The sequence below is a fragment of the Nesoenas mayeri genome (genome assembly GCF_963082525.1).
Source record: "Nesoenas mayeri genome assembly, chromosome: 8".
In the NCBI taxonomy this organism is placed as follows: domain Eukaryota; kingdom Metazoa; phylum Chordata; class Aves; order Columbiformes; family Columbidae; genus Nesoenas; species Nesoenas mayeri.
The window spans coordinates 4,865,701-4,930,985 of record NC_137554.1 but is presented as its reverse complement, the minus strand read 5'-3'; the positions used below and the strand labels follow the sequence as shown (position 1 = coordinate 4,930,985).

General features: G+C 44.0%; 1 protein-coding gene across 1 annotated transcript; it reads right to left on the bottom strand.

Moving 5' to 3' along the window:
• Positions 1–29,283: 29,283 nt before the first annotated feature.
• PTGS2 (prostaglandin-endoperoxide synthase 2) lies at positions 29,284–34,691 on the bottom strand (the record flags this gene model as incomplete). Its single annotated transcript, XM_080348768.1, has 10 exons — positions 29,284–29,690; positions 29,838–29,985; positions 30,147–30,433; positions 31,429–31,675; positions 31,849–31,932; positions 32,742–32,923; positions 33,296–33,439; positions 33,884–34,027; positions 34,136–34,252; positions 34,640–34,691. 10 exons carry the CDS (start codon positions 34,689–34,691, stop codon positions 29,284–29,286), a joined length of 1,812 nt encoding a protein of 603 aa, XP_080204894.1.
• Positions 34,692–65,285: the final 30,594 nt, after the last annotated feature.

Below are 65,285 nucleotides of genomic sequence, written 5' to 3'. Positions count from 1 at the left end.
TTGGTACAGCCTGACAGTCCTGTTTGGATTAACAGGTAGACGATGATGAATGTCTCAGAAGCGCTGAAGCTTTTTCTTCGGCACACACTGCACATGTAGTATATGAATCAAATCACATAATTAGAGAGGTTTTCATTACTCTGGCCGCTTGTCTATGCCGGCTGTTAGAAAATTGGGTCACACTACCTGATATTTATTGTATTCTGTTTCAGCAGGGCTGGAAGATACCAATATGTGCAAGAAGGCCAGCTAGCTGGACGATGGAGGTTACAGGAGAAATCACAGCACCAGGATGGATGTGACCTCTATGCCTGAACATTTTACCCCAAACCCAACGCTCTGTGAAGGGAAGTTCAGGACTCGAGATGTTCAGTCTTGTTCTGAAAAATTACTGAGCAGAAATTCCACCCTGAGCAGTTTGGGTCTGCAAATAACTTTACTATATATCTTGTTTTTTTTGCCCTGTAGCTTGGAGTCAGCACATATTGCAATGGCTCTGAGTATGAGCTTTAGAATTAAGGACTGAATTTAAAAGATTTAAAAACGCCACCATTATTAAATAGTCAGCTAGGCCTGTAGGGGTAATAGTCTTAGCTCCACAAGTGCTCGCAGTGAGGAATAACTTCATTTGCAGCTGGGGCATGTAGTAGCGCTGATGGAAAGCAGCTTTTTCTCTTCTCTGAGAGGGTGAAAAGGAGTAGAAATAGGTCTGACCTGTAAGAGCATCTGCCTGAGGAGCTGAGGCCTTTTCAGATGTACAGCATTAGATGGAGACAGCCCTGGCTGCTGGTGGTATTGGGAAATAAAAATCACTAAAAGGTGACCTTCTTCCTCACATACTTCCCATCCTGGATAATAGGAATGCAAATGGAATTATTTTGACTAACAGACTTTTTTCCTGGTCTAGTCCAGGAGGCGTGAAAATCTATGCCGCCCTTGTCATGGGTGATGGACAATGCAGTGGTCCTATTCGACATTTGATATTATATAGTAGCAAATTCATTTTTGTATAGTGCCCCATAAATATTCTCTAACTTGGAAACAATTCAAATGAGGAGCTTAACGGCAACCTGATGTAGAAAGCCCAAGATTTTTCTTTAGTTTAATAACTTCCTTCCCCAGCTGTTGTAGGTGTCAGCACTGGGGAGCTCTCCCTTGTTAAAATCCACATTTGGCTGCAAACTTTAAACGCTTCCCTAATGCCCTTCATGTGTTGTCACTAGTTGATATACGTGCACATGTATTTTTGTGTGGTCTATGGTCAGACTGCAGGTAAAAATCCCATATATTAGAAACCACAGCGAGCAAACCTCTATGCATTGATTCCCCATATCTTTATTTAAGTTAATTTTTAAAACTTCTCAATCTAGTTTATTTTTGTCTGGATTTTGCCAGAAAGTCAGCAGCCCAGAGAAATGGTGATCTTTGTAGGCTTCTTATGTCTGTAGATCATTACTTTTACACATCTTATTTTCACTTGCCTGTTGATAGCAGGATAACTCACATTTTGCCTGAGCAAAACAGTGAAGAGTCCTGGTGTGCACATCCCTTCCTTAAACCTGATCTCCATTTGAAGAGACTAAGAAAAATGCCTCCTCTTGGGACCGAAAATTAGACCGATATTCAACATTTTCCCCTGGGACCACACAGCACAGCTTCTGTTTCAGAGTTCAGTCTCAGTGAATGTTTAAAAGGCCTTTCTTAGGAAGGGACCTTCTTCCTATTGGAAAAAAAATTTGCATGAACTGCAGCGGTTCCCAACAATTATCCTCCCGTTGCTAATAGTGGTTTTCCCCTTCTTCTTGGCAACCTGTCAGCTAAGGTGTATCTGCTTCCCCGCCACTGTATTTACAGTAAACTTTCAGGAGTTTTGAGTTATACTTGAGGTTTATGACATCAATACCTTATAGGAAATTTTTGTGGTTCCAGTCACGCACAAGAATTTTTCTCCTATGAAAAACGTTTGCAAATTAGGGGAAAAGGATGAAATGTCACGTCCCCAGCGGTGCCCGTACAAGGAGATGAGCAGAAGCCAGTTGGACTCTTCCGTTTCTGGTGGGAGAGAAGGAGGTTCAGCACATCCCTTTTCCATGACTTTCCAGCTGAGCCAATGCAAGACCTGATGTTGATTGACTCACAAAGAATACCACTTCAGCTGCGTCAGCCTTTGGGAGACAATTCTCCAAAGCACGGAAAATGTCACAGGGTGTATGTGGGATGCAGACATGCTCTATCTTGGTGATCACTCAAGGCTTAAATAAAGGACATTTACAAGCGCCTTTTGGAAAGAACCTATGTAACGTGCCTTGGTGTTCACTTTTTGAGGAAATATGTGAAGATTTAAGCTTTGGCGGTCCTGCCAGAGGCTGACCTGGGGTTCTGTGTCAAAAGCAGCCGCTCCGGTTGGATTTCCCAAGGTATAATGTTTGTCTGTGGCTTTTTCAGCCAGGATCAGTCCACAGAGTGGCCTCTTAGAGACCTCTGTGTCTTAGACAAGGGTGCTCTTTTGGAGTCTTTCTATAACACAGACCAAACAATGAATAAAAGCAGCTGTTTCCTCTCCTCACCGAGAGCAATGAGACTTGCAAACCCCAGCCAGCCCCAGCAAATATCTCCGAGAGCAGGTAGACATGTGGCAGAGCTTTGTGTAGCAGGGTCATGGTGCGCTGGCGACATGCCGATGATTCAGGCATCTTGCATCAGCCCCTTGGCCAGCTAAAAAAAGCCCCTAGGTCAAAGAAATTGAGGGGTTCCCCTTTTTCTAGGCACTCAGACACTGTCAGTATGTCCAGGAACTGTTTCTGTTTCCCTGAAATGATAAAAATGAAACCCTTGAAACCCTGCTTGATGAAAGCTCTCCTAAAATGCAACTAAAATCTGCGTTAGTCAGTTGGTTTCAGCAAGCTTTCACCTGCCTGTTGATCACTGTCCTGCAGTCCCAGATACTGAAAATGGTCAGATTATTTGCCATTATTTCCCATAACTGCTAGACAGAGAGCAAAATATTACTTTGTATAATGGCAAACTATAGTATATAACATATGGAGAGGGTGGGTAGTCTTTAAGCCGTGTTAGTTATTCAGACTGAGACTACTGCTTGGCTCTTTTATATTTATACTCACATTCACAGTGGTGTATATTTAAAAGTTGATCCTAACTTGTATTAAGAGACAGTGATGATTTTCATAGTAAAACCAGCCTATCGTGATTCTTTCTGTATAATATATTAAGAAAATCGAAGTCACACACCCCTGGTCAGGCATTAATGTATTTGATTATTAAGCATCAGCAAACACACAGGTATAACAATTGTTTAAAAGGTCCAAATTGCTTGCATTGCTCTACACTGTCTGCTCTGGTTAAAACCAGAGGTAGGGAAAATGGTTTATTGCACTTTGAATTGTGTGTGGAACTTGCTGTGCAGGTTTGACATTTAATGATATGAATAACTTGATTGAAATACAGATATTAGGGAAGGATTGCCTTTAATCTCTTGTGCCTTGCCTCTAGGAACAAACTTATCCACTAACGTTACTGAGTAACCTACTGAAAGATTGGGGTTTTATGGGAGACTTCTGTGTATCTTATCCAAAAGTGTGAAAGCAAAGTAAGTGCAATTGCAGGGTTCGGAACAGTGTGTTCATCAACAAGAAAATACTCCTAGCATTTTATTAGAAAAGATTGGAGAGGAAGGGATATGATGCAAACCAGCATCATTAAATAACTTGTTCTCTTGAGTAACTCAAGCTTGATAACAACCCCACAGGGGCTTGATATGACTGCTTCTGAGCCTCGCTGGGGATGGAACCGAGTTCCATCAAGTTCTGCTGTCTGGTCTGTCTGTTTTAAGCCTATGATCCTGATCGAGGGAACTTTTCATAGCAAAGAAAATGGGCGGAAGCATTTCTGGGCGCTTTTAAAATGTGTTTGCAGTGGGTGATGGAGCTCAGTGAGGGCAAACACCTATTTCAGCTCATCTCCTCTCAGAAGAGTTGGCATCATCTTGGAGAAGTTTGCTTGTCAGTGCTATTTCTGTCTTTTCCCCCCAACCAGAGCACACCTGACCAGCCTTGCACTACTGGCCGTGTTCCCATTGGGAATTTTAAGCAATCCTCTTTGTCCTAGCGCATGGAATCCATGGGGGAACTAAGTACAGCTCTGTACGGCAAAAACTGCAGCTGAGACGAAGCAGAGACCACCGCCCTTTTCCCACTGCCTGTTGGAGCCAACCGGGTGTCTCAGACTCCCACAAATGTCACTCTCTGGGACGGATTTCTGCAGGTTTTTGTGTGTGTTAGCCGAAAATGCCTCCGATTGTGGCTGCTGAGGTGTGTCACGCGAACACACGCACACTTTCTACAGGGACGGTGGCTGCAGGAACGCAGGGACTGCAATTCCCCCCCTCTCTGGCTGTTGCAACGTGGCCGTTGAGGACCCACACGCATGTGATAGCAGAGAGCGTGATGTGCAACGCATCTGGATTTCTCAAGCATCGAAGCAAAATATTTCTGTTTCTATCCACGAATTTAGTTATTGCAAAGCCAATGTCTGTTACCAAATCGTGAGGGCTAAAGGAGCAAAGCATCATTGAAATCATAACAGGACTTAGCGAGAAGAGGAAGCTCCTAAGATGTAAAATTCAGCGGGTCATAAAAGCAAAACAATTAAGCGTCGTTACCCTCGGCTAAAGCAGATGTGTCTGCTGTAACACTGGCATATCTAATCTTCCTTTGGTGTGCGTGCATAAACTCGAGCAGCACACGTGAGCCAGAATCCGCCGTCGCTCAGCAGCTCTCCCTGTTTCAGTGATTATTCTGTGTAAGATATGCCACGATTGCCTCTCCTCTGCTCACTTCTACCAGGGAGAATGAGTTTGCGATTCGCAATGAAATAGTGAGAGCCTCACAGCAAGGAGGAATCTCAGGACTTTGCAGAAACACCCACAGACTTGAACGATAATGTTGAATATTGAGCATTTCTGCCTGGGCTTCGGTCTGCATGCCACCCCTGGGCTGGCTGGAGGATCTTGCCCAGGTTTCCTGGCAGGTCTGCTCACGCGTGGTGTTGTCCCTCTCAGGGTTCATGGACATTTTGCAGTGGGATTTATTTGGGTTGCAGTTACACGATTTATTTTTTTTTCCATGTTCTTTAAAGGCTTCCCCGTTAACATTTCCATACAAAGTTAGTTATAACAATGGAGACCAGTGTCACTGTTTGGGTCAGAGCTGTTGCCTGCTGCAAAACAGGATCTGACCTTTGTACAGCTATTCATTTCTCCCAGTTTCAACAAAAACGGGTGCACAATTAACACAACACTAATAACTGCATGACCAACAGTAATGCGCTTAGTATTGCAGCAGCGGTTAACACATCTAAACAGTGACTACGTTTTGTCAGGGGAAAAATACAGTAAATCCAAGAATACTGGTATTTCAAACATGGAGATGAAAGAATTTATAGTGCGTAATTGTTTGCTAAGTCACCAGTTGTGTAAGCATGAGGAAACAGTTCATGTGGTCGGCTCGATGATCCTCCTAATTCTCAGAGATCTTATCTCCTACAGAGAAGTATCTTTGCATAAGTGCAGGAAGTCTTAAAAATGGTGTCAAAGAGCAGTGACATACTATGTTTGAGGACTGCTGTCTGCAGAAAGGGTCACAGGGTAACTCAGGCTGGAGGTGACCTCAGGAGGTCCCAGTGCAACCTCTTGCTCAAAGCTCTGGGGTCAGACCAGGCTGCTCAGGGCTTGGACCAACTTGGTCTTGGAAACCTCCAAGGATGGAGACGGCACAACCTCCCTGGGCAACACGAGCAGATGTGGCGTGTGGTACCTTCCAGATGGAGTGATGAGGGGCCGTCACTCCTGTCCAAAGCACCAGTGGGACATCTGCATCTAAAATGGATTCCTTTGCTGCTGATCCTTGCTCAGACTGGGGATATGACATGTTTTGGCCCCAAATCCGTTGTTGTTGCTTTGCTGGCCTCTTGAGTACAAGCAATAGAGTCTCAGGAAACTAAAATTGTGTGCTAAAATGTTTTATGGTGAGTTTTGCACAGTAATATGAAGAAACTCTTCCAGGACGATCCCAGCGGCAGCCCCGGTGATGCAGCAGTGAGTGGCAGAAGGAGACATGGGGCACGTGTCAGGATCTGCTCTGTGCACCTGAGCTTTCCCTCCGTGCCAGGCAGTAGGACCAACGGGATGAACTCTTCCTTCCTGGGACAATACTTGTCCCTTTTCTTTCCCTGAGCTTCTTCTCAAGATCACGTTCTCTATACTGATCTGATTTATTTTAAGGAGGCTGTAGATGCAGAGGCCACAACTGCATTACGTTATTCCCATTGTCCTTGCTAAAGTCTTCATGGAAAATCACTTGAATTGAATAACAGGCAGGATGCAAAAGAAAAAAAGATTGCCTAAGACCATGGAGATGATAAAGCACTTTTACTTACTCTTTTTTTATGGTCAGTTTTATTGTCGTCAGTAACTGTTCAAGCAACAAGCTGAAATCCGCCTTTTTGCAATGCCATTTGTAGAATTATTATGTATGAAAAATGTTGGTTATGCACAGTATAAACAAAATCGAGGTGATTTACACGAGCTACTGTAACAGGAAGTGTTACAGAGGGAAGTGCTTTGCAACATCCTGCCCAAGGCGACAAAATTAAAGTAAAATTCATTCTTCTGATGGCAACTTGTGTTAGTGCTGACATATTGCTTAAGCAAATTGTGAAAGAGCTGGTGAATTTTCTGGTCTGTTTGAAGCCTTTTTTAAAATAGACTAAGTCACTTTAAAACTGCACAGCTAAAAATATGACTGTATTTTCTTTAAATTAATTAGTCTGATTGAATTGGAGTAATGTTTAAGGAAAGGCTGCTGGGCAGATTTGGTAATGTGGGTGTTTAATAGTCCTCAGGACGTTGCCACTGAGAACGTGTTTATCAGCTTAGCTGTAACACGTATGGATTTCTTAAAAACTGGAAAAATTGTCAGGTCAATCTGAAAAGCATTTTTCAGTTTTAATGTCAGCACAACTGAGTTTGATTGAAACACTTTGGAACCGAAATCTTTAATTTTAGTCTTAAGACTTTTTACTCTTTGAAATAAAAAAGAGTCACTTTAACAATGTCACACTTCATAGTGAAACCCAGCATGTGTTGAGTGCTGAATGTAGGGACAAGTGGTTAAAATTCCTGAAGTATTTTGACTGAAGCCATTTGACATGACTTCTGGAATTGGACTGAAGGAATTGTGGGTGAGGCCATGGCCCAGGTTGGCCAGAGAGGTGGTAGATGAACCATCCCTGGAGACATCCCAGGCCAGGCTGGACGGGGCTCTGAGCACCCTGAGCTGGTGAAGATGTCCCTGTCATGGCAGGGGGGGCACTGGATGGACTTGGAAGGTCCTTTCCAACCCAAACCATTCTGTGACTCTTTGTTTCCCCCATTTGAAGGTCAGGCTGCCCCAGACCACAGTGAAAGCAGCTGGGGGAGAAGTGGAAGGTTCCTCCAGCTCTGCTGGGGAGCCTGACTTCAGAGCGGGCCCTCACTTTTGGTCCTACAGCAACCATCCTGGATCACCAACACAGGCTTGTCCTAGCCTCCAGATTGGATCTTGGGAACAATTTCTTCCCCAAAGGGCTGTGGGGCATTGGAACAGGCTGCCCAGGGCAGTGATGGAGTCACCATCCCTGGAGGGGTTGGACAAACAGACATGAGTTTCCCAAAACATGGGTCAGTGCCAGGGGTGGGGTAACAGTTGGACTCGATGATCTTGAGGGTCTCTTATGACCAAAATGATTCTGTGGTTCTGTGAATCTATGATTCCATATCTCTATGGGCTTGTGTGATGATCTCCAGGCTGTGCGTGGCCCTGGCCACTAGAGCTGCTCTGCTCAACCTGCCCAGGTGTGGTGGATCAGCACCCTGGTTGGCGGGGATGCTCTGCTCCCCTTCTTGCCACCCTTGAATGGATTTTTTTCCTTGTCCAGACTCCCCATGGCTGCACCTAAATCTAGCTAGATTTTAGAGTTCGGATTATTTTAGCTATATAAGTCAGTCAGACTTACTCCTGGGCTCTAAACTTTTAAAAATAAATTCAAATAAGGAAGATGTCTTAGCTGGTACAAAAATTAATTCCCAGCAGTAAGTCAGCTAAAATAGAACACTTTCACAAAACTACCATAATGAACAAGTAGCTCTCAAGCTGTCATGTCATTGGCCAGGTTGTCAATGACACTTCAATACCACTTAAATCTTCTTTGGTGGCCCTCCAGGAAATTGCTCTTCTGTTAAGATTTCTGTTGGAATGATGGAAATACTGGAAATGATTTAAATCTTTTGTGCTTAATTATAGCATATGTAAGCAAACAAAAATGCTTTTGAACACAGTGGGCCTCCTGCTGGTTGAAGGACTGGAGAGGCAGATCCATGAAGTGGACCGCTTTGTACGGTCAGAGCTTTGACCAGGGCTGTTTGTTCAGTGACTGCTGTGCACTGCAAAATGTTTTGCGTTTTTTCTTTTCCTGTTCTTATTTCTTTTCATTTTTTGCGCCCGCTATTATTGGAAGAAGGGCAAACCTTTCTGCATTCTTTTGAAATCAAGATTTCGCTAATAAAACTGATTAAATTGCTGGTTACAGCTCAAGAAAAGACTTCTTTTTTACTAGCCTCCATAGCCTAGGGATGCTTCTCTTCTATCTGAATGCATTGTTACTTTTTTCTTTAATAAATCTATTCCCAGTGAGTTTGGCTTCTGCAGCTGGAACTTTACAAAAATCCAACAATTTCCTTACAAAGTATATTTAACTAATACTGGCTGAAACCTGAAGTAAAATAGACTTTCAATGAGTTGAGTAGTCAATTCATTAAAATGAAGCCTAGAATTTCTTCTTTGGTATTCACAGTAGTTTTTCTACCACAGCAGAATTCTTCAGAGTTCAAGCACTGAACAATCTTGTAGGTAAAATCCACCATTTTTCCTTGTTTTTGTCATAAATAATGTGGAATGCTCAGTAATTCATAGAACCACTTGAGGTGTAGGGACCTTGGGAGGTCTCCCTTGCTCACAGCAAGTGTCAACACTGAATTCACAGCAGATCACACAGGGACTTATTCACTTGGGGCTTGAAAACCTTCAAGAACAGAGGCTGCACAGACACTCTGGGCAGCTTGCTGCCACACATGACTGTTTGTATGGTCAAAATATTTCTCCTCGAATCCAGTCTGACCATCTCTTGTTTTGATGTAGGCTGGTTGTCCTTCTTCCTTCTGCCGTGCACCACTGTGAAGGGCTTTGGCTTCATCTTCATGTGCACAGACTCTGTGAGCTGAGTGCTCTGTCTCCTCTTTCAGATAACAGAAAAAGATGTTAAATGGGCAGGTCCCAGGGCAGACTCCTGTGGTACCCACCACAGGAGCCTTTACGGGAGAAGAACATTCCCGGCTCCCCCTGCATTCACAGATGGAAGCGTTTCACCACAGGAAGCAACGAGGTTGGTCATAGAATTGTTTTGGTTGGAAGAGACCCTTAAGATCATTGATTTCAACCATAATCTAACTCTGGCACTAACCCATGTCCCTGGGAACCTCATGTCCGTCTGTCCAGCCCTCCAGGGATGGTGACTCCAGCACTGCCCTGGGCAGCCTGTTTCAATGCCCCACAGCCCTTTGGGGAAGAAATTGTTCCCACATCCAACCTCAACCTCCCCTGGCACAACTTGAGGCCGTTTCCTCTGCTCCTGGCGCTTGTTCCTGGGGAGCAGAGCCCGACCCCTCTGGCTCCAAGCTCCTTTCAGGCAGTTCAGAGATCAGAAGGTCTCCCCTCAGCTCCTGTTCTCCAGCTGAACCCCCCAGGTCCCTCAGCCGCTCCATCACACTTGTGCTCCAGCCCCTCACCAGCTCCGGTCCCTTCTCTCCACTCGCTCCAGCACCTCAAGGCCTTTCTTGGCATGATGTCCGGCACAGCTCAGCCTTGGTCAGCCCATGCTGTTCCCAGTCACCTTGTTCCCCTGACATGTTCAGGAACATGATCCAAGATGCTTCCTCCACGGCTTTCCAGGGACTGAAGAGAGGATGACTGGCCTTTGTTTTCCCCCATCCTCCTTTTTTGCAGATAAGTATAATATATGCTGGGAACAACATTTGCCTTTTCAGTCATCTGAGTCATTCCCTCATCTCCACGATGTTTCCAAGATGATGAGCTTGTCTTACAAGCACACCAGCCAGCACTCAGTATCCGTGGATGCCACCCCTCAGGTCCCGCGGACGCGTATGGGCTGGGATTTCTCAAGAGACCCTGACTTGATTCTCTTCCAGCACTGTTAGATCCCCTTCTCCTTGAACCCTGCCTCTAAGCTCACAACCTGGGAGACCGTCCTGGTGAACATCAAGACAAAGGAGGCGTTGAGTACCTCATCCCGTCTGCATCAACTGTCCCTAAATCATCTGCCCCATTCAGCAGCAGGCCCACATTTTCCTTGTTTAGCCTTCTACTGCCCATGGAGGTGCAGAAACTCTTCTCCCTGCCCTCTATATCCCTTGAGGCCTCTGTGTCGCTGTCCCCATGTGCCCGGGCCGCGTTTGCAGGTCCCTCAGACTCTGCCTTCTGGGTCTGGAGCTCAGTCTAGACAAGGCTGCCGTGGATTACCACATCCCCAAACCACACGGTCTATTTTGGTGAGAATTTTGGTTTTGCAGAGAGAAAAAGCGTAAAGGCAGAGATTTCCTCCTGTGTTCGGATCTAAGAGCACATTGTGACTCTTGAATTTCTCTTTCCATGTTGTACCATGAAAGCACAATGTCTTCAGCTTCTCACCTGGCTATTAACCCTGTCAAATATTCGAGATGACATTGGATGAGTATTCATTTGTGAGTAGTGCTACTGAATCATAAGTTGCCAGGAGAGAGTATTTATAATTGCCACTGGTGTTTATAGAAGTGAAGAAACATAGGAAACTTTGCTTACACATGAAAAAAAAGTCTTAAAAAGTGTTTATTCTAGAAGGCAGAGTTTAACTCTGACATGATTACATGATGCTGTTGATACTCTGCAGGCCTGGGCAGATCCCTGGACAATTTTCTAGGGCCATGGTGACCTTTACATGCTGTATTTAATGGTAAATTAGAGAAAAACATACATTATTTGCATACACTCTGGCATAGTGGATTCATCCATGTTTACATACCTAATCGGTGAGTCACTAGTTAAGTGCCAAAAATCTGAGGAGAACAGAAGATAATGGTTCACAGCTTTGCAAAGTTCCTTTTCAAAGTAAACAGTCCTATGCTGCTGCTCGGTGTGTGATAGTTTCATTTGCATTGTATTGATAGAAGGTATGTTCAGGAACGATGTGTTCAGGTAGATTAAAGGATTAAAGGATTTTCTGTGCTCTGTCACCTTCCATCTCTTGGGGGAGTGAGTTCCTCTGAACATTTTTTTTCTGTTCCTAGAGTGAGTATGTGGTGCTTGGACAGATAATTCAGATATTTTCTTACACTCTAGGCACTTATTTCTGTTCGCTTTCCAGACACAGAGGACTGAATTACTTTCCATGCGCACAGTTAACCATGTAAATACTGGAAATCAGACATTTTTCTTTACCTGCTAATATCTGTGGGAGCGGGGGCTATTAGACAATGGCTCGGTATCTTTGAAAACTTGAAATCTATTCTAACCAGAATACCTGTGAGATATAGAGACTGTGTAATGTTAAATTGTATATAAAAACATACAGTTTCTTGGTCCGTGTTAGAACAGCTTCCTAAATCTTGCTTTGTCCTTGTGAGTCGTAGGTGGACACATGAATGTGAAGAAGAATTTAAATTAAATAATTTTTCATAGAAAGTCTTGTTATGAGAGAGTGTAGGGTTGCATCATTACTGTGTGACCATAGCAACAAGATGATGACATACAGCTTTTAACAGCTACTGATCCCAGCCACTCTTATTTGTTACATTATTCCTGGTGTTGGCATTTCTGAAGGCACTTCTTACAGAATTTCTACACTACAGGAAATCTCAAGAGCTTATTTTGTTTCGAATTGCAACAAAACCAAGCTGGACGCCAGTGGACAATGTTGAAATTCTGTGCAAATTGGAAATGCTGAGTTTTGATGTGCCATATGTGGCAGTCTTTACTCTCGGCCATCCAACAGGGCTGAGTCAGTGGTGCGGTTCTGTGACAATGACAGAAAAACAATAGTGAGTGATGGGAAAGATCTTGTCTGGGCATTGGTGTGCGTGTGTGGCAGGGTGTTGGCCATTTTTCCAGCTCAGAAACCAGTAATTCATTTCAAAGGCTTTCTCCATTTCATGACCTCGATGGAGATGACTCAGATGCAAATATTTCCGAAATTTCCTTTGGCAGGTTATTGCACAGTTTTATAGCCTGTCACCATAACAATACTTTTGTGAATACGTTAAGCCCTTAAAATACGCATTTGTTAAAGTTTTGTGTGAGCTAATGTGAGTTCTGTAGTAACTTGGTGGCATATAATGGACTTTCCCTGGGGCTGTTTGCGACCACGTAGACAAGCGTCCTTGCAAAATGAAACCCCTGCCCTGTGATGGCATCAGATCTCACTTCTCTGCCTTGGAAATGACTTTTAGGAGGTCAGAAAAGCTGATGTTGCAGACGCTTGAATTTGTTGATTCTTTACCTGCGACAGCAATTCTTCCTAGAAGGATTTTTCTTTTGTTCCCATCCCAGGGTTGATGTTTTGCTGTCACTTGCATGGCTGGTTCTGCTGGCATATCGAGGGATACGCTGCCAGAGCGCCATAGTGTATGGGTGACCATATTGACTTGCATCTATTTATGGTTACTAATCAATGAATACCCTTCTGCCATTAATCTGACTAATTATTACATCTATTTATACTTCAAGTTTGCCAGTGTACGGTGGCAAAATGTTGGGTCATTTTATAAGTTGTGTGGAAAAAGTCATCCTCTTGTTTTAAAATTGCATCAGATAATTTGAATAGCTCTCAAGCTGGGTAGTGAGAAACAGTGACTACTCCGGTGCTAGTCACCTTCCAAACACAGCCGGTCATATCTGCGTCATGGATCAAGCCCTGGGCAACCTGGGCTGACCCTAGAGTTGACCTGCTTTGTGCTGGAGGTTGGACTAGAGACCTCCTGAGCTTCAGATTGAGTTTTGCTATGAGCCTTTTTTCCACTAGCTTGCTGTCTTCCATATTTCTCCTTCTCCTTCTTGTCCTCCTTGCCTTCTCTTTCTCCTTCTTTCTCCTTCTTTCTCCTTCTCCTTCTCCTTCTCCTTCTCCTTCTCCTTCTCCTTCTCCTTCTCCTTCTCCTTCTCCTTCTCTTCTTCTCTTCTTCTCTTCTCCTTCTCCTTTCTCATTCTCCTTCATTACTTCAGGTCTCTGATGGCTTCTCCTGCATTTAAAATTATGATCAACCAAAGGAGTTTTTTTTAGTTCTATCATCACATTCAGCCAGTCCCTAGTGTGTCATTTAGGGATTGAAGCTTATGAAGAAGCAGGTATAGATTATTCCATTTCAGCATGTGGGTTGATAAATACCAATGAAACAGGGTTTCCCATCAGGAATGAGAGTAGGAATATTTGGATAGGTTTCAGACTTTAGATTCAGACTTGCCTTGTGCTGCTAGACTTGCTTACGCACACCTAAGATGTCTGTTGGACTGACCTGATGTCCATTTCTGGTAAAAGAAGGTCAGGATTAATGATTCACAGAAGACAGATGAATCAGTTGTGAAAGTTAGAGTTTCTTTTAATTCAGACTATTAATGTATGGAATGCATAGAAATGAAATTGGTCGAGAACAGTGGATTACATTTACATATGTAATGTAATTACATTACATAGGTAATCCACTGCGCTACAGTCTTGAAAAACATTTCAGGTGTCATCATTACAAGCCCTTCGGTGCGTGTTTGAATTTTAATTTAGTTTATAATGTGTACGTTGTCCTTATGATATATACTACAGTATGGTACTTCTCATTTAGGAAAGACAGTCTTTCAAATGGAGATGATAAAGGACAAAAGTGTGATAGCCAGATTACATGAAGCCGGACAGCTATCATTAGTTTGGGTTACTAAAAGTTTTCTTGCTCATGGACTTGAAGGAAAAGTGCTGTTTTGTCCTGCGTTAGCACTCTGGGCGCTGTTGTGCTCGCGCTGCATCTCAACGAGCAGAGAAGCAAATGGAAAAACAATTAGTGCGCACAGCTGCATTTTTCTGGAAGTCATACCTTTTCACCAACAATTGCCAGATGATGTCAGAGGCCAGGAATTTCCAAAAATTAAAAAAAGAAATCGTTGCTGCCGTTCCGAGCTGCTGGAACAAGTGCGCTGTTGCGCCACCGCTCAAGAGACAGACGAAGACAGACGTGGTTGCAAAAAGCTGTTCCAGCATCATAACACAACTCTTGGCTGTCTGAGCCTGCATATCCCTCACAAAGTCTTCCTAGCCGCCACTTTGCAGCATTTTGGCTGCACACCTGAGGGATTTCACTCTATATTGGAGATTTCACAGTTCTGGCTTGCGATGATGTGATTACACCCCTTATTATAAAATGATTTACGCTGGGTGCTTTCTTCGTGCTTGAGTGACAACATTAACGCCTAAGAGGATAGAAACAGTTTCTGCCTTTACAATTTTTGTCTTTTGGGGTTATTGTATGCATACAAAACCCTCTAAAAGCCAGGGAATTCGCTATTCCACATTGTGTAAGGAGGAATCATGAAATTTTCCTCTTATTCTTTCACTATCAAGCGACTCGGTCCATCTTTCTCCCTTCTATGCTTTAGTGCAAGTCATAGACAATTTAGGCAGCCATAGGAAGCTTTACAATTTAGGAAGATTTTCCAAATATCAAAGGGCTTTAGACACTTGAGGTTCTCTGAATCATTCTTTGTAGGTGCACAGCTCTGTCCACTGACTACATTGGGGAGAAAAGGTTCTTTTTTGGGTCTACTGAGTCACAGCTCAGTCACATTCCCAAAGCAGCAGGAGGAGGAGGATCAGACGGGAGGGGGACGGTGGGTTCACCTCCTTCCTCGGGGAGGAAACAGTTCTGGGGTTTGTCAAAAGGAGTCCCATTGGCCCTGACATTGAGTGGGAGCGGCCCTAAATGGGGCTTGTAACACAAAATCTTTCTGTCACGGGACGTGGTCTCTAATGATCAGTAGAAACGCTTGGGTCTCATCCGTATATCTCCAGGATGCAAGTGCTGTTTCAGACTGGGGGTGCTTCCAGCCCTGTACCCATCCCCTGCGTTGGTGCCTGAGGAAGAACAGCACATGCCACCTCCCCCAGCCTGATCTCTTTTCCCACCCATCAGTAATTTTTCTGGGTCTTCAAACCCCCATGTAACACTTCCAGCTTGTTCTAGAGTCCACAAGGCGACAAACATCTCCTACCAACCCTGCCACAAATCTCCTTCTGATCCTGATGAAATTTAACAAGGACAAGTGTAGAGTCCTGCATCTGGGCAGGAACAGCCCCAGGTTCCAGTATAGGCTGGGAAATTACATATTAGAGAGCAGTGTAGGGGAAAGGGACCTGGGGGTCCTGGTGGACAACAGGATGACCATGAGTGAGCACTGGGCCCTTGTGGCCAGGAAGGCCAATGGTACCTGGGGTGTATTACAAGGCGGGTGGTCAGTAGATTGAGATTGGTTCTCCTTCCCCTCTGCTCTGCCCTGGTGAGACCCCATCTGGAATACTGTGTCCAGTTCTGGGCCCCTCAGTTCCAGCAGGACAGGGAACTGCTGGAGAGGGTCCAGCGCAGGGCAACAAAGATGATTAAGGGAGTGGAGCATCTCCCTTAGGAAGAAAGGCTGAGGGAGCTGGGGCTCTTTAGTTTGGAGAAGAGGAGACTGAGGGGTGACCTTATTAATGTTTATAAATACATAAAGGGTGAGTGCCACGAGGATGGAGCCAGGCTCTTCTCAGTGGCAAACAATGATAGGACAAGGGGTAATGGGATCAAACTGGAACACAAGAGGTTCCACTTAAATTTGAGAAAAAACTTCTTCTCAGTGAGGGTGGCAGAGCCTGGCCCAGGCTGCCCACGGAGTTGTGGAGTCTCCTTCTCTGCAGACATTCAAAACCCGCCTGGACATGTTCCTGTGCGACCTCACCTGGGCCTTCCTGCTCCATGGGGGGATTGCACTGGATGAGCTTTTGAGGTCCCTTCCAATCCCAAACATACTGTGATACTGTGATCCTTAGTGTCCCCTTACACCCTATCTTGGTGCACAGTGACTCCATAAATGTGGGTTTTCTTACAGCAGTCTCCTAGCACGTCTCACTCGGCAGCAAGCTGCAAACAGAAGAGCTCTTGCTGATGGACCTGGGGAGCTCCTGGCCCCCAGTGGGACAAAGGGCTCTTCCAGATGTTCTCTACAGCTGGGAAATCTGTTGTGCTCATAGGAAAGTGACTACAACGCCCGAGGCCGCTCACGTGTTTTTAATCTGAAAGCGATCTGGTTAATCTGGGACAAATGCATTTCTTAAAAGAGATAAGCTGGCCTTTGCCTTCAAATCCTTTGGCAATGGTTGTGAGTTTGGAGCAGAGCGGGTCCCATACGCTCAGCGTTCAAATGTGAAACTGCTCTGTGGGGAGTTGCAGGCACCTCCAGGATTTAAACATCATTTAAAACACATAATCTGGAGTGGTTTTCCTTACTTTGTGGAGGGTATTCCTAAATCTTTTCCTCATGGCCTTCCCGGTCCACCTTTTCTGGTCAGACCTGAGCTGTCACCTTCTGGGGAGAAACCTCTTTGGCAGAGCAATCAACATGTGGAAGGGCTCTTTGGGAAAAGGGAAAGAAAAGGGAAATAAGAAGCAGGGGAAAGAGCAGGAAAGCAGAGGCAGTGGAGGGAGAGTGGGAAGCGTGTCCCCTCGTTGGCCCCGCAGACGTGCTGGGCGAGCACGCCTGCTCCCGGGGCTGGTCCTCAGCTGCAGCCGGACGTCCACGTCACGTCTGCCGCCCCTTCCTCCCCCAGACCAGCGTGATGTCAGGTTCTTGCACAGCTGGGAGTATGGCCAGTGAGTGATGTCCACTGGCGGTGCCTGTTTCCCCACCTCACAGTGCCTCCTCTGCTTCTCCTCTTTCTGGACCTTTCCATTGCCATCCTTCATCACCATCTTTTTCCTTCTCCTCTTCCTATGCTACTCTTTACTTCATCACTGCCTTTCTCCTCTTCCTCCCATTACCCCATCACCTCCTTTTGCTCCATCTTCAACTCCTTGTGATTCAGCTCCTTTTTTCCAACACAAGTAATCCACCACGCTTCTGATGCTTTCCTTCCCTGCTGTGTCACGTCTTTCTGAAAAGGAAACCCTTCACATGAGGGTCTGTGTTGTTTCTTGTGTTTCTAGGCCACAAAAACTGCTCCCCGTGGAGGCCTCAGGGCAGCACAACAATATAAATAGCAATAATTAATGGAGCACTGCGCATACGGAAGAGGTGGGAGAACTGACGACATGGAGCTGACATTTGGGAATGTATATAGTCATTAAGGAAAGGCTGCTGAGATGTTTCTCCTGCAATTGCGGAAGCAGTTATAGCTTCAGAGTGCTGTTAGCTCCCAGGAGTTACCCATTAACACACAAGCAAGGCACAGAGCTGTGCATACTCAAATATAGAAGAAATCTACGCATAAGCGAGTTTAATGAACGATAGCCACAGATGGAATTAAACGTGTTAGTCCAGGTCCTTGCAAGCTCTGCCCAATTGCTGTTGGCCAAAGTAAACACAAGCCAAGGCCTTATGGACTCCTGAATTACTTTTCCATCCAGCAGTGTCTATTATCATATATGTGTTGGCAGTATGTGACGAACAAGCTCACAATTCAATACCCTTCACCATATCTTTCTTCCAAAATGTCCCCACCTGAAATGAGCTATTTCTGGGTTTCCTCCAGCACACTGCGATGACGTGAGTTGATGCACCATCAAGCATGCTCGTGGCACTCCACAAAAGGCACTGAGCTGAGCAGTGAAGCTGGCCTTGAATCATAGGATCATTTTGGTTGGAAGAGACCCTTAAGATCATTGAGTCCAGCCATAATCTAACTGGCATTACCCCATGTCCCTGAGAACCTCATGTCCGTCTGTCCAACCCTCCAGGGATGGTGACTCCAGCACTGCCCTGGGCAGCCTGTTCCAATGCCCCACAGCCCTTTGGGGAAGAAATTGTTCCCACATCCAACCTCAACCTCCCCTGGCGCAACTTGAGGCCGTTTCCTCTGCTCCTGGCGCTTGTTCCTGGGGAGCAGAGCCCGACCCCCCTGGCTCCAAGCTCCTTTCAGGCAGTTCAGAGATCAGAAGGTCTCCCCTCAGCTCCTGTTCTCCAGCTGAACCCCCCAGGTCCCTCAGCCGCTCCATCACACTTGTGCTCCAGCCCCTCACCAGCTCCGCTCCCTTCTCTCCACTCGCTCCAGCACCTCAAGGCCTTTCTTGGCATGATGTCCGGCACAGCTCAGCTTTGCCTGGCCCATGCTGTTCCCAGTCACCTTGTTCCCCTGACATGTTCAGGAACGTGCTCCAAGATGCTTCCTCCACGGCTTTCCAGGGACTGAAGAGAGGATGACTGGCCTTTGTTTCCCCCCATCCTCCTTTTTTGCAGATAAGTGTAACATATGCTGGGAACAACATTTGCCTTTTCAGTCGTCTGGGTCATTCCCTGATCTCCACGATGTTTCCAAGATGATGAGCTTGTCTTACAAGCACACCAGCCAGCACTTAGCCCCCTTCTGCAGGCTCCTGGGGCAGCAGTCAAAACCCAAGGTACACCCAAGAACCATCGTGTCACATAAAGGGGTTTTTTGGTTTATACCGCCAAGTTTCTCATAACTCTGAGATAATTTCCGACCACACAGGCAGCCCGAATCTGTCAAACAAAAGGCTGTCCGGTGTCACGCATGGGGGCTGCTCTGTGGCTGACGTTTACTCGGTGGCTCACGGTTTGGGTCCGGGACCGGCCTGACCCCCAGCACTCCAGTGCTCTGTTTTCCGCCAGCCACTGGGAAGGAGGAGGAGGAGGGAGACGTGTTGTGATCCAAAGCCTACACCTCTGTGACCTGCTCCTGTGTGCCCTGAAGTGCGTCACATACGCCGCATACGGCTAAAATGGGTTTGATACAAACAGTTGACTGGTTGGTCACTTTATCTTCACAAGCCTGCGTAAGAAAGGCTAGCATAATAGTCTAGAACAAACAAATAGCTTTTTTTTTCCCCTAGTCAATTCAAATGTGTTTGTTTTGCTTCCCAGAGGCACTTTTGCTGTGCTGCCAACATGACTTGTCGTGCTTGACAATGGCTCTATTTTGCATATGGGGTGAATTTTAAAAGCTTTCTGCTTGTCCCAGTTCACTTGAGGACATTATCAAATATCTCTAAGCCTTTCCTTAGGCTTCCATCCCCCAAACAACTTATAGATGCCATTTAAACACCTTTTTTTTCTGTGATAATTTAAGCAACATCATTCACGTGGTACAACTGTATTTTCATCAGGGCCCTTCTTTTTAGAGCATAATGGGATTTGCTATCCCTTCCAGACGGTGCTTTTTCAGCCAACTGGCCCCAATAACTATTACAGACGTCCCTTGTACAATGTTCATAGCTTCCTTTCATTGCCAAAAAACTTCCCTGACCTCTTGCGAAACAAGAGGGCTGCTTTGCTCTGGACTCCGCTCTTCGCATCCGTTCGAAAGGTGGATGTCCCCATGGGAGGTTGGGAACCAGGTCTGAGGACCTGCCGAATTCTACTTGTCTGCTATTTTCTGGACCTGGTTAGAACCACCCACATTATAATTTTGAGTATGGTGAGATTTTGAGAGGTTCACCAACAACCGGTGACTCTCCGAAGCATTTCAGTAAGGGACAACTGGTCAATCATTGCATCTTTTCTATAATTGTAATGTCTCATTAACTTTCCAATCCAAAAATCAATGTTCCTGCTGAAGCCGGTTATTCCATGTTTTGCTTTTCCAGGAAAGCTGCTTTTGCAGGCAAATTCCATTCTATGAAACACGAGGCCCCTTATGAAGTGAGAAAACTTTTACATGGATTAGCGTTAGGCAGGAAAGGATTTGTCATCCTACAAAAATTCTTCCATTTTATGATGGAAAAGAAATGGAGACTTAAAATTGTATATTTTTGTTAATGAAAGGAAGGAATTGGTGGGGAAACAGTGATCCTGCAACAGTGAATTATTGGCACCTCACCTGGAGGATTGAGGCGTTGCAGAAGTTTATCCCAAGCAATTGTCCAAAGCCTCAAATTGAGGGTGAACCTCCACAAGATCTATCAGATAAAGGGAAGAGGGAAGATCTCAGCTGGGTTTTGACCAAGAAATTCCTTGCTAGACCTGAGAAATATTTCCCAAGAACAGTTCAGTTGAACTTGGCTTGTTTCCATAGAAATACTACATTCTGACAAAAGCCTGATTTGTCCAAAAATTTCCACCGGACTCAAGTGGAGACATTTCCGTGCTTCCCAGAATACGGAAGAATTGAAAACAACCTCATATTTTCTACGGCGGCGGGGGGGAAACGCGTCTTCCAGTTCTGAATGAATGTGGCTCCACACGTCCACCCCTTACTCATCGTGAGTCCGCTCAATACACTTCATATTATTAAGCAAAATAAACTTCCCATTAAAGATGCTTTTGTTTGAGATCAGGAAGAGCCCAAGCCCAGCTCGAAAAAGGTTATGAGGGAGTTTTGCAGCACTGGCCGTGGTCCACGGCCGCTGAAAAGAGCTGGTTTATTATTGTGTCTGCAAACAGGGCTTTTTTGTTTAAGGATTGTGTTGATAGGAGGGTTAAAACTTGGCTAGTGATGTAGGGATTTTATAGGTAGATTAGAAATATGCTTAAAAAAATTCAAAAAAGTGAGGGTGAAATATTGTGTTGCTTATCTAAATGTTGAACTCAGCCAAGGGAACCTTCGCTCTGCCCTTTCATGGGTTTTTCCTATTGAAGGTCCCTGTTATCATTAATACATTTATTTTAAAATTGGTTTCATTTCACTTGTTCTAACTTTTGATATCATTGTGAAGTAGAGCTGAAGCCATTTATTGCCTAATATGCATTTCTTTATCTTAATAGGTTTGCATTTCTTTTAAACATTAACTTTACTTTTATTCACTGCAACATTCCTATGTTACACTCTATTCTAACTGAAAACAGCTCTTTTTCTTATAATATATTCTTATGTAAATACTAGACAAGAAGCTTAGAAGAAATCTTATCATATGGTGCTCTGAAGTGTTTTAAGCCACGAAGATTAAAACTTAGAAGATGTTTATTCTAACAACTTCTAGAATTGTACCAGGGGAGGTTTAGATTGGAAATTAGGAACAATTTATCCCCATAAAAGGTTATTAAGCATTGGAACAGGCTGCCCAGGGCAGTGGTGGAGCCACCATCCCTGAAAGGGTTTAGAAGACGTGGAGATGAGGTTCTTAGGGACATAGTTTCGAGGTGGACTTGGCAGGGTTGGGTTAAAGGTTGGACTCGATCTTAACGGCCTTTCCCAACCTAAACAATTCTATGGTTTGGTTAAATTCTTTTTGACTCAACATGAATATAAGAGCAGGGAGAACTTGACCCTAGTTGAGAAGAACTGAGCATGACGGTGAACTGCAAGGTGGGGCTGGCTTTATGCAAATCACACAGATCTAGACTAGCCTAAAACCTGATGACAGACTCCTCTTTCAAAGCTTTATTCCAGTGGGCACATTTATGGCCATTTAATAATAAGAAATCTTATTCGTCATCTCCCATGTTGCCTACCCATTCATGTGCTGAATCATCAGTCATGGAACTTATTTTCTAAAGAAAGCTCTTTCCTGTGAAAATGGAGCTGGAGGCAAATATATACAGATTTTATTAGTCACTCAAGAAAATTTACCTTTTTTCTTCTGACTTCCAGTTCTCCCAGTAAATTCCACAGTTACTGAAAACGAGCAAGCAGATTTAATATGATGGGGAGTAGTGCATCCTTCTCTCTATTTTTTTCTCATTATGAAAGTGCTGAAGCAAACAGTTCCTCAGCCTCTCTTCTGGTTCCTGGTATGGAAGTGAAGCAGAAGAAATAAAATATATATATAAAATCCTGTATTAGATGCTCATCATGTACTATCTCACTATAACTGAAAGCAGAAGTGACAGAAATCTCAAGGGAACCTTTCTCGTGAGCTTCCTTGCCCATTTTTGCAGAGTCAGGAGACGCAGATAAACTCGGTTTTTCAGTACTCAGTTCTAAAGCTGATAAACAGTTACAGAAGAGTTTTCTTCATTTTTTTTTTCACAATACTAAGCAGCCCAAGGTCCTGGCTTTTTGTTTAATGATTTTTCCCATTAATTATGTAGCAACAAGGCGTTATACCTCTCCATTGCATCCCACTGAAGATAGAGAGCGGAAGGTACTGTTAAAATAGCTGCCCCTTGTTCCTACAAAAGGACAAACTTTGCAAATGATGTTTGCAGCAGAACAACGTTATTCAAATCACGCAGCTTCACCAGTGTCAAATTTAATGCGACAGCTGAAGTCATTGTAGACTTGACTGGAATAAGCAAATATTTTGGAAGATGGTGGTAAATGTTTACTTGTTTGCACAGAAGCTTTAAAGGGAGTTATGACAAATATTTGCAACCAAGGGTGACCGCAGAAGTGACTTTAAAGAGGAAATAATCTTCCTAAAAAATGAGGAACCTTGGGGATTTTAATTCTCTCTTCGCAAAGTCTTCATTTGAGAAATCGATGGGTTGGTTGTTTTAATTTTTGCTGTCGCTTTTAAAAATCAGTTTGTGAAACGGCATTGACCTTGGCTTACTGGTAAACCATTGCCTGCTCTTCTTTTTTCTATACGTTCTTTAAAGTGATATTGTAACTGAGAAGCCTTAAATTTCTGGCAGCTACTTGCTCGGTGATACAGAGCGCTCAGGGAGCCCTGGACCTCAGTAACAAAAAGATCTCCAGATATGTTTTCACAAGTGCCAAAGAGCCGCAGAAACCAAAACCAAAGTCCTATCTCCTGTTCAATGTCCTGACGTTTGTTTTGCAATTATCGAAGTCACTAACTTGGTCTTCACAGGGGTTGCTTGTAAGGTCCTTAAATTTTCCTCAAAATGAGGTACATATTCCTTTTATTTCTGGATTGTTTTCTATATTTTGCTTGAGAAAGCTTCCATTTCATGGTCAAGTTTGGAAGTCTTTTGTTTACCATTAAGACTGGGTCAGTTATGGTGACAAACAATAAAGTATTTCACCTAGCAAGGAGCAAAAAGAGGCTGATTTTATTGTTTTGGGGCTAAAAATATGTCTTGAATTTGCCTGAAATTCTAGAAATTTCTTAGACACTGGGAAAAGTCAGTCCCTTTCTAATTTCACTGAAATTCTCTGCACTATAACAATCTCAGGAATGGTCTCCACTTCCCCGTCTCATTGGCCATAAAACCTTTTTAACAGCTTCTCCAAGATGTGGTTGGATCATCTCGTGTTACGTCCCGGCCTTATGTAAGAACTAGTATTTCACAGCTGAGCAAGCTCAACGCAGTTGTGTTTTAATTATTACTTGTGACTGCTACTTAGCAACTCTGCCATTATTTGTTAGGCAGGATTAATTAAGATTGTCTAGGCAACCGTCTGGAAAGCCACAACTGAAAGGATCTCGAGTTGTGTCAGTTCGCAGGGCAAGGTTTGGAAGGTGCTGGAGAACGTATCTGGAGTCGGCATCACGGCTTTTAGTCACGTTTTGTTGCTCTGTCACTGCTCAACAAAGCTTAAAATCATCTGCAACAACTGATGTTTTTGCAGTCTTGTGGAGCTGGGTTTTTACACCAAAGCTTTGCTGCTCAGGGTGTGCGTCTCACCCTTGTGTCTTAGAAGACCCAGTAGCATAAACTTAGAGAGATCCTTATTAGCAACCACACATTACGGCGTCATGCAAGTTGGTATGATTTGCACCACGATGAACACTTATGAAAATATTATCTTTGGGTAGATTTTCACGGTATGGGGGAAAGCAAGATGAGCCGACATGGTGTTTGGGGAGGGCGCCTCCTCCAGCCGCCGCACTCGGCGCCACGGGCATTGCTTTCACTTGCGTGGTTAAAACGTTTCGTGTGCTCCCATAGAAAATTCTACCATCGATGCAGGCCTTTTGCAGAAAATGAATGGGTGTAAAAATTACCTGTCAGCAGGGCAGGTTTGGACAAGGGTGCTTGCACACACCTTTATCCACTACTGTGTAAGCCTGAAGTAATGAGCTACACCTGGTTACCGCGAAAAAATAAAGTGCAGGGCAAGAATGCATTTCCTGCAGGATCCTCCTTTTCATGAGGGTTTTTGGGTTTATCCCGAGACAGAAGCATGAACTAATACTTTGCTACTGTATTAAGTAAAGATCTGAGACACTTGAAAGCAGGATGCTCCTAGTTATGCAACACTCTTTATTTTCCCACTGCCTTTCTGGTAACAGACTAATTAACAGCAAAAAGAATACCCGGATTACAGCTGGTTAGAAGATGCAATTTATTTTCAACTTTCCGTAGACGTGCCCTGCTACGGGCTAAATCCTCAGCTGTTTGCACTGGGTTGCTTTGAAAATCCATGCTTTGAACATTCATTTGCCTTCTTGCCCCAAATGTGTGGTGTCCATGTAAGTAAACGCTGTGATTTTCAGTACGGCCTCAGGTTTTTCAGCCAGAGAAAAGCCCAGGAGGGAAAATTCGTCTTTTTTTGTATGTTACCTTTTCCTTTCTCACTTTCTTGACATCTGCTTTGTCTGTCTGATCCCTGGGTGGCAGAGGAAGAATGGAGTGGTTGGGTTTTTTTGGCTGTGATCAGACTCTTCCCAATGCTAATGAAAATGTCTGCACTGAGAATAAGCAAGCACAGGAGTCACAGCGGATTTTGGGCTAATTTTACCAAATAAGTATCAGGGAAAAAAAAGCACAATTTGAAACCGATCGTGTTGTCTCTCAGTATAATGCTACATGCACACTGAAACTCCCGATTATAGGAAGAGGAGCACTCAGCTCTTAACAAGGAGAGTTTTTTTCCGTCTGATGTTTTTACTGCATTTCTGCTCTTTTCATGCCTTTTAGCAGAAGGAAAAAAAAGGTTAGGATCTCTCCTTTTCCATATTTAGACTATATAGCTATGGCCTGCTCCCTTCTGTTCAATATATATATATATATATGTATCGGTAGAACTTGCAGGAGTTTTGTTTTGCTTTCTGGTCTTCCAAAGGAAAGAGCGCACCTTTGCAATAAGCTTTTCCAGAGATGGTCACCTCTTTCAAACTACCCCTTGACTTTTCCAGCTCGATTCTGAAAGCCGCAGAGATGTTTTCTTGGTGGTACAAATGTCTCCTGCAATGCGGGTAAAGCCTGGGGAGCACGAGTGCTCCAGTGTGGAGGCCCATGCACCTCCAGCCGGTGAATCGCAAGTCATAAACCTGGTCAGATCACTGTGGGGATCAGTGCCAGTAAAGTCCCCTGTGAGCAAATGACATATGGCAAAAGCCCTCAGTGAAGGTGATGGTGGAGGGTGCTCCCAAAGCACGTTGATCTCACGCTCCTTGATGGACTTGCCTCCAAGGGTAGGGCTGAAATGCTGAGCCCCCCTCCTTTATCATATTGCCGTGGGTGAAACAGTTACCTCAACCTGGGCTGCAGAGCAAGTATTTCACAGGGCAGGTTTCCTCGGAGGAACATTCTTGCTGTTTGTATCATCAGGACTTGCCCCTGCTTAAGGGGAAGGAGGAGCTCCTCCACAATGCAGCTATCTCATCCGTCGTGTGCAAAATCCATCTGGGCTGGCCCTTCCCTAATTGTGGCAGCAGTCACTCAAAACACCTTCTCCGTGGACATCCAAATGTCACGGCCAATCCCAACCCCCTGCTGGCGTGACCAGCCCCATCTTCACTCCCTCCCTCTCTTGACTTCCCCTTGAAGCAGAAAGCTGTAGGAAATGTGAATTAAATCATAGAGTGAAGGAGTTGACTGGTTACTAAAGAGAAAAGCCCCAGGTTGCTCGCACATGATCTGCAGGTGCCTCCCTGTGCAGCCAGGGCTGGAGTGATGCTCCCTCAGGATGTTGTGTTTGGGGGCTGAAGGAAGTCCCTGAAGTGGTCAGGGCTGAGTCTGAAGCTGAGGAGCATTGCTGAAGGAGTTTCGGTGTCTGGATACAATAGGAATACAAGGGAACTGCACACTGGTGAGGATGGAAGGGAGCTACAGGGCAGGAGGACAGTCGTGTTCCTAGGGTGGAGCTGTGGGTCACTGCCATGAGCCTGGGACCAAAGAGGGTTTGGGTAGTTAGAAGGAAGGTGACTCTGGTAAAGGTGATGAGGTTGGTCACTGGGAAGGGGCTGTGGGAGGACAGGCCAGCAGTGGTGGAGGGTTTGGAGCCAGCACTGGGGTGACAGCGGGGACCTGAGCACAGAGCGGAGCTGGAGGTGACGTTTGGTCAGTGGCTTTGTGGAGGTGGTGGGGCTTGACTGAGGCCATACAGGGTGTGCGATCCCCTCATCTCTTATCGAAGACGAAAACACAGGGAAGAGCCTGGGTGGTCCTAGAGGTGCTCGATCGACACAGTCGATGGCATCAACGAAGAAATGGCCGGAACAGCTTTGGAGTTTGCTGTGGGACAGCAGGGGCAAGCTCCCACTGCCAAAACACACAAACCCGGTGGTTCTCGTGTCCCAAGGCATTTTTCTCCTTCTGGAGCACACTAAGCTCAGAGAGAAATGCCTCTGGACTGTTGTTTGGGACAGTCTTAGCTCAGTGCAACTCCAATGGCACACTTTCCCTCGGAAGCCCTTGGGTACCCCAGTGAGCTCTGCCAGCACCTTCACTGCTGAAAAAAATAACTGTACTTGGACAATTTAACCTACAGGCATCTTGGTTTTGGGGTAGGACAGAATTTAATGCTGGTTTTGTTAAGAGGTGTTAGTAATTCCATGGAATTCTCTGTTTCATTTTGACTGGCAAGTAGGATAAACTAATTGTTTCATACAGAACATTGCTGAAGCAAATCAAACACAAATGAGCCCATATAGGTAATGTTTTCGATTTATTTATAGAAACACTTGCTTTTTAAAAACATTCTCATCCTACAAAAATAAAGTGAAAAACAATTCACAGAATTTTCAATAAATAATCTCAACCATACACATTTATCACGAGCAACTTGAACCCAGCCAAACCCAGCAGGTTGGGTCACAGGTAAGTGACTGTTGAAATGTGGCTGCAGAGTACAACAAAATGCAGAGTGAACACCATTCCTTTCTGAAGCGGCTTCTAACTGAGCTCCAGTGACGTGGGCTGAGGAATTCCTCTTTACCTACCCCAAAATAACTAGATTTGTCCAGACTTGTCTCCCTTCGACTCCGAGCCAGACACTTTTCCTTGTTAAGGGCAGCAGGGCGCTCTGAAGTGTGTCCCAAAGATGGATCTGGATGACAATCACGTTTAACAAGTGTCCAGGCAGTTGTCATTTGTTAGCAAATACAGTACTGACCACCTTTTAATATAAGGTTACCGAAGGTTTTCCCTTCTTCGTGCTTCAAATGGAAAAAGGAAAAGCAGATGCCCTTCTTTTTCCCAGAGCATTTAAACCAGAGACCACCTCAAATCAGTCCCTGGTATCGATCGCTATAGGAGGGCTCGATCCAGCTGTTCGTGCTAATAATTACAAACTTACAGAGCGGAAGGTAACCGGTGTCTCTAAGCAAATCAACAGAAGTCACAGTCCGCCTACACTAGTGCCAGAGCCGTTACAATGCGCAAGCCTCTAAACACGTTTGAGATTCAGATGAGACAGAAAACTCAAGTCCTTTTCCACAAGTAGTCAAGGAATTTTGGGCAGGGGCACAGAATACCAGGTTGCTGCTCTATTCCAGTCTGAAGTGACTTTTTCTTTTTACCTATAGTTCCCCAGCTGTTTTTATGGGAAGATCATCTTCTACATTTCCTCTCTAGAAATTAAAAAAAGATACCCTTATATGCAAAGGTTGAAGTGCTGGTACAAGATCCTGTGTAACTTCTTATGTTTTAGTGCTGGACCAGGACAAATACGTCCAGGAGATTTTGTGCTAGCTAGTCAGTTTTATTTAAGCTTAAGCCACTTACTTAAAATGCCTCTGTTTAGAAGTTATAAATAAAAGATCATCCCTCCCCCCCCCCAATAAATAGAACTAAGTCACGAGTACAGCATGTGTAGATAGAGACAAGCTACCTTCAAGTCTCAGTGCCTTGAAGCTTTGAGAGATCTATTCTGTATTAATTTCCCCACTGTGTATTTACACAGCTTTTCACTATTCCCTAATAACCTCTGTGCTTTAGGTACACAGAGCTACACTATAGTCATGTCCTTAACTAAAGCTACGCTGTCCATTTGTCCTTAAAGTGAGATTAAAATCATATTATCAAGTAGACCAGAGAACTACAGCTATTGAAAGAAAACTAATACTTTCGACTAAGTTTAAGACCTCCCCAAACTTGCACAATAAAACATCCGTATACCAAAACACAAGCAGCCTTGTATTGCAGCCTGAGTCAGTTATTTCTAAGCTCAGTACCTTATTATCATCCTCCTCTTACACAAATAATATTTCTGTGACATATGCTTCAAGACCAAGTAGAGTTTTCTTTAAATAATTAAGTTAAAAAAGTATAATGCCACATGAAAGTAGATTTACACATAAAACCCAACATAAGTTACTGTACAAAGTGCCTTATTTGCAATGAGGGAGAGGTAGTATCAACAATAAATGGAACGCATTTTCTGACTTTACATAAATAAATGAGTCTCAAGTATTTGTACTTTTTGTGAATTTTGGAATGCTCATACTGAATTCATAATCTTTTCTGGCAGTTTTCACTAGGTCAGATTTTCTTGTACTTTTAGTTCAGTGGCCTGTTTTCAAGTTTAAGAAGTTGCGTAGGCAATAACTTGCTTTTTTTAGTGTTATTTGACCTATCAAGTGAAAAGACAAAAAAATACCCCACAAAGACCCTTTGTCAAGTATTAAAAACAACATTAAAAAAAAGTTGGAACCTTTGTCCACTTTGGAATACATAGTTCTGTTACAGAAGACTTTAAACAAGGGATTCACCGCTGTCGAGCTCAGACACACAAAATCCCTTTTGTAAATCGAAGGGGAGCCTAGGGCAACCCCCCCCATGAAAACGCTCAAGTTTTTTTGGTTTTAAGCACTTGAAGCCATAAATAGAATAAATAATGTAGTTAAATAAATAAATAGGTGGATTGTTACAACTCAGCAGATCGCTCTTTCAGAAGCAGTGTGGGGTTGATATCTTCCATTGCTGTTTTTGAGGTACTAACATTAATCGTCGCCTCTGTGGGTTCGGGGTTTAAGACGTGGAAGGCGGTGAAGGGACAGCCTTTCACGTTGTTGCAGATGAGCTTCTGTAAGGAGGCAGTATTGATGATTTCGAAGCCCACTTTGCCGCCGAAGGTGCTCGGCTTCCAGTACTCGGGGGAGCAGATGGCGTTCCCCATCAGTCCTTTGAGAGAGAAGGGCGCTCCCATCTCCACCATGGTCTCGCCGAAGATGGCGCCTGGCCGCGGCTTTTCTACAAGGAGGCCTGGGTACAGCTCCATGGCATCGATGTCTCCGTAAAGCTCTTCCAGTTCAGCCGCCATCTCTTTTTCTCCTGTAATTATCGAAGGGTAAAAATCATTAGTGGAAAAAATAAATCCTGTTTTCATCGCAACATTATCGCATTCAAGTCCATTGCAGGACTCTATTAGCCATTTTAAGACAGGGGCCCTTGCTTGTTAGAAAGGATGAAAACTGTTACCTGTAAGTTCTTCAAATGATTTGAACGGTTTCAACATGAAGCGTTTCCTGTACTCGTTCAGGGACTGGTATCTCATTTGTCTGCTCTGGTCAATCGAGGCCTTTGCAACCTTCTGTACTGCAGCAGGAACATTTTTCCCACCAGCGACCTATTTAATAAAGATAAAAGGTAGTAAGATCTCCCGATCAGAGTCGTGAGGAAGCTGTACCTTCATAGTAGATGATTAATTTTGGATAGCTTTATTCTAGCCCCTCGTCCCACCCCCAGACCATGTCCCTGTTGGTTCACTAGCAACTTAAGAGCACCTACCCTGCCAGCACTTTGCTTGGAGAAGGATTTCACCATGTGGGAAAGGCCGTGTTCCAGCATGATGGAGTTGTTGTAGAGGAACTGCTGGAAAGTGTATTCCTGGTCGTGGATCTGGAAGGTGTCGGGCAGAAGCGGGTGCCAGTGGTAGAGAGTGTTGAATTCGGCTGCAATGCGGTTCTGATATTGAAATCGCTGGTTGAACAGCAGCTCCGGATCGAACTTGAGTTTGAAGTGGTAGCCGCTCAAGTGTTGCACATAGTCCTCGATAACGATCTTGATTGTCTCTCCTGTTGGCCAGTGAAACAGAAGATATTATTAGTGCTGGTCCCCTAAGAACCTTTGGGTGGTTATCCTGCTCCGAGAGGAAATACCACTGCTAAATTATTCTGAAAAAAGCCCCCACACCACTATAGTGATCAGCATAACACACACTTTAACATTCTGTTATCTCTTCTAGAAAATGATGCATGTAATTTTATGTGACTAAGAGCAAGGGATGAAACAGCACTTAAGACTAGAGAAGTGTTTCCATAGCCTGGTTCCCTCCTGGAGATACGTTTCCTTGTGTGTTCCGCAGAATACAACACATCGTCTACATTGTGTTCAGTTATACAATAGTCTCTGGGAGAGAACTAGGGGATGATGAAGAAAGTTGGAATCTGAAAGCGACTCTCAGCTCCCGAGCTGCTTAGCGCAACCGCCTTGGTTTGCCGTTTCAGTCACTCTTTGGGCAAGATCTTTTTTACAAGCTTAGTGTTCATCACCATTTACATAAGACTAAATACCACTGAGCAGACAATTAGACAGGAGAAGTATGTAAAACTCAATTCTGCATAACTTCCTGAACTATAGACTTAATCACAGCCTTTCTTTTAAAGCATGCCTGAACTGACCCAACCCCAGGGGAAAAAACCCACAAAACGCCCCACAAGATGGGAGAGTCTGAGGTCACCACGTAGCCTCACACGACTTCTCCCTGAGAAATGAACCTTAGCATCCTGCCTTTTCCCTGCTTTCAGTTCTGTTAACCCTACATAAGGGAATTAAGTATCACTTAGGTCAGTTTTCTTCAGTTCTGTCTTTGGCACAGCTGGGAGGAAGCTGTAGCTTAGTACAAAATCCCAGTGACAGGTCACAAAGGCTCAGGCCTATGCCCTGACACACCAACTTAAGTTATAGTTTCTTTTTCTTTACTACACCTACAGCAGCCGCAGTAGGTAACGGGTAGAAGCGTCACACTCAATAGAAGGTTATAGCTGCGTGTAGTAAAAAGGACACTCACCTATCAACACGAGTCGAGTTGTTTGGAAGAGCTGCTCGTCATCCCACTCTGGATGCTCCTGCTTGAGGATGTCACAGACCCGGTTGTGCTCCCTCAGCCAGATTGTAGCGTACATCATCAGACCCGGGACCAAACCAAACACCTCCTGCCCCACAGAGAACTGCAGGTGTTCGGGCACGTGCGGAGGGTAGAGCATCTCTGCCTGGGTGTCCTTCACCGTTGGGGGATACATTTCTCCGTCAATCATCTGCCAGGGGAGGAAGAAAGAACATAGCGAGAGTCATAAGTTATGATGCTTACGAGTTAAGCTGTGTTGACTCTGCTAGTACTGACTTTAGATCAAGTACACGGTGCACAGAGTGCTAGTTTTAGGAAATAACTCATCTGACAACAAGGCAGGAATTTGGAGATAAGACATACCTGGTACTTTAGCTTTCCATCCTTTAGAAGCCTCAGTTTAAGTTGCCTCTCCAGAGTCTCTCCATAAATATGGTTCAAGTCAACCTATAAAATAAAAGCATTTGGAAGATGAAGCCGAGTCGCATATTTTGCTATTTTAGGATAGGTCCTACTTCTATGGATGCCAACAGGAGCTTGTCCCTTAGATGTTTACCTTTAAATTATATTATTGTTACCTTATAAGTATCATGCACTGATATTTAAGATGAAGCCAAATTATTTCTTGGCAAACGGAGCCGTCTCTGCATAAGAGCAAGTTTTAAAATTGACTGGCAATTTAAGAGGACTCTGTTTAAAGTGTCAGCAGCTTTCTATTACACAGACAGCTCTTTGTATATACACACATATTTTATAGCTTTACGTTTTAGACACGCACACACATATTAAAGAACTTTTTGTCTAAAGACTGCCTGTTTTGTAAAGAACCTAAATCCAAGTCTGCTTTCGAAGTTCTTTTTAAACTAAGTCTCTCCAATTAGCAGCACACAAGATAGTGTACAGTGCTAGATACAGCTCTCTGCAACCGACAGGAATAGCCCAGAGCCAGCAAGAGTCCGCAATGTATCTAACACGCTTTAGGTGAAAGCAAATTCTTGAGAAGAATACAAAAAGCCATCTAGATCACTGTGCAGAGGCTTTAAACAGAACCACGTGAGCAGTTCTGACCCAGGAAGAGATGCTATCGAGTGCTGGAATTTTGCCTAAGGAGAAGCTACAGCAGGTTTGTAGCAAACAGGACGTGCCCCCGTGTTTATCTACAGCCTGCAAGGTACCACCTGAGCTGCTCCGGAGCTCCCGAGAACTAAGTGCTGTGTTCAGGTTACAGAGCTATGATCAAGTTACTCTGATCATACCCCGTGGCCGAGGCCTTTGGTGAAGGCAGGTCCTTTCTTGTGGTCCGTCTTGAAGAACTGATGAGTGAAGTGCTGGGCAAAGAACGTGAACATCACATTTGTGCCTTGAGGGTCAGGAATAAATTTTCGCCGTAGCAGAAACTTCTCCACAATCAGCTTCGAATCTGGGAGCTCTTTCTTACCTGTGAGAGAGTGAGATATTTGAGACAATGGTATTTATGCAATACTTAATTTTGTTCCTAACAACAAAAAGGCTTAAGACTTTCAGTGTATTATTGAAGGATAGCGGCACACAAATAAAAGGGACTATCTGCTTTTCTATGCTCGCTTTCCTCATTTTATTAGAAACTTCTAAATACGCTGGTTTTAGCATGTAACTCAATAGCAAGTACCAGAATAGTTATCTTTTAGGTCTTTACATTGTCTGAAACGTGGCTATTCTTAAAGTCAGCTACACCAAAAAAAAGTTATAGACAAGCAGTTTTCATTGTATGTTCTAAGACGATAAGTAGGATTTCCTAGAAGCGAGCATTATGCATCTGTTTATCCCTTACCTTTAACACCCATTGGTGTTGGGCAGTCAAGTCCTACTGGTGGAAGGCTTCTTGTGTAATAGGAGAGATTGGAATAAGCTTCCCAGTTTTTGTAACTATAATCACTGTTGTAGGTTGGTGGGCTGTCAATCAAGTGTGATCTGGCTGGAAACGACCAAAAAAAAAAGTTATTTAATTTTCTTTTAAACTGTACATTTTGGTCTCAAATGTAAATCACAGGGCCAGATCGCTTCTGTATATTTTTGCCAGCAGTTGCTCTGAGAAATTCCACACTTATCAGTTATTGATGTTAAGTGGGATTACTGAATAACAGGATTGGGTCACGGATTATCAACTGGATCCAACTATTAGCCACGAGCCGTTTGGGCAAAGGTCATGCTAGCAAAATCCCAGATTTTATTAGAGAGCAAAATGCATTTCCATTTCAAAGCACGTTTCACACAAGTCTGCGACATGCCAAAATCTTACACGTTCTTTGGCATTTTTTTGCCTTGGTGCGTTTTAGCAGATAAATCGAGCGCAATGCTCTGGAGTCCTACGAGTAGCTCCTGCCGGTTAAGAGGACTAGAAGAGAGAACTCATACTTACACGTTAATACGTATCTCATAATAATATCTCGCAAGAAGGGAACATTGTTGATAATATTCCAGGCTCCTTTGAAGTGGGTGAGGATGTAGTGGACAGTATTTGGTGACGGTTTCAACGTTACCTTCAGCCACGTGAAGAATTCCGCTGCGAGCAGACAGAAAGATTATTTTAAGTTAGCTAGTGAGAACAACTCGCAATCCTGGAACGGAATTCTGAAGTTTCATCCCACGAAAAGGTATTTAATATACTCACGTGTCGTACAGTTCTCTCCGTAATATCCTGTCCTCGTGCAGTCGCATTCATACTGATCAAATCCCGTTGTCATGCACACCCCTCTGTTCTGGCAGGGGTTTGAGCAGCAAGGGTTGGCTGGAATAAAACCAAATGCTCTGGTTAGCGTCTCCAACAGCTACGGGATTTTGCTAAACTAACTTTTCAAACTTAGGTAGACAATGCCCTGAAGTTCGGTGCTTACCAGGAAGACAGAGAGCATCCTTACACACACACCATTCACACATGAGCACACATTCACATAGGTCACAGTTACTAACGAAAGGAGAGGGATTGCTCTGTGTGTTCTGACAGCAACAACCCCCCTCAGAAGGGCTGGATCATCTCACACAAGCCTGGCGTCCTTCCTACCATACAACCATTGGACAGACCGCGACAACAGTTAAGAAATAGATCCATCCGGCAGCTGAAAAGCAGAAAGCCAGCCGGTCGCTGGTCTGAATGGCGGTGGCCGGACTCACTCACCCGCATGGCCGGCAGCCAGGAGCGCGGTCAGCAGGGCGCAGGGCAGAAGCATGGCCCGGCGGGGCTGGGGCTGCGTGCTGCGGGAATCTGCGCCGAGAGCCCAATGCTGCTGCCAGGTAGGCGGCCCATGTATTTATCCCCGGCCCTTGCGGTGAGTCACGCCCGGCGGAAACTCCGAAAAGAAGATTTCATTGCACTCCGGCCCGCCCCGTCGCCGTCGCCGCTCCGCTCCCACCTGCCCGCGGCCGCCCGCCCCCAGCGCCCGGCCCGACGGGGCGGCGGGGGCGTGGTGACGGCGGACGTGCGGGACCGGCGCTGTGCCCATCCCGTTACCGTCCGCAGCCCAGCGCCCTCCCCGGCCCAGCGCTCTCGGTGCAGTGCAGTCCCCCAGCACAGCGCGGTCCCCCGGTTCGCGGCCACCTTGCGGCTCTTCCCGCCCGGTAGCCGCGGAGGAAACAGCCGCTTGGGGAGCACCCGCGTGGGGGAGCTGCTGGGCCCGCCGGGCTGTTTGAATCCCCCGCGGCCTTGAGGAGGAGGCGGCGGCTCCTCAGCGCGGGCTCGCCCTGTCCCTCCGGGCGCCGCCGGCGGCTCCTCCGGGCGGGGTGGCGGGGAGCGCGTCCTGGCGCTGGCGCTGCCGCTGCCTGGGGACCGAAATGCCGCCTCCGCCGGTTTCCTCACCCCCCCAAACTGCCCCTTGTGCAAGGTACCCGACCTGCCCGTCCCGCGGCACAAACCGCGCTTTTCTCACTGAAAATAATGCAATAAAAACCGCCAGGCAGCAGAAGAAATTAAACGGGCACCGGGTGTCCCACCGGCGTTTGGGTTTCCCCCCGTGACACAGCGTGTCGCTCTCGAAGCGTGAGATTGTTAATGACGTAATTTTAACATGTTCGTCGGGCCGCTTCATCCTCCATACCCGTTTCCACGGCACTCTCTGCAAAGCGCACACAGCAGAGAGACAAACACTGCTCGGATTTCATTTTATTTCTACAAACTCGTGCTTCTGATGAGACCAAATCCCATTATTAAGCATCTTATTTTGAAATGCCCAGTGATTTCTTTTTTTCCCCCCGGTGCTTTTGCTTTCAAATCACTCCCACCGCTCTGGATAGTCCCTTTGTAAACAAATCTTTGCTCATTTCCTTCAAACGCTGCCATGTGAGGATGCTTTACCTTTCTGTCATAGATTACGTTTTTTTAATCAGTGCGCTGCTCTATTTTTAATGTTGGTTGCGCGTGGAATGTTATGAAATCAGCTGGCTGCCGGCCGGTTGTGCAATCGCAGCGGGGGGCTCGCACTTTCACCCTTGATGTCAGCACCGAGCAAAACACAAAAACCCATTGCTATTTCCATAAAAATATCTTCCGAGGGTCGACGCTGCTTGTGTTTAAATTGCGCATCCGTGACTTTACAGAAGGCGGATCGGGTCTGGGTTTAAACAAAATCTTATTTTTGGCCCAGAAGAATCGTATTGTGGTTAGTGAATAATTTGTATACATCAGCCGTAGGTCATCCTAGATGTTTTAAGGAATGGTGCACGAAAGCATGTAATTGCATGACTCTTCTGGCGTAGGAAAAGGCTTATATTATAAATCTATATATTTACACGCACAGACATTAAAAATCCCCCCTGCTTTGGTCATTTGCGCTGTGCTGTAGGTAAAGAGTCTGGCTTTGTAGACGCCACGTGTTCATTTTACACTGATTTTTGTCCTTACGAAGCGTTTATTGATGCTGTTTGATAATAAGCCTCGCGTGGAAACATGAAGCAAGTGAGATGTTACATTTTAATAAGATGCATTGGAAAATGTGAAGCCAAAAAGCGTTTCTGGGGCGTAGAACGAGCAACATTAAGGGGAAAACCAAACTAATTGTATGCAGCTAATTACCCCAAAAATCATACTACGATGCTAACTATGCTATGATTTGGAGGATCCTGTGGATACAGGTAGCTGATATTCCTCAGAGTTTTCAATTATTACAAATAACAATCCCTTCCATGCGTGGCGCGATGCGAGCTCTGCGTCAGGCTGCTGTTGGCTGGTGAAAGAACATGGAAAATCAGGGAGATATTATGGGGCTGTTTTTCCTATGGTTGCGTTTCCCCACTTGCTTAGGGATTGTCTAGAATAAAGAACCCACTATCTGTGGGAATGGGAATTCTTCTTTAAAATAAAACAATTTGCTGTGGCAAGATCCACCACCAGGTGGAGATTTATGCGGTTTTTTGGCATCGACTAACGTGCTGGGTATTTTGGTTTGGTTTGGTTTGATTTTAGCATATAAACTACCTTTGTGGAAAATACTGGTTTTGCTCTGAGTCTTGGAAATCCAAAGCAGATGCTGTTGTTCTAATAATAATGATTTTTGCGGTGTGGCATCGCTGTGGAAGGGAGGTTGAGGCTTCGCAAAGCCCGTCAGGTGCCTGCAATGCAAAGTGTGCACAGCCACTAAGCACCGTTCTCAAAGCAGCAACGTGATTATTTTAATTCGGTTTATCTGGAGCTGTGGTTCAGTGGGAAAAATCGGTAAATTCCTCACTCATTGGGATTATTTGCATCCCTGCTGTGAAATTTGCCTCCGCCGTTCTGGGAGTTTTCTTAACAACTGCGCATGCGAATTACAATTCTATAGATAGTGGAATATAAACCCATATAGGCTTTTTTGTCCCAATAGTAGGTAGAACCGCACATGACCTGTTTTTGATGATTTTGAAGGAAGCGGAAGGATTCAATGAGTATCGCTGCCCTCTCGCTGGATGTTTGTTTCTTATTGTATGACGTGATAAATGATGAGACGCAAAATACGAATAAACTCACGTGCCTTCTAAGAACCTCGAGTTCATAGACCATACAGAGAGAACCGCCAGACAAGCAAAAATGCATTAAAAAGTCTTAATAATTGAATTTAAAACCAATTTGGGGAGGTAATTTAGGCAATTCATTTTTACTCTTCTTTCTTTAGATGATACTTCATTTGAGAATAAGCTCTATTAATTTAATCCCTTACAGTCCAAGCCACATAAAGCTGTGTTTTGTAACCAAACTTTGCCAGGTTAAGCTGTCATTAGAAATTGTTAAATAGAATACAGGGGAAAAAAATGAGTAATTTTAAGTAACTTGGATATAAAAAGATAAATTGATTGTTTGGAATACTTTTTGTTCTTCCAGAATTTCAAATTGTAGCTACCAAAAATGGAACTCAACAAATACTTGACCTACAAGATTGTATTGTGCTGTTAGGCATAATTTTAAAACCACTTTACCATCAGATGTATGGGAATGACTCCCAGGGGCTTTCGCTGTGAGCCAGATGCTGCAGATGTCAGAGAAATGTGCTAAACTGAAAGGCAAGATGAATTGGAATTATAATTTGCTGGGAAAAAAGAAAAGGAAGTCAAAACAACATGTTTATAATTTTACCACTTTATAGTCACAAATTACCTCCCCAAATTGGTTTTAAATTCAATTCTTAAGACTTTTTAATGCATTTTTGCTTGCCTGGTGCTGCCTGGCGGTTCTCTCTGTATGGTCTAAGAACTCAAGGTTCTTCGAAGGCACATGAGTTTATTCATATTTGGTTAAAACAACAAAACCATCTACCTTTAAGCTGCAGACCTGTTATAATTGTGAGTGAAAAGATTTTGTTTAAAGTATCTCTTGGAAGGTTGTTTTTCCAAGCAAAAAGCCCCATTTTCTCACTAGTTCTGCTCAGTGCTGATTGCACTCTACGCATTGGAGCAGAGCTGGAGTAGCGCACGAGTAGCTGTCTGGATACCGGGATGGTCGTGACTTCTGCTGACTTTCACCTGTGTAGTATGTTTCTAAAACAGTGAGTAGATGATGCCCAGTACCAAATAAAGGCATATTTTGATTTGTACTTAGAAAGATGCACATCAGAGCCTTGCCAGGGTTATTTTCGCCCTGATAGGAAACATGGTACATGCCACACGCACACAGAAACATGAGTTAAATATTTCTAGGTACTCTATAAAATGGAACGGAAGAAAACACATCTTTTCCCTACCCATTCATCAAATTTGCAGGTTCGAGGACTCCTCATATCAGCTGGGTCAAAGGAGTAAACAGAATTCAAACCAGTGGGCTCTTCGCACTTAAACTAGGAGTGAGTTTACCTTCCATCTTTTTTAATAAGTTTCGAATGTTTCCCCGCCCTCTGTGATTGTAAGAATCTCATAGTTATGCTAAATAATACAGTAATTTCCCAGCAAGTGAAGCAGTTTTATTTCTTCAGCCTGTACTTTTCTGCTCTTTTATTGCAAAATGTGCTTACTCTGAAGTTCGCTATGACAGAAGGCTTTAATACGTTGCATCCGAAGCAAGAACGCACTCAGAGGCTGATGGGTGCGAAGATGCATGTTCTGAAAATGTTGTTGGAAGTCTAAGAATCTTAGGAGGAATCAGATGTCTGTAAGGCTTTTTTGGTACCTTCTGCTGATCAGAAACACATTAGTGAATTATGTGAATTATCCAGAAGAATGATATACAGAATACGGGTAGGTGACACAAAAAGCTACAGCTGATTTAGGCAAGACCCGAGCAAGTCTGGGCACCCCTGTTTTACTTCCTTTTCAAATAAGCTTAGCTTTGCACTCCAGATACTGAAGAAGACACATAAATCCACAGCTTGTGTTTTGTTCGGAAGCCAAGAGAAGTTTTGGAGGATGTTTTCCAATATGGAAAATTGTCATTTCTATCATTAACATCTGCTTAGAGTAAACCACATCCTCATAACCCTTCCCATGTTTCTCTTTTTATCAATGTCTCCGAGTTCTAGTTTTAATCCTCTGACATTCATGACAGATTCAGTTAAAGGCTGAAGTGAAATGAAGGTGAAAAGAGTGAACTTTTATCGAATGTAACTGGTGGGATGCGAAAGGAGACACCTGTACATGGTTCTGCATCCTGGCCAGGTTTGCCCAGATTGGCTCTGCACATTCTTTGCCAATTACCTGGATTATAACATGGTTACAGGGCACATGGTGAACATCCATTTGTCACAAAACTGGAGAGGAAAAACCCACAAGAATTGCTCATTAATAACAGCTAAAATTTGCGTGTCTGCCTTATCCAAAGCGGGGCCGAGCTCTTTGCTTTGGGAGGTGACTAGACATCGAATTCGCATTATCTTAAATGAAAGCTGATGAAGGAAGCCTCAGCAGATCGGCCTTCAGAACTGCGTATTATGTTTTTCAGATGAAAATGTGTTAGATGATATTATTCTTTTTCTCATTTGCAAGCCTGGTAGCCACAAATTGATCTTGCCTGACGAGTTCCTGAAAAAACAGGTCCTAAATGACTTAAGCTCAGCTCGAAGCACTCGAGGACGAGCTTTTTCCAAGGAGCGTAGACGAATGGAGCATGAAGCACATCATTTTTACCCCGGATGATATTTTGAGGTTGAGGCAGAGCCAACGTTGAAAAGTTCATCCTGGTCTGTCCTATTTTGTTTTAGGCGGCAAGACTTTTGATTCCTTTTCATGGTGAATTTAAATGAAGAGGCCATAAGCCTAAGCTCTAAGCTTTTGGCAGCCACACTCTGGCTCAGATCTATGGATTTTTTAAACATTTCGATTAATTTTTAGATGCCTTGTTTGAATACAGTCATCTATGGGATTTTCTACCTATTAGAATGGTACCTGTTAGAATGGAAAATATTTTTCATCATTACTTGAATGAAGAAGAACAAGTTTTCTTTCTTGGCAGCCGGCTCCTGAAATTAAGCTCCTTTGCTATTGTGATTCAGTTCTCTGGGTTTTTTTTTTAGCAGAGCCCCTGTTTTTCTGCTCTGTGTAGCCTCAATATGCTTTGCATTTCCTATGTAGGCATTTGATCACAGCTTTGAAGACGTCACAAGGTTTTGTAACTTCGTTACATAAAGAAGAAGCAGCTGACATTTCCTCTGCTTTTTGTCACCTCACCAAACGGCTGTAACTCATATCAGGGTAATTGCTTCTGTTCTGCCGTTTAGAGTAAGGATCGTATATCCAAACAGTCAAACTATCCGTGGAAAACCTCCACGGAAAAATCTGTCCATAGAGAGAAGATTTGCAAATATTACATTCCTCATTGCAGACGCTGGAATTTTAACTACTTCCTGATCAACTTTTAGTGAATTCGCCACCCAGTTTCAGGATCTTTTGTTGCACCGCAGAGTGTGTGTCTGTTCTGATGCAAATCCCATCCTTTGTGACCTCCTACTGCTTTCCCAGCATTAAACCTCATAAAGGAAATTATAGTAGGTTTTACTGAGCAGAAAATCGTTTTGGCTTTTTTACATACAACATCTCTTTGGGTGCTGAAGTTTATTTAGTTCTGTCCATTGATCCTTTTTCTCACTCAGTTTGCAAAGGAGGGACTTTGTTTTCTGTTTCCACAAGAGCGGTTACCAAATCCCTTTGCGGCAGCGCTAAAGCTGCTCTTCCATCTATTAACCTCTACTCTGCTGGGCTTTAGAAGGTTTGCCGAGAATTTGTAGTTTCATAAGATGAGCTGCCTTTAGTCACTAAGAGAAGTCCACAGATCCTGTAGATACAACATTCATAGGAGTATTTATCGAATGTTTAAGAGAATGTTGTGATCCAAATGCTCCTTTGTCATGTAGCTGAAACTCAGTGTTTTCTATGGAGATGGATATTATATCTTGAATAGAATCACCTGCCAAAGGAGAAAAAAGGGGAAAAAAAGCAGCAGCAGCACTTGAGCATAAACTGCATAAAACAAACCATGATCGGGTTTTGTGGTTTCAGGTTTCAAACGTTTCTCCACATATATCATAGAATCATAGAATGATTTGGGTTGGAAAGACCTTCAAAGGTCCAGCCCCTGCCGTGAGCGGGGACATCATGTATATATAACTATATACATTATTAATAGCTATACCCACATATATAACTATAAATAATCTGTGAGGGGCGATCGAGTTCTGTGGGCAGAGATGGATTTGTTAATTCAGGCAAGTTTGCTGTAAACTTCTGTCTTTACAGCCACGCTTAATACAAGTCTCAGGCTATTTTTATGATCTTCAGTACCAGATTGTAACGTCTCATCGTGATCTTTTGCTCTCTTAGCTACTGCTGAGTTTTCATCAAGGTTTCATCACAATAGATTTCCTACGTATGCAGCTCACGTGTGAAGAGTAATTGTGAAAGCTTATGTGTGCAGTGTGTAAGACAGACTTTTTGTGTAGGGCTTTTATGCTTTCAGTACGTGGTGGGACTTGAGTGACTCTCACGGGGTGGATACACCCCCAGTGCCTATAAAAACGTTTGGTGGAGGTTTATTTTGAAGCACGAACTGGCCTCAGCTTGTCTTCTGCTTTTCAAACGCTGCTTTGCAAATATTGCAGAGGTTGCTGTGACGCTGCTGTACTCACTGCGATCAGCAAATGAGTATTAAAGTAACTCCACAGGGGGTTGTCGTGTGACCAAGCACAGCTTGTTAAGGGATGATGTTCAGTGCTTTGCTGTAACTATTCATAGTTACCTGTGAGAATTGTGGGCACTTTAAGAAATATTGCGAGTGAAGCTACTTAGGTCAGAACAAGAGTTTTTATCTAGGAAGGTCCTGCCAAGAAAATGTGCGGGTTGGGGGAGAAAATGTGGGGAAACTTCTTTTTTCGCAGTGAGATTAGATGATTGTGAAGGAGACATCACATCATGTTGTGTCTTGCCAAGACATATGACTCTTAAGCAAAGGCAAATAATTGAGAAATTGTTCACATGCTTTTATGCTTCTTGAGACGGCTTTTTATGTAATGGCGTGAAAAACTGGCTGGCTCGTAGGGCTTCAAAGCAAATTTCTGAAGGAAATAACGTGATACTCATCAGGAAATAAAGTCTTGCTGGTTTTAATTCCTTTTCCCTGGAATTTTCAATGAGGGAGAATGTCTAATGATCAAAAATATAAAAATAACTAGGGAGATACAAACACTGCAGTGGCTTTAAGAGATGAGACCCACAGCCCATCTAGTTTTTATTATTGTGCTCCACATGATTTGTCCTACATCGTGAATTTTTACAGAGTTTCTTCGTGGTGCAATTTTAAATTTGTTTTAATGTTGATGTGACTCTCTTCCACTATTTTTCTATTTACCCGGGGGTGCTCTCTGAAACATTTTGGGATTTGTTTCTCCTCCTAATGCTCTGTGAAGAGAAGATAAATCATCCAAACCCAACCGAAAACACTTCAGCTGCTCTCGTTCAGTTGTTTCCACCAGCTGTGGCAATCCTGCTCCGGTGCCACCGAAGCGCTGTGCGCTCCTCAGGGGCAGTTTGTTAAGTATACGAGGGCTCTGTGATGTGTTCTGGCAAGGCGTGCTATTTCGGGCTTTCATTTCGCACGCCGGTTTTCCTGGGATTGTTTTGAAGAGTGTTGCCAGCAGCTTGGGGTGGAAATAGGAGAGTTCTGTCTGGGGAGCTGATTTTGTGCTGGTCCCCGCAAGGTGACATTGCTTCTGTGAGCCACCACCAGTTCCTTCAAAGTGACGGGTTCCAGACCATTGCGAAGGCTGTCACAAGCTTGAGGTGGACCTAGAGTGGTTTCTAGGTCAGATGGTGGCCAAGCTGATCATAGAATCACAGAACAGTTTGTGTTGAAGGGCCCTTCCCAGCTCCCCCAGTGCCCCACCTGCCATGAGCAGGGACATCTTCACCAGCTCAGGTTGCTCAGAGCCCCGTCCAGCCTGGCCTGGGATGTCTCCAGGGATGGTTCAGCCACCACCTCTCTGGGCAACTTCACAGAATCACAGAATCCCAGAGTGTCAGGGGTTGAAGGGCCCTGGAAAGCTCATCCAGTGCAATCCCCTCATGGAGCAGGAACACCCAGATGAGGTTACACAGGAAGGTGTCCAGGCGGGTTGGAATGTCTGCACAGAAGGAGACTCCACAACCCCCCTGGGCAGCCTGGGCCAGGCTCTGACACCCTCACCTCGAACAAGTTTCTTCTCATACTTAAATAGAACCTCCTGTGTTCCGGTTTGAACCCATTACCCCTTGTCCTGTCACTGGTTGTCACTGAGAAGAGCCTGGCTCCATCCTCCTGACACTCCCCCTTTCCATATTGATCCCCATGAATGAGTCCCCCCTCAGTGTCCTCTTGTCCAGCTCCAGAGCCCCAGCTCCCTCAGCCTTTCCTCACACGGGAGATGCTCCACTCCCTGCAGCATCTTGGTGGCTGCGCTGGACTCTCTCCAGCAGTTCCCTGTCCTGCTGGAACTGAGGGGCCACAACTGGACACAAGATTCCAGGTGTGGTCTCCCCAGGGCAGAGCAGAGGGGCAGGAGAACCTCTCTGACCTACTGACCACCCCCTTCTAACCCACCCCAGGTACCATTGGCTTCCTGGCCACAAGGGCACAGTGACACAAGGGCACTCTTGAAGTATTTCACCACCATGATGGGGATGCCCAGTGCCTGCTGGCCCCAGTGAACTTGTCTCCTGCAGCTCCTGAAGAGTTTCAGCTCGTGCTGCGCTCTGTGCCGTGTGTGTCCTTCCTTGAGACTCAGTTTCTGCAGGGAATGGCCATGGCTTGTATGGAAACAGCTGCTCCATGGCTCGCTCTGGCCACAAACGCAGCTCCCAAAAGGCTTCTCCACCCGCTGTCCTGGACTCAGTGAACTCGGATGATTGCGGGTCAGGCCCGTGGGCATCTCGGGGTGGCCATGGATGAAAGCGGGATGTGGCAAGCAAGACCTTGAGAACTTCCTCTCGGTACATTCCTTGGAAATAGCCGCCCCATCAATTAAATACGCAGTGTTTCATGCAAAGCAGTTCTTAGGTGGTGTAACTTAGCTCTTGGCGATTTTGAAATGGTTATGGACTTTCCAGAGGGTAGGAAAGAGGAGAAATATTTATGTGTACAACTTTTTGTCGTTCCACTTGGATGGTAAGAACGATTAGCCCCGTTGCCCAAGGCTCCTTATCCCCTGCTCTTTAACACTAATGAATGTCAATGACATCAAGGCAGGACTGTGAGAAGTCATATATTAATTATTGTCACACTTTGAGCAATAATGAGTGGAGAAGAAAAAACCCCAACACATGCAAAGCACTTTGCATAGCAGGGATTACTAGGTAATCCGGGTAACATCAATCTTCTATTTGCTGCCCACCGCTGCACAAACAGGATTACGGTATCGGTTGGTTTGTTACCCGCTCCCAAACAAGTCTCCGCAGCTCCGTGGGGATTTACATGACAATATTTCGGATAAATTACGAGTCTTATCCTGGTCATGGAATATTTTGGTGTTTGCCGGTGATGTGGAAGTCCTCCCCAGTACAAGGCTGCGTCAGATTAATGTGATATTTCTCTGTTGAGAACTTGTGCACAACATCAACACTCAGACAGTTAAAATACTTGTGGCAAACAACCTTCTACAGAGAACTCTTATCTTCAAACCCCGCCTGTCAGCTGGATAACATCGACTTAACAGAACTGGGGAAGCAATTCCTGTGCAAAAACTATGACTTTAGGATCAAAAATCACCTGGATTGGGATCGTACGTTTCATTTTATACCCTAAGCCTGTTTGGATTTCATCCAGGTGAAGATCTCAAAACCTCCCCTTCCAAGAGTGTTCTGATTCCAACTTAATTAGGAGGGTAATTTCAGTTTTCCTCTTGCTAAACTGTTCTTTATTTTTGCTCAGATGCTTAACTAAAATATTAATAAATTGTTACCCGCCCGTGGATTAAAACTAGGCTTTCCCACCTGGTGTAGCTATGTCCTTGTCGTAAGTTGAATTGTTTTCTCTCTCTTTGAATCTTACATTTCATATAGACGGTTTTAACCGTCTTCACATATTACCAATATCTGGGGTCAAGAGAAATAAATATCAGTCCTAATTTGGGGCTGGATTGCTCAGCCCCGAGCTCTAATCCTGGCTGTGCCCAAGGTCAGGTTTTAGTGAGCAGAAACGCTGCTGGGAAAGCTGCAGGATGTGTCTTTAAATACAGTGATCCTTGCTGTATCATATTCACATCCAGGTCTGGAAGGGTATTTTCAAAGCTTGCTGCAAACCACGTGCTCCACATTTGCATGGGTTTTGTCTAAAATCCAGCACAATGTGCATATACACAAAGTGCTTTGTTTTGAGAAGAGCTGCAAGTGTTTTAGTCCAGCAGGCTCTGCTCATTCCACGTGTCTGTTGTAGACGAGAAGCGTCACTCCCTGGAGAGGTTTGGTTTGAGTCCGCCTTGTGTTTCTGCAGTTTCTTCATAACTCACATGCCGAAAAACAACAGGAAAACCTGAAAACCAGAAGCTGGACAGACCCATCTGGAAGAAAACTTGCTGCTATTTTATGCACGTGTAGAGCAGGAGAACAATAGGTGTGGTTTTGCTGCGTGGTTTTGCAGATAGAGGATGAACTGTGGCCAAAGCGCTTCCAAACCGACTCTCATGGGTTTATGTAAGGACCCATGTGAAGCATTTCGATGTGTCTTGCACTGGATGGAGGATTTAAGGATTCCTCTCCTCCTGTGCTTGCAAACGTTCTGGAGCAAGAAGCTGCCAGCATATTTCGTGTTAACTTGTGCCTGATTCCTTCCACAGATTATATTGGCCAAGACTTGATTTATTTGCTGAATTAGGTATCACTTCAAAAGTAACTCTCCCTTCCGGCTAGTTTGAGAACAGGAGTCATCATTTGTTGACTTCTGTACAAAAAGGAATAGATAACCAAAATCTCCTTTACTCCCAACCTTCTAGCTTGTACCTTTATCTTTTTCCAGGGAGAAAAAGCCTGAAAATGCCTATTTTGGGAGCTAGGTAACCAACCCTAACAGCAACAAATGTTTTGTTTAGTTAGCGAATAGACTATCATTAGGCAAATTAGATCAGAAATTTGAATTGATGTGCAAATCATGCAGGGAATTCAGCCTGAAATAATCCATTCAAATGTTGAATTTGTGAGTGCACAAGTCCTGGATATCAATGTACACAGGTGTCTTCTTCTGTCTCCTTCCTCTGGTTCTGACCTCAACCTTCTCCTTGCCAGGTTTCCGGGTTTTGATGTTTCATGAACTCGACTAGATAAATATGCATATTAAAGTATATCTAAACATAAGGAATTAAAAGTAATTGCAAAACAAAGTAGAAAAGAAAGAAATAATAACAAATTAAGATTTTGGGGAGGGGATACAAAGTTTATCCGCAGAGCTCCCAAAGAGTTCACTGGTCTGCTTGACGGGGGATATAATTAAAGAGGATTAATTTGAGGAGGGTCGCGCTATGTGCCGGTCGTCACAGTCCACTAAAGTGTCCCTGTATGATGTAATTTAAACTGAGATAACCTTTTATATTTCTCATACTCAGATGTAAGTGAAAATACGAAGGTTTTCCTCTGGCAGGCTTACTCTTTTAGACAATGATAACATTTGCTAAAGGAGCAAATCTGGATAGCTGGGGATCCACTCTACGGGTACGATTTGTACACACCCTCTGTTGTGTATGGCTATGTGTATGTATGTACTGATTTTTCAGTGACAAATTTACTGTTCATTTCACTAATTAAAGCCTTTAAATACCTTTCAAAAAGCTGCTGTGAAGTAGTGGTTCTCATAATAACTTAAAAGTGGGGAAGTGGGAAAAAATGTGAAAAATTAAGCTTGGTCTTGTAAGGACTGATTTAAACACACTCTGTGAATATCTACATTGAGAGTGTCATGACCTTGTCCCCGGGCTTTAATACACAGAATTATGATGGGGAAATTATGGAGGAATTATGGAATTATGATGAATTTGCCATTATGATGGTGTGTGTGGTCTTTAAAGTCCAGTCCATGAGTTTAACACTCCCTTGCTGAATCTGATTAAGTAATGCTGACTTGGACTGATGTGCTCTAGAGAGCAAAGTATCTCCATAAGGGTAACAAAAGTAAGAGTTAATACAAGTGGTGTCCTTCTGGAAAAGCTTTAGAAATATCTAAACCTGGAGGAAATTGAATGGGAGGGTGTTTTTTTAAGCTACTAACACAAAACCCAGAACAAAGATAACGTAGGTGTATGCGTTATGCTACAGATTTTTGCGTGGCGCTTCCGCTGCTGTTCCAACTTGTGATCCCCTCAGTTCAGAGGAGGGTGCAGATCCATCTATGTATTTCCATACACCAATCGTAGATGTTTATGTTCTGTGTTTAGGATTAGAGATAGTTACTTAAGATGTGTATTCTTAAGAGCAAAACCGTTGCTCTCTTCCCTGTTAATAACATAGGAACATGTGGGTCATACGAATGTTCTTTAGTCTTGACCTAATCTCAGTCTCAAAGCTTGTGTCATTTGTGACCAAGCATCTCACTTTTCTAAGAGAACATTTAGCAAAAAACACAGCGCGGTGGCATTTCTGTCTCACGTATGTGCCTGTCACTACCCAAAAGATCATATTCCCCAGTCCTTCAGGCAAACAAAGCCAAGGAGTGACTGAGCGGGATCACAGATAGGGAGCTATGAGGTGTCAAGAGATGTCAGCAGATAAATCAGCTGAGAGAAGAGCAAAGAACTGAAGCTGGTTACCCAGTCAAGCCATCTTTCCACATGATGAAGAGCTGGACAGGACCGTGTCCTGGGGAAATATCCCAGAATTGCAGTCTTCGGTGAAAATTAAATACAGAATCAACCAGGGCTCAGAGAATGATGCATCAGCTCATGCAGGGACATCTTTGTTACATAGAAGAGAGTCTGGCTGTCGGTGATGAGCATCCCTATGGAAAATGTAGTATTTAATCTTCCAGCTTTACTAACAATGATTTGTTAAACCTGAGCAGGTCAAGTTGAATAGCGAAAACCTCAGCTGGTAAGTATTTCTCCTTTGGTTTCTTTTATCTTTCTTGGTTGTAAGTAATTGATATTACACACTATGATGCAGATTGTGTTTTCCTTGCTTTTTGTGCATGTTATGAGCTCATAGCACATTGCACAGATGGACTTATATAGATATAGAGGGTGTGTGTGTGTACATACCTGGCACATCCAGCCACATAAACTGGTACTTACGAGATTTTCTGAGAATCTGGTGTGAAAAAATAATTTGGTGTGTTTGAAACTCTAGACTTAAATCCAATCTGGATAATAAATCTATAGCATGTAATTTCTGAAAGGTCTGGCTGTAGATAAAATTTTGGATAAAATCTTTAACCATTTTTGGAACTCGTGGTCATCTCAGTTTAGATGTAGATGGTTTCAAGCTGAAAAGCCAAGTGGTTGACATGGATGCAGAGGCTGAGTGTGGTGCCCACACTTCCATCCAATCGCTCAGTCTGTGGATGAGAAAACAGCACAGGTATTTCTCTAATTTAGGAAGGAAGTTCAAGACTCCCGTGCGTTGCATAACTGCAATAAAAACACGCAGACCTGTTCTGGCATCGTCGGAGTTGGCATCGGCGAGAAACCGCGTGCTTTGCTAGAACAAACAGTTCCCGATGAAGACACAGTGCAAACACAGGGGTGTCCTCCTCGAGATTCTTGCAATTCTGTTCAGCTTTTACCACCGTGCTAAATTTAAACTGGAAATATAATTTCCATTTAATTATTAATAAAGGAGCGGTTAGTTTTTTTCTACCGCATCTTTCTTTGCTAATGACCCTCTGTGTCTGCTGGACTACTGGGTGTTTTCTCTCCGAGTCATTACTCCTGTCTGGCAGATGAATAAAATCCACTGTGTATATATAAAACTGAAATATCTACTCGTACTGGGTATTCCTGACACAAAACAAGGGCGCTGTGCGGGGAGGGGGAATTAGTTATTTCTACTCGAGATTTTCCCAGTTTTCAGGAAGAATGGGTTCATGTTGGCAACGAGTGTTTTCTGACAAGACAAGCGAGCACCTTTAACCTGGATTTATAAACTGAGCTCAGTTTGAACTGTAACAATCGCAGCCTTCACAAATGTTAAATGTGTTACACTGAAGAATAAATATTTCAAAACAAAAATGTTTAGGGCAAAAAGATCTGGACCAAGATATATTCTTAAGACTTAAAAAACAAATCAGACTTTCAAAACTTCAGATGTTGTTTGGTTCAAGCTTGGGTTAAAAATGCCGCTATATACCCTGGAATAGTAGCCCGCCCCTCCGAAACTCTAACATTCCTTCTTAAGGGAGTTTTACAAAACCAGCGACTTAAGACAGGACAGCATATTAGAAAACAAAGTTTAAGTGAAACGTCGTCAAAAAGAATAAAAAGGAAATCCCACAATCTCAAGTGCAAAACTCCTTGAAATATCCAGTAGACTGATGATGGGTTGATGAACAGTAAATCACAGATAATCAACAAGAATGGTTTCCTTACAGAAGTAAACACCCAGACAGTTATTAGTTAGTTAGTTGGTTATCTCTAAGTGAATATTAATCAAATGTTGGACATTTGGGAAAAAAAAAATAATGATTGAACAGCTTTGATGAGAATTATGATTAAACTGATGAACCGAATACTAGTGGTGCTTTCATAAGAGAATACTGTATTCTTTTGAATTTGTAGCAATACAAAGAAATGGGCATAGGTTTAAAGAGATAATAATATTTCATTATGTTTTTCTTCTACTGCTGGTTTTAAGCTTCAAATGGATGAAGTATTAGAGAGGTCTGTGTATGGAGAAACCCGAAATGACACTGTACGGCAGGAGGTATTGAAGACCAAAAGGGATAGAAGTAAATTTGCAGTAATGAGTAGCTGAAGAAATAAGGACAAAAGTACGCAAAGTGAAAATCAGGATATAAAATAACATGAAAACATATAGAGAAAAATAGGGAAATAATGATGCCGTTGAAATTCTGGTGCAACAATTCACAGCACGTTTGTCACAAGTCCCCAGGAGGTCGGTCCCATCCCATACCAGAGAGGGATGTAGTAATTTGTCATGCACTTGCACCGAGATCATGGCATTCCCTTCTGAGCAGAAGACGGCTGGATAAGGGCAGAGCAGACCCAGAAATGAAGAAGGGAAGTGGCTGGAAGGTTCTGATGATGAGAGGGCATTGAAGTAGGTAAATATAGTGCATAACTTGGCTAAAGGACAACTTGCCGGTCATCGAACTATCTATGGACATTGCAAAGGCATAGACAGGAGGATGGAAGAAGAGTTTCAGGTGCGTGTAAAAATAGCAGCGAAGTAACGGAGGAAGCATTTGTGTGGATGGAAGGGAGCGGACCCTGTGAGGATGATGTCTCCCAGGCCATCATGTTGGATTGGTGGAAACAGGAGGGTGCACAACAGCTCCTGAGGAATGGGGAGGAGGTGGCTGCTAGCGAGAAGCAAAACGGGCACCAACAGAATCCTGTTCTTTCCCCTTCCCAACCATGCTTGGGTCGTCCTCTCCTTGCTGCACTGGATCTGACCTCTGGAGGACAATGTTTCTGCTGAGCAGTGGTGGTTCACCTCCCAGAGCCTTGCCAGGTCCAGCTTATTCAAACGTTTTATCTCAGCGGCTGAGAATTCCTTCGGTCCTGCTTAGCACATACATTCCATAGGAATGACAGCAGGTTTGTAGTTAGCAGCCCGCACGTGAATTGCCTTTATTCAAGCGATTGGTAGCAAGGAGCTCCGGTGTTAAGAGAGTCCAAATTCAAGGCTGGCCCGTGCCCAGAGGAGACGCCCATCCAGAGTCGTCAGAGGAAGAAATGGCCCTTGCCTACAGCGACACCAACTAATCGACCAGTCATTTTGGAAATGTTAATATTCCAGGTCTGTTCTTTAGTGATAAGTTATATTCCTAATGGGCCAACAGAATATCTATCAGGAGGCTTGAGAACGTAACTGGAAGGATGGAGTGAAAATGGATAAGGTTTATAGCAGAAGGATTTGTTCGGTGACATTTACCCATCGGTGGTGTTATAATAAATTCGAAGGAAACACACCTAGGAAATTGGTTGTTTGAAACAAATAATGGCCTGAAAGAGTAGCGTGCAGCCTTAGGCAAAGCTTAAAACCAAAGGCGTAGCGAATTAATCATTAACCACGTAGTGATTTGTTTTCAACAGTTTATTATAAGAAAAATAGTGTTTTAATGTCATGCCTGAGAATTATTACTCAAGCTTTAGAAATTTCTCCTGGTTAGGCCTAGGATGGTTGACACGTACAGAATGGAGAAAGGATTTTGTCTTGACGAAATGAATTAATTCCCTGGAGGGAAATGCAGGATCCCGTAGGATGCTGAATAGAAGGTGGCCATCTATGACCCATTTCAGACCAGCCTTTAAGCGCACAATTAAAATAAAGTAAAGGCTTAAATTTGTTTCACGTCATTGGGACTGCAACAGAGCTGCAGTGATGTCCTGATTAGAACAGCTTCCATCACCTCGTACTTCTGTGATCTAAAACTGGACTAAAACAGAAGCTCTTAAAGCCCATGTGCTCTTTTATGTGGCATGAAATGTGCAGTGACAAGCCATCTTCAGAACCAGAATTTGTTGGATTATTTATTGCAAATTTTTATATAGCTTTTGCACAATTTTCTACCCAGGAAGCCTCATTTGGGGTCATACAGAAAGATGTTTCATTAGGGGAGAGGCAGCAGGGAAGATTTTTACTAATACACTCATTGAATTAGATGTTGTCCTGCCACATGAGAAAGGAGTAATGAGGTAGCCAGCAAGGAAACAAGAAGTTTTGTTCTGATAAGCAGAATGCTGGAACAAGCTCTGTGTTCTTGGCATCAAATTAGAGAGGACGCTGCTGTAAACTGTGCTGAACGTGCCACCAAGCGCGGTTCAATGTTTAGCGAGCAGAGTTGTGCTTGCTGAGATTGGAGTCCTGACAACGCTTGCTGAAGGCTGCTGGTGATTTATCTTCCTTCAGAAGTTGTAACAAAACCCAAACAAGCAGAACAAAAGAAGAAAGGCCGGTGTCTGTGAAGTCAGAAGTGAGGAGTGCACCCGCAGCTAGAGGTGCCTGCTTTGTATTCAGTGCTCTTTTCACAAGTGCTGCTTGTGCAGAACTCCAGCAAGCAAAAGGAAGAACAAAGAAAAGATCTCAAGCATAAGATCTGCTTTGTTCTCTTTCATTTGCTGCTTCTTTACTATTTCTAATAACTTGTGTGCTTGGGTTCCTTATTACCATGTTAATTCTTCACTGGAGTCTTTATGAAATGACCGGTGTAGTCTGTCTGCTGTTTTTCTCACGTTTCATTCACTTGGCTGCTCCTCCCAGTATCCTGCCACAAGACTATGTCCTTCTGCCAGTAATGAGCTAGTTTGTCTACTGAAACATTCCACTGTCACCTATTAACAAAAATAGAGTTTAAATGTCAAACTGCAATTGTTTTTTCTTCAGCTGTCTTACTTGGCAACTTGGCAGGAATAAGCCCTGCTCTACTGATGGTAAATACAGAGTTATGTCGCTTAAGGGAATTTAATTTGGGCATATCCAGGAATGGAAGGAAGCATAATCATTGAGGACTAAGCTGTTGCACCCATTTAGTCTTTAATAAAAGAGATAATGCTCCATCATATAATAACATCCTCTACCAATTGGCTTATAAGATTTGATTTATTTGGAAAATTATTGCATATTCTTTTCCAGTAGATAGTGACACTTGTAAGGGACAAGGAGATAAAGCACGAAGCTAAAGGGGGTTTCATAAATTGCAACACAATCCTCTGATGTATTTAGGTTGCATTTACTGAAATGGGGGATTGCAGGCTCTTCCTTTCCAGGCAAGAAAGCCGTTTTTCTGCTGTTCTGCAATCTGGTTTTTGGTTCTCCCCCGAGGCAGTGGATGAAACTTGCAGTTTAAAGGGAGGATTCTGGAGAAGAAGTGACAGACGCTGCCCGGTGAGATGGTCGCACCTTCATTCACTGTCGCCTCGTTGACGTTGGCTGATAATGTACATTAGAGAAAAGAAAATCAGAAAAGGTCAAATATCCTGCCCAGCATTCAGCAAGCAATGGTTTAAGAACTTACAGAGGCTGAGGTAATGCCCCTAATACTGCATTTAATGGCTGCAAATGGACACGTCCTTCATCTATTTCTCTAATCGCCGAGTTCGTTTTGTATTTGGACCTATATGTTCTGTTAGGGATCTCCAACAGTATCTTCTGGTAGGGATCTCCACAATTTTCTTATGTCACAAAAACTACTTGATCCTAGGAGGGTCCAGTTCATTACAATGAGACGTCCTGAGTGAAAAGCCAAAGGCACAACCAGTGTTGCTTTAGGAATCATCCATCACAGCGCTTTTAATTCTTGACTAGTTTAGCTCCAGCAGACCTCGCCTCGTACCTGCGCTCCTCCCACTTCTCCCACTTAGACTCAGTTCTTTGGGGAAACTCGTCTGCTCGCTGTGCTTTTGGAGGTCAGCCTAACAACTCAAATAACAAAGACAGCTAATCACAGAAATAACAGCTCTTTGTAGGAAAATAATACATTAACCTGACCCCAGAAACTTCCAGTCTGCTCTAGTGTTGAATCGATGGATGAAAGCGCATTGTGTGTCAGTCTGCCTGCTGTGTATGATCCTGCTTTAGAGGTTATCTCCATACCTAAAAAAGTAACTAAAGGTTTAAGAGAATGAGGAACATCACCTGGACTCGGTTTGTAACTCAAAGTGGTGCAAAAAGGCAAATCAAAAAGCACCAGGTTCTGACACATGAAATGCAGATTTATTTTTTCTTCCTATATTAGGTTGCCCGTGTTTGTCTGTAGATTTTTATAAAAACAATATTCCTGAAGGCATCACGTGTTATTGGCATTTTCCTGTCGATCTCTGTGTCAGTCGCTTCAAATATTTCTAGATTTCCCTTGTATTTGGTAATTTCTGCTTGCCAAGCTGCCTGTCAGTTTGTTATTTTGAGGAGGGTGACAGATTGCTGCTGGGTGGGGTGATGTTTGGTTGGGCTTAATGTTTTGCAGCCCTTTCTGGCAGCAGATGTCTTCAATCACTAGAATATTTGACTTTAGAAATAAATAATAGTGCATGTAATTAACTGCCACGATCAATTTGATAAGTAACAGCAACTCAAAAATTCAGCTTTCAAATAGGGAGAAGCCCTCAGGTTTATTCTGCCTGTGAGCATGTATAAGATCAAGGATTTCGTCTCTGAGAAACAGCTGGCTCCTGAACTTCTTGTTTTCAGTCACGTATTAAAGCAAACATTTGAGGCATGTTTAACTTCCAGATGATCTGTTCCTTATAATTCAAAACAAAAAGATAGTTTTCTCATTCCGCAAATGTAAAAATTGTTCGCTTGTGTGCGTTCTGCAAATTTGGACTCGATTCTTCCCAACCTTCAAAAATTGCAGGTTGAGAGATTGTTGTGTACTAGACTTATTTTGGATTATTAGATGCTTGGTACCAGATACCATTTGTACATTAAGGTTCAGCTGCTCCAGAAATATTGAAAATTCAAATTCGGCCTCAGTCCACAGTCTTAGTTTCCCTGTAATGGAAATTAACGGCGCATCCATAACGCTTACTGGTAGAACAATTCTCTATATTTGAGTTTAAATTGTTTTACGGAGTGTTTCTTTGTGATAAGGGAATATGTTTGTGTGCTTTGCTTTTGTCATAATAATATAGTAGATTTAGGGAATGAGGTTTCCTCATTAAGGACTCCTTAATGGTATCTTGTAACTTTATTGAACATTATAACATATTAAAAAATAAGTCCGCCTCCCTGCCTAGTGTAGTTTCTCCTATTGGTCTTTGATGTCTAACTTAGTTTATGGACAGGAGACAAATGAAGTAACATTTAGAAGAATGACCACAAAATAACCCAAAAGAGATTCAAGCAGAATTTACCAGCAGCAGATGCAACACTCTTCGAAAACAGCACCGGAGGTTTTCACTGCTCCTGGCCTTCCGTTTGAATTCCCAGTGTGGGTGTCGACTTTCTTCTTGTGCTCACAGCAAAGCTCGGGTTGATCTCAGCCAAAGAACATGCAGAAGAGTAATGGGTGTTATGAAGAAAAAGACAAATCCCTTTAGCACACAGGATAAATTGGAAATCTGGCCTTAAGTGACAATTAAACAGAGAAAACGGGAGGTGAAATGTTTATTGAAGAGGATGCGGCTGAAATGTTCATTTTCTTAACTGCCCGAGCAAATAGTTCCACTACAAACAGAACTGTGTTAATCTGAAGAGGAAAGACATTTCTGGAGTATTTTAAACTTTTAATTGAAACAGGAAAAAGAAGGAACACTTCAATACTTCAGAAGAAAAATTAATGCCGAAGTGGTACACTGGAGATTTGCTTACAGTGATATGTTACGGTAGTGGAAATGTTGTTGTAAATAACACAATAAGAAACTTTGCCATCACTAAAAAAAAAGGCATTATAACCGAAGTGTGCTCATTTAGGAGAGGAAATGTGGAAGTTACCCTTTAACTGCAGTGTTGCCTTTGAAGAACCTGAATGAGGTATGCAGAAAACCGGTGAGCCGTGATGTTAACAATAGCGTGTCAAGGGAATGTTTATTATGCAATAATTCTCAAAAAGGCAGACAAGGTTGTCCAAACACAACCTTCAGCTTTTTAACAGAAATAATTTATCTCCTGAAAAGTGTTTCTCCAATATAAACTGTGGGCTTCTTTCAGTTTTCTTGCGATGCTTGGGTGAGTTCTTTGCAGAAAACAACATCTGCTCGATGGAAGCCTTGACTCTACACACAACCTGCTCCATACTGTCCATGTCAGAAACTTCTTTCTAAACATTTCGGGTTTTTTTAATCATACAGTTTACCAGTGTGGTCGATTTAGCTTCTTTTGATTTCTGTGTTGATGCAGTTTTGTCAGATCACAAAGTCTTCATTGGTTGCTGATATTTAGGTTGAATTTCAAACAGAAATGTATTTCTTATGGTTTTCCCCTTACACCTTCTCTGTTCCTTGAGATGCATACGGGGTGTAACAGGAGCACTCAAGGAAGACAGCGAATTGTGGAAAATCTAAATAAGTGTAATGCATCCATTCTGCAAACAGCAGGAGGCGATGGGATCCTCCCAGCGGAGCTGTTCTTCACGGGACGCGCTTAGAGGGGAAGTTTCAGTAAAAGAATTTTGGGACAGAGTGATAACAGAAATATAAGAGCAGCTCACGTAGCGGAATTTCGAGCTGTGGTTTTGCTCTGTGCAGCCTATCGCTCGATTCGGTCTCGCTGTGTACTACAGATTTTTTTAGCGATGGTTGTAGGGCAGAGTTGCGACTTCTAGACTAGTGAATTCTTACTTCTTCACAGGCAATATTGAATTGCTTCTATAAATGTGTTGATAACAACGTAATTTTTTCCAGGGTGAATCATGCCTCAGAAATCCACTCTGAAGGTGTCAACCACCTTTTAGGTGGTCCAGGTTGATAAACTGGGATTTTTGAAAACGAATGTGAAATATCCACAGTCCTCTCATGGATTAATAACTGCTTAAAAGAGGGGAAAAAGGATAGGAAGGAGTGTTCAGTTTTCATAACTGACAGTGATAACCAGTAGAATCTCGTGCTGGAGCCTGTGCTATTTAATATATTCATTCAAGCAAAAAGGGGAGGGGAAGGGGAAGGGGAAGGGGAAGGGGAAGGGAAAGGGGAAGGGGAAGGGGAAGGGGAAGGGGAAGGGGAAGGGAAGAAAAGAAAAGAAAGAAAAGAAAAGAAAAGAAAAGAAAAGAAAAGAAAAGAAAAGAAAAGAAAAGAAAAGAAAAGAAAAGAAAAGAGAAAAGAAAAGGAAAAGGAAAAGGAAAAGGAAAAGGAAAAGGAAAAGGAAAAGGAAAGGAAAGAAAAGAAAAGAAAAAAGAAAGAAAAGAAAAGAAAAGAAAAGAAAAGAAAAGAAAAGAAAAGAAAAGAAAAGAAATGAAAAGAAAAGAAAAAAGAAAAGAAAGGAAAAGGAAAAGGAAAAGGAAAAGGAAAAGGAAAGGAAAGAAAAGAAAAAAGAAAGAAAAGAAAAGAAAAGAAAAGAAAAGAAAAGAAAAGAAAAGAAAAGAAAAGAAAAGAAAAGAAAAGAAAAGAAAAGAAAAGAAAAGAAAAAAGAAAAGAAAAGGAAAAGGAAAGGAAAGGAAAGAAAAAAGAAAAGAAAAGAAAAGAAAAGAAAAGAAAAGAAAAGAAAAGAAAAAAGAAAAAAGAAAAAGGAAAAGGAAAGGAAAGGAAAGAAAAAAGAAAAGAAAAGAAAAGAAAAGAAAAGAAAGAAAAGAAAAGAAAAGAAAAGAAAAGAAAAGAAAAGAAAAGAAAAGAAAAGAAAAGAAAAGAAAAGAAAAGAAAAGAAAAGAAAAGAAAAGAAAAGAAGAAAAGAAAAGTTCAATAGTGAAGGAACTAGCTTTGCAGCTAAGAGAATGATTCTGTGTAGCCTGAACCACAGCACATATACACAGATGTGGATCCAAATTCACTCTTTCTGTTTAGGAAGGGGCAAGCTCAGCAGTCAGCAAAAGGCAAGTAGGAAGTTTAAAAATAGTTGGGAAGAAAATGGAAAACAAGGAAAACCATCGTTACTGTATGAACTCACAGCTTTGACGGACACACGTCTACTTGGCCGTCTTGGGAAGGATATGGGAGACAGAAAATGTAGATGAAAGACCAGTGACTCATGCAGCTCAAGAAAAAACCTTCTTCAGCTTGGAGAAGAGGTGACAGACAAAAGTCTGTAAGTGGTTGGTGATTTGGAGAAGGTGTGAAGGAAATTACTCGCTGTTACTTAGAGCACGAAAACTCCGCTTCAGCCAATAAATGGCCAACCTTTAAACAAACATACAAAAGTAAATTTTCTACCGACTTAAATGGTGGGATTTCTAGGCATAGGAAGGTACAGAGACTGAGGGTATTCCATCGAAAAGGTGAGACAGAAAAGAGTTAGGTGGTTTTTTATTGTTTACTTTTATTCTGTAGTGTTAATGATACTCCAGGGTATAATGTAATAAAATATTTGGTTCTGTGCTCATCTCCTTTAAAATGAAATGCTTCTAAGTGGTCGTAGCCCAGAGCTGCCTCTTCTTTGAGCAGGAGGTTGGACGAGAAACATGTCGAGGTCCCTCCCAGCCAGAGTTACTCTACAATCCCATCATTTTCTGAGGTCAGATGTTACAGATATAACAGCAGACAGTTCGAGAGACCAACTTCTTCCTTAATATGAAGGTTTCACCCGACGTGCTGCACTTCAAGCTCTCAGAAGATATTTCAGGACTGCAGGACTGTGTCTGAAACCCACTGTTATTTTTTCCCTTGATGTTTGTTTCCATAACTGCCATGGGTGAGTTGGCCACAACCCCAGCGTGTAGGTGGCAGGAGGGACAGAAAGAAGAGATCAGACACCTGAGCAGAATTCCCTTCAAGTGCAAACCTTCCTCATTCACAGTGGAAAGTCCTCCAGAACGATTCGTTATTTTTTTAAGCGATAGGGGGAATGTTTGCGTGTGGATGTGGGGGAGTAAATGCAGAGACAAACTGGCTTACAGGAAATTTCACTTTTCTGCTGTACCGATATGCCTGATAAATAGTATTAGAGGAGCAAACTGGAAATTCAGGGTGCATTTATTGTGCCAGGCAGCAGTGGTAGGAGGCGCTGGATGGATCCAGCTGCGGGCAGGAAACCAGCCTCGCCACGTCAGGTTATGCAATTGATAAGCAAATGGCTATTTTTCACCAGAAGCAATCTTAATAGCAAGATTTATAATTCTCCATCATCCTACGGTGTTATATACAATGGATTAAATTATTTTCACCACAGAAAGGTGTTTATTTTTTATTTGAGGAACAAATGTCCCCGTGGAGGTCTTGGGAACATGGAATGGAGGTGGTTCTGTATGGAATAGCTGGGGTTTGTACGCCTGGTCAAAGAGTGTTTGTTCTGATAAATTGTGAAGCGTCTGTGCTTAAAACTGACTGGAAGAAAACACTGGGTTTGTGTTAAAAAAATATCCCTTTTTGTCTGCTCAGTTGCTTATTTGTCCTGATATGCCCAGTCTGGCTTTTCCACGGTTCGCCTCAAGTTGTGTCTGGGCTTTGTCGCTCCGCAGCAGCACGGCCTCTGTCATTTGTCACAGCTGCCCTCAATTCTGCTTCACAAGAGACCTCGGGCTGCTTTGTACTTCACAATTCTGCTTCCCGCACACTCTAATTTCCTCACCGCAGCTCCTGGCTCGTTTCCACGGGAAAGGAGCTCATGATCTGGGGGCTGTTGATCACTGGAGGGACATCTCACACCACAGGGTATCGCAGCACCAGCAGCAGGTCGTTGTTAGTGGGTTGAAATAATCTGAAATAAAGCAAAACAATCATGTAAGAGAGAACAGAAGGAGGTTTCTTAACCCACATCATTCAGAGATTAGTTGATGAGGCACCCCACAAAATCTTACAGGGTGAGGTGAGTAAAGAACTGCAGTGCGTGGGGAAGAATGGGAGATGGGGGAAGGCATCTGCTCAACTGGTTTTGTCATGGGGAAAAAAGAATCATAGTACACTACCCATAATTTTCTTGAAATAGGATTAATACCAAAAATAACTTTCATAGTATTACACGAAATAACGGGAACAGTCATAATGTAAAAGAAAGTTTTCCATTTCTTCTTGCGTCAAAAGGAAAGAGGAATTTTTACTTGCTAGTTAGTCAGCTCCTTATCAAGAGTCTGCGTTGTTCCCTTGGACGGGGAGAAATCGGAGTCTTGCTACTCGGAACTAAGGGAGTTTGGATGGAAATACTGGAGTTCCCCGATTTGTTGCGTTTTCTGTTTATTTTTGCATGTGCTATTTGCAAAACCACAGAGGGCTATAACAAGAGCTGTACTGCGGGAATGGTGCTTCCAACGCATTTGAAATGCCAACAAAGAGGGTTGGAGCTGAAGCTGAAGGGTTTGCAGATAACCCTTCCTTGGCACAGCTCAGGGACAGCTCGTCAAGCCTCTGAGCTTGTGCATGCCTGGAGCAGGACTGTAGTACGTGTAAATATTGTAGATGCATCCAAATAAGAAAATGTGGGGAACTTAGAGCACAGGAAGGGCGATCATACCCTCAGCCTTGCCAATCAGTCTCCAAAGGGAAGAAAGTAACTCATTAAGAACAATCATATTCATGCCATGGCTCCAAACCATCACCGAGCTTTTCTGACACATGTTAAATAGAGTCCTTTGCTACCAAAAGACGAGTTTCTGGTGATTTTCAGACAGTAGTTGACGTGGAAAAAGACCCAAAGAGTGACACCATTGTGGTTTTGCTGCGTTTTTCTGGCTACTGCTCCCTCAAATAGGCCCCGTGAGGAAGTGGGTGAAGAGGTTGGCCACATCAAATAGGAGTTTTCTGAGCTGGCAGGCCTGGGTTTGCTCTCTAAACATAAACTCGCCTTTCTTTGTGACAGCCCTCCCAGGACAGCACTTTCCTCCCATGCCTTTTTTCCTTACCAGACAAGGCAGAAAACCAGGTTAAAAGTAATGGCCAGAGTTGCTCAGCTCTCGTGGTGCATCATAGCAGGACACCAGTGAGATGATGGAGAAAATGAGGTTTCTGGCTCACTGGCCTCTAATTGTGGCTACCACTTTACTACATGTTAAGGCATCTTGTTAACAGAATGTGAATGCCCCTCATTTCCCCCTCATTTGTGGAAGGGAACCCTTTGGTTTTCTGTGCTTTGAGGAGCTCCTAGTTGAGTCATTTAGCCCTTTCTTTTTTCCTTTTATCTCTGCTTTTTTTACGGCGACATTTTTCAAAGGAGCAAGTCCCTATTTAGATGCGCAAAGCCTCAGCGAATTCTGTCCTAAAACTCAAAATTGGGTATTTGGAAAGAGCTTGACGTCAATATCAAAGTGAAACTTGGTCTCATCTTTTGTTGTCTCTAGCGAAGAACTGGCGTCTTTGAGATCTGTTTTGAGGGCAGTAGTTACGGGTGAGCAAGAGCTGAGGTTCAGGCCTGTGTTGAAATACAGCAAATAATACCTCAATTTATAAATATATTTATAAATATATAAATATACTTCAGTATATTTCCATTTTAAATCCTTTGAAGCAAACCAGAAAAAAATGTAGGAGGGCACCTTAAGGTCATCTCAAATCTTTGCAAAGGGCAAAAGTGATGGAATTAAAAATCACTGTGTTGCCGTTAATGAGAAGCCGGTGGCATAATTTGAATAAGGCGTGATGGGGCTGTGGTTCAGCCTAAAATGTTTGGTGGTGCTGAGGTGTGACGGGGAGCAGGAGCCTGGCACAAGAAAGACGGCGACAAGAGGTGACTTCCATGTGTGCTTTGCGCTAAGCCTCAGGGTGGTGAAATACTGACTTGAAAGTCAGAATTTGCATTGCAGAGACTGCTCTCGCTGAGCTGAAAGGTTTATAAAGGACAGCCCATGTCCCCGGGTGTCCCCGTGCACTGCTGGTTAGAGCTGCTGGGTCCAAAATGCCTCGTTATTGATTGATCTTCTGTGCCGCCAATTGGGGCATCTCCGCACCACTTCATCCTCTCGCTCTCCAACTTTGTTGCCTGTTTCTGTAATTCGGACCCACGGCGGGGTGAGGAAGCATCACCTGACAGTTTTGAGAGGAGATCGTGGTAAATGTTGTGTAAAATGGGCAGAATTGCCATTCCTGTCCGTAGTTCTGGGGATTTTGGGTGCTCTGGGAGCCCTGACAGACCCCGAGTGGGAGCGGCCACGGGCTGGGGCGGGACATTCACACGGGGGCCAAGCGGGACGTGGTGTGTGTCTTTATTATTATGATTTTAATGCAAACTTCCATTTAGCCGTATGATAGCTATTAGACTTTTTTTTTTCTTTCACTTCAACTTCACGCTTCTTGTGGGAAGGCGCCGCGTAACCCAGAGCGCCGTGCAGAGCCAGCGCTGCCCGCCGCCCGCCGCCGCTCTCCTCAGGGCAGCGCGGGGCGCCCTTAAGGTGTCCCGTCCGCCCAGCCCGCTCGCCAGCCTGGCCCTGGCCGTGCGGGCCCCCGGAGCGGGGAAAGGCAGATAGCCATACCCACCCCCGGAGCGGGGGACAGCAAACAGCCATACCCACCGCCGGCGCTTTGCCCCCGCAGCCACCCCAACCGGCCGGTCGGCTCCTCACGCCTCCTTAAGAGGCGGCGGTCAGCTGACGGCTGGCGCCTCCCCCGCCGCGCCGCTGAAAAGTGCCGAGTGCCCGCAATGGGGAACGCAACCGTGCCCCGGCCCGGAGGGACGGCCGAGCCCGCGGGACCCCCGGCTACCGTAAGCGCGGTGCCTCCTTCTTTAACACGCTCGGCAGCGGGTGGGAAGGGAGGGCTGGCAGCGCGGGGGGTGCCCCCGGCCCCGCGGGCAGGTGGCGGGTTGAGGCGGGGAGAGCACCCGCAGGGCGGGCAGGGACGCGGCGGTGCCGAGAGGGCCCGGCCGCCCGCCCTCCCTCCCTCTCTCCCCCGCGGTGTGGCTGTTGTAGTGGGGGGCTGCCGAGAAGCGGCGTGTTCCCGCGGGCGCCGCCTCAAGCACCTGCCCTCCCCGCCCCGGGCAGCGCGGCCGCCGGGGAAGGCACGTTGACCGCCCGCTTCTCCGCCAGGAACGGCCGCCGTGCGCCGACCGGCCCCCCCCTCACCCCCAGGCACGTCCGCGTGTAAAACGCGGGTTTCGTGAGGTAAAAGCGAAGCAGGCAGGGGGAAAAAAGGCGTTTGCAGCGCTGGCGTGTGTCAGCGCGGCGTGTGCGCTGTGGGACCGCGCTGCGCGGGAAGGAGAAGGAGGGGCCGCGCGGGTCACCCAGAGCGCGTCAGTCACGGGCTGGCCGGGCGGTTCGTGCTCGCCCTGGCCCCTGTCCTGCTTTTGTTAAAAACAAGACTGTTCTCTTTTAGTGATTTTCCCTCTCAGCTAAGTGCCTTCTAAGTGCCTGCATATTTTTCTCGGACGCTGTACTTGGTGCTGATAAGAGGACCCGCAGAATCGTGCCAGCAGCAACCGCTGCGAATGGCTTTGGCAGCAGTCTCTGTGAACCTGCCCGTGTCATTTAGTATATATAGTGTGTGCAGTGGAGCAATGCGTTTTGAAATGTATAGGGAAGTAAAACAATACATCTGCTAAGGAAAAATTGCACAAAATGTGGCAGCTTTTCTTTTGGTTCTGATCTAAAAAGGACTGACTGTGAAAGTTCCCGTTTGTGACTTAGAGCAGGTATCTGTACATTATTGCTATGACCACAGACTGCCATCCCGTTTGGCTAGGTTTGCACGTTCCGCTTTGGGGGCAAACTCAAACGCTTCCTGATGGAGGTTCATTTGTCGTCCAGCTGCATCATTTGGAGAAGCTGCTGTTGGGGCGCTGTGGTGGTTCCTGTGCTGGTGGTCGCGCTTCCTCCCAGTAGCTCACCAGTGAGCACTGGTCAATCATCTGCCCTCAAGAAGCAGAGGACTGTGCTGGGCTATGACCCTCTGTAGAGCTGGGACACCTTGTGTCAGACCTGTGGGGACAGCTTTATTTTCTTTCTGCTGGTGTAAGGTTTTGTATATACAGCATAGAGTTAAGTGGTCCTCTGCAATTGTCTCTCAGTCTCCACGTTGTCCCTTTACAACCACCTTTCTGCGCTGTCTCGTTGTGCTGTGGCAGGGATAACGTAACAGAAGAGAAATGGAAATACTTATTCTTGAATCATCTAATTTAATCTCCTCTTGCATGGCCAGTTAATCTGCACTGGAAAAGTACCAGTTTGACTCTTGGCACCAAGTGCTGTTTATGACTTAAATTTTTCTTTTTGTCTAATTCTAAGAAAAAACAAAGTGTAATGCTGTTGCTTCACTAAGATTGCATGTTGATTTCATCTCAACAATGGTCAATAAAATACTTTTAAGTTATCATAAGGTGTATGTGGCAACTTTGACAGCATTGGCAGTAGAACTGAAGCCATTCTAGATAGCTGTGAATTCAAACTGAATTAAATTAATTGACCAGCTTGGGCTGGGAAGTATCAGGGGCAGAGTTGTGTAGCAGCCAGAGGAGATGTCTCCTGCTTGTACTCAGAATTCAAGCGTACGAAAACTGACTACAAAATACAAAGCAAATACGTAGTTTCCCATGGAAACTCTGCTAGCACAACAGGTGGAAGCTCTGAGTACAGAATGGCTCATGGTCAGTGTGTGGAGTTGAGATGGGAGATTAAGTTCAAATTTGTTTTTTACCTTAAAAATACCGCTGTGGACCAAAGCCTACTGGCCCTTCAGGGCAGGGAAATGACCTTGGGGGAGCAAAACTGAATTCCTGACTGTTTACTTGACATTAATGGGGAAGCCCATGTTTTGGTGGTTGCCCTAAAGGGAAGTACGTGTCAGAAATATCTGACTTACGGTCTGGAGATGATTTAAGTAATGAAATCAAGTGCTTGCTGATAGCTCTGGTTGGTTCAGCTCCCAGCGAAAGCCTGGGTGACCACTCACAAGACAAGTTTTAAAATTCAATTTACCACCAGTCTGGTTTTGTTTCATTTACCTCTTTCCAAACAAAAGCTCCATGTAATCTGTGGAAGGATTTCTCTTTGATTTCATGGCCGGTGGCAGCAGAATTGGCTCTCATCTTCCTGAGAGGTGCTGAACTTTTGTGTGTGTGGTGGCCGTGCCTCAGTGATATAACAGAGTCTTTCTCACTAGTCTGAAAAACAAATCCCAGAAACCTTAGTAATGGAAATGATCTCATCACTGCCCTAGGTTATAATAACGCAATGTAGTAACAGAATACTTTCAGAAGAACTCTTTTTTTTGAAGAAAAAGCACACCCTGGTATCCAGACTTCCC